Raw genomic sequence first — 72089 nt, 5'->3', positions numbered from 1 at the left:
GAGGTTGAAGAATGACCGCATGAAAAAAATCCAACATTGATTGAGGTGGTGGGGATGAAGAACCAGATCCCTAACCCTCATCAGAAAATAACTAAAATAACTCCTCAACATTATTCCACAGCAAAAGTAGGAGAAATAGAAGTTCCACAGGTAAAACCTACATCAGAGTAAAATTATTTCTGCTGCCTTTGTGTTTGCTCCCATTAAAGTTACAAGCCAGCACAGGCCATACAGCTCCCTCGTGTGTTTATTCCGCTCTCACAAGCATCAGCCTGCACAGTATATTGATCAGCCTGCACAGTATATTGAACAGCACATTTGCAGAATTTGCAGCTTTGAGTTATTCCACATACAGTATTGCATAGTCAAACTGGGATTGCAACTTACTTATTTTTAATAAACAGTGAACATGAGTGGTGCTCAACAGTAGGGGCAAAGAGGACTTCTCTTAATGCAGGAGATTAATACTCAGGACCATTAAGACTGAGGATGTTTCAATGATACAAACATGAGACCAGTGACTGGCAGGCCCATACTGTCTGCTTTTCCATAATGAACTTCCTCTGTATCCTTTACCAAAAAAATCCCTCTATGTGTCTGTTCAGCAACTGTAATATGGGAATAAGTGTAACTCTGTACTTGTAGAGACAAAAGCCATATGGGTCTTAGGTATTATGGTTTTATGAACTGTACAAGTACCTAAAATGAAATACATATTCAAAAAGAAAAAGTGAAGGAACAGAATTAATTCTGAGCTACTTGTTTTTATGCCTGTTGAGAACTCTTCCTAAATACTAGAAGTATGAGCTATTGCTTTGGGCCATGTATACATGTAATAAGACATACTTTCAGTGTTATTACTCCATTCTTTTTTGTGTGGCTAATACAAACAGTGATGAACGAGCCATATTTCGAAGGAGTAAAGGTAAGCAGCTTTCTTCCTGGGCTGTTTTTACGTGCTTGCAGAACTGGATTCTGATACCTCCTCTCCCTGCTGTACCAGATGCACATCACCCAGCGCTGCGCAGTCTGTACGTAGGGAAGCGCTGGCGTGAACAAGGGTTTGGGGGACGGTCAATTGTGTGTTGAGAGCCCCATCCAGTGGCAAAGTAGAGCTTTTGCACGGAAGCATTTTGCAAAAAGCAGCAGATCATTTTTACTGATAAACCTCAAGGCTGAGAAACAGCTGCAAGGGTGCACCAGGCAGCGCGGGGTTACAGCTCTCGCGGCAGGGGAGCCCACCAAAGGCAGCCAGTAATCAGTGAGGAAAGACTTAGACCTACTCTTGGTTACTTTAAAAAATTTTCAAACAGGAACCACATATCAAGCTTGACCTACATGGCAGCCTGACCTGTATATAAATTGGAAAACATATAAAAATATTTCTATTGGATAAGCATGATGAAAATAGCTATCACTTTATGAAAACACTTATTCGTTATACAGGAACAACTACTTCAGTATTTAATGATTCAGTTCCTATCCAAGTCTAATTCAGGTCTTACCACCTGAAGAAGTGTATAATAAATGTTTAAGCAACCTAACATATAGCTGAATTCCAAATTTAAAATAATTACCAAGTAAATTCTGCTTTTGACATTGTCAATAGTGCATCCAATTAAGAGTGGGTGTGCAGCCTTTTCTTGAGGAATCCTCGTTTCTACGATGTTTGTCAAATTAAATGTTGACACCTTCCAGCAAATTATACCAATGACTATTGTCACCGTTGCGTTGTCAGCCATAGCCCATTGCCTGCCACCGCCTTGCTCTCCCCATTCACAGACCTCTTTGCCTGCTTATGCTGCAGTAGCCATGCAAAGGGTGACTCCTTCCATCTTTCATCTTGGTGAGAACTGAACATTTGAATCTCATAGTTTTGACTGTATTAGCCTAACTCTTTATAGTCATTAAATTATCAAATAATACAGCATCAAATAAGCGTTGCAAATTGACAAGGAATGCAAAACACCTTCCCCTGTTTCTAGCAAGCAGGCTTTGGAGTGTCCTTGTCCAGATTCTTTTTGTCTCCTGTATTTGTTTGCCTGTAGAAATAACTTAACAGAGTTATTGGCCAACTTTGCTTATTTCCTCTTATGCGTGCTACATAAAACTAATTATCACTGTACATGTTGCCTATGCACAGTGAGGTTTAACTTAAAGAGTGCAGAAATCTGTCCCTTTTAACAGCTAGTTGGAAGAAGAATAATTATTGGGGGTAATTTGTTTACATAGCACCAGACCAAATACTGCAGCTGGCACTGTGCTTTTCACAGTTATGTTAAGAGTGTAGCTCAGTGTATTCTTCCCAGCAGTAAAATGCTGTTCTACAATCACAGAAGAGAGAAACAGTTGTGGATAGGCAGAAATGAGCAGCTACAGCAGAGGGACATGGAGGGGGCAGGAACATGGAAGCTGACTTTGCTGCTGGATAAAGGAGTGCTGCTGGAGCATCCACTGGTTCACTGTCAGGAAGGTGGAGAAGGATGAGCCCAATAATGAGCAAAGAGTATTCCCAAAGTGTCTCTGGCACCATGTTTGACTTGGTTGCTTTGAGAGAACTCTGAGCCTGGAAACCAGGATCTGAGATGTGAACTGGTCCTCTGCTTGAAACTGTTTGGAGCATTGATATCCCTCTAGATAAATTAACACTCAACAGAAGACTTATTAAAGTGAACATAAGAGCAGATTTCACCCAAGTTATAATTCTAGTCAAGGAAGGCAAATTCCAAAGCTGTGACTTGTGAGACAATTGTATAGGCAGTATGAAAATGCTCCTCATTCAATTTGCCATGAAAAATCTCGCTTTTGAATAGAATTAAGAACTTACATGAAGTCAAAAAAGAGAGATCTCCAAGTTGGCTTGGTCTTACCCATTTATTTCAGTCTGACTAGCGTCCCAAAAGCTCTGCAATTTACCCTAAAACCACTCAGGTATCTTATTCCTATGTAAATATGTTGGTATGCTTTCACTGTGCTAAACATCCTACCACAAACTTGGACCCCAAAGATCTCAAGGATGAAGCTCTACTTAGTGGTGAGGAGTGGTTCAGACATTTATTATAAGAGAGAAGGGAGAAAAGTTTCTTTACTAGCAAGTGATAGACATCAGGACAGGGAAGGAAGAAGTGGAGGGGATTTTTGGAAGGGTGAAAATACTGTTCTGTTCCTATGAAAGGGAACAGGCAACCTTGTTTATATCACAGAAAAAATACATCAAAAACATGTTTTGTTTTTCTTACATCCCATGCTAAAAATTATCCTGAGCAATTTGACAGTCACAGACTTACACAAGGTGGTCCTTAGGTCTTAGTATGGAGCTCCAGGTTAATTTGAAGAGAGTAATTGCCCCTTAACTATGCTTTTACAGTGTTAGCATTCATATTATCCAAATATAGGTACCTAACAAGCCAGATAACGTAATCTGTCTTGTTTCCCTTGATTTCCACTGCAGTGAGTGGAAAGCAAGAGAGGGCAAGTGTTTGCATTAGGGTCTGACTCTGAGCCACCCTCTGGAAGGTCCCCTACTCTGTCACTGATGACTGGGGTACCCAGGTACAGTCAGCACCTAAAGTGCTGTGAAGTGCCTCCTGAAAAGATTGCAGTTATGTCTTCCTACAGTGACTCTACCTGTCCTACATGGATACTACAGCTTTTTTCAAAAAAAGTAAAACCCCACTCCAAAATAGGAATGGTGTGAATTATGCTAAAGGGAGCACTACCAAGTCCTTCAACTTCCCTTGCACAGACTGTAGTATTAATAAGAGGGAACATTCAGCAACAGCTTCGCAGGAAAGAGAATTAACAATGGCTCAGCACTGCATGCCTTGCTTTTTAAGCCAACATGTACAGGGTCTGACAGAGCTATTTAAAAGCACCAACTGAAAACTCTGAAAGAATGGTATTTCACTAGAAAATGTCAGTTCAACAAAATCTAAATGGTGTATGAGAACACAAGGTTATTTTTAGACTATTGTCACAAAAGTTAATTATTAAACCTACTCAGGGAACAAGGATTTCTTAATATTGTTCTAATAGGTAATTTAAATTGTCCAAACCCCCACTTGTTTTAATGGTTCTGTTCTTGGAAAACTATGACTTATTTTATTTATTTATTTACTTTTTATTTGAAGATGGAAGGATATTTCATCAAAGCTCCCCTTCAAGAAAAAACTTTTGTGTTTTAATAAGCTCTGCTACCTGTAACATTGCCTCTAATATACTGTTCAAATCTACTAGAGATTTCTATCTGGAAAGTTTACTAGGTAAGGGTTTCTTTTCCTTGCATGGCCAGGGACTTAGCATAATAGCACTTTCACAATGCAACAAACATGTTTTGAATATCTTGAAATAAAACTGGTGCACTTCACATTAAGACTATTTGCAGCTATTGCTTGTGGCAATATGGTTTGTTTCGATACTGAACTGATTTCTTTCAAAGTGAGAAGTACACTTAATATTTAAAAGGAGTCTTCATCTCAGGCCTGCTTCAGCGTTCCTTGCTGGGAAGTCTCTGGAGGATCTAGTCTGCTGCTGGTTTGGGTACTGTGCTGATGCTGCTCTTAAAAACCAGCCACCTTCCCTTTATGTGCTGCCTATGGTAAAGGCTGATACAAGTGGTATTCTCACAGAGGAGAGAAATTTTTGCCAGTGTTATAACCTCTTTTGCACTCCTAGATGGTTAAACTCCTTATAGAAGTATTTTTGAGAGTCTTAAATAACTGGTAGCATTTTTGTCTTACCATGGAAGCACATGGGCCATATAGCACCCCTCCTTGGTGGGCAAGGTATGGTAGACAAAAGAGGTAAACCTGCACCCAGGATGACCTCATGAAATGCAGGAAACTCAGGTTCAGTGTATGCTGTGCCTGTTCAGACCACTTCAGGTCCTTGAGCGTGTGCCTACATCTTTCACATGTATATCACCTAAGCCTTTGAAAAGTATAGCTTTTATCTGAAATTTACCCTAAAAAGCACACGAGCCAAAAACAGTTGTTCCAAGAAACCTGCTTGGAGCGGTGGATACATATGACGTGTTGGGAATTGGCAGCTGACATATTTTTGAGCTCCAAGGAGGGAAAACATCCTGTAAGTTACATAGATCTAAAGGGGGTACTGCATTTGTGACAGTGTGGGCTTTTAATATAGATAGAGTGCAGTTATGCCATAGCAAAATAAGGAGCCCAAATCAATAAGACAAACTGTTAACCTTGTGGGACAAGAAAGCCATATAATAAAATGAGCTCCTGACAACCGTGGCTGTACCTTCCTGGTGTCTGGTCTGTTCTGTTCAGAAAGATGTGCTTTGGCTCTGTTATTGTTTCTGCTGGCATCATCAGTGATGATGTGCTGGGCCAAAAGGGAACTCAGGTGAGGACCTGTTAGGGCATACAGGCACAGTCCGACACATGTCTAGTCCAGGCAGGCGAAGGACTAAAACTCAGCAGCACACCACAGGGTGCTCTAGCATACAAGTATAAATAAAGACTCAAGAAACTTCAATGGAGGCTGTGATGTGGGTCAATGTCTCTCCAAATTCCTTCACAGTGTACATACAGATAAAATTGCATCCAGCTCCAAAGTCAGTGAGTGATAGATTAATTCCACAACATGCATCAAGAGAAGTCTTGCATCTTTAGTATTCCTCGCAGTACTTTTCAGCACCTTAGCTACAGCAAAAGAGGTACTTGGGACCGCTTGGTATTTCTGAATGCTGGTAAAGCTTTCCCTTATTTCTCCTAAGCTGTACAAAATGCATGGCCGGTTGCACTTTGTCACTTCTGAAGGCTAGATTTAAAAAAGTTTAATGCCATGCACTTCCAGCTTGATAATCTAGTTTGATTAAGTCTGTTTTTTATTTTTGATAATGGCGAAAATCAGAGAATAAAACTATTTTTACTGGCTGCACTTCATAGACTTAAATTAATTCTGGTTTATGTGTACCTTTTTAATTTTTTTTATATCATAATAAAACCAAACTATCAGCTTTTTTTGAACTGCCATTGGAAATCATTTGGAACTTAATATTTTCCTTTTCACAGCAAAAGGTTACTTTGATTGTGTGTCCCCCAACTTTCTCATCAAAAAGGATTACACACAAAAAATTGAATTAGTAGAGAAAAATCTCTAATTTCATAAGCAGTATTGTCATGACCAGCTGGCATTATTTGGCAATAACAACAACAACAAAGTAATTTTTTTTCCATTCATCTTTGCTAATGAATTATTTGCCCTTCAGCTGCCAAACGTTGCTGCATGTGTTAGTTCAGCTGTTGTCAAATGTTCTATGCTGGCATGTAAATATATTCTCTTGAGCAAATAAAGCTAATCTGATTGTTGGTCTGAGAAGATACGAGGCTGTCTTTCACCACAGTGTGGCTGTTTCATAAAGGTTAAAAAAAAAAAAAAAGTGCAAGAATTCACAGTTTTTCTCTCGGCTCTGTGAAGGCATTTAATCACCCAAACACTGCAGGCTGCATCTATTCTGCTTTTCCAACTTCTGTTTCTGTCAGTCAGTGGCTGTGATCTGAAGTCAGCATCGCTCTGTTTTAGCTGCCATCTGCTAATAAGACCACAAGGCTCCTCTTAGATTTACCAGTATATATACTGCAGGTATAAAGAGTAGCTCAGTTTACAGTCCTAGTCTTGCAGCAGTGAGAAGTGATAACAATTTTCACTGGTAAAATCAAGCAGAATTTTTTGCTTTTGTTTCTTCGTTACACTTCTTCCCATCCTCTCTGCCACAAGAATAACACACATTCTTTGGTGCTGCACACACACAATTTTCCATGTTTTGGCAGCCAGTATTTGTGTTGTTTTTCCTAAGTTCTCATCAAATGACATCACACTGTCCTTTTCACTTTGTTTGCTGTTCTTGGCATGGTGATGAAGAGCAAAGACTAGAAAGATGTTTTGGCCATGCTCCCTGGAGCAGGTTGTTTCCAGCATGCTCCCCAGCATCTCACTGCATGCTGGAGGGCCTTCTTGGTTACCACCTGCAACTGGAAGACCTCCCTCTTCCTTCTCCTCCTCCTGAGCCTTGTAAAATGATGTTCTGTGCAGGTTCTAAAGGAATCAGTTACATGACTTTTGAGCACCCTGGAGAATGTGCTGAGGAACCAGAATACTTAAGGCATACCAGTGGTTGGTTTATGATGTCTTGGGTGTGGGTATCTTGTTGCTATTCAGTTACATTGAAATTTCTCTTCTCTCAAGCCAGGCTAAGGTAAAATGCAAGCAGCATAATTCTACAGCATCCAAAACAGACAATAGTTCCAAATTTTTATAAAAGGTGATGTTGCATAATATAATTTCATTGAGAATTAAAATAATTGGAAATGTCCCTTTCTTTTAAGGCAACTTGTTAGTTACACAGGGACTGTATCTTTTAGCACCTATTAAAGAATGCCTCTCCATAGTGGAGCTTTTATAGATTTTTCACCTTGAAATGCATTTATTTTTCTCATGGAGGAGATAAAGTTATCATACTTCTTAAATAAAAGAAAAAGTGCCATTTTGCCTTGGTAAGTTAGACTACATCTTGCGTTTGACTCCTTGTTACAGTGAGAGAGAAAAATGATTTCTTCTTCCCTCTTTGGTGAACATTCTTCAATGTGAAGAGTCTCAGGGCTCGGTACTGAGGGTGAAACCCTGAATCTTGTAGTTCATAAGACCCAATAGAAACATATAAATGGGAGAGCTCATTACTGGCTTTTGACTGAGGTGAGACACATTGGTAATTAGATTCTTCAAGAAGCTTGAAACTGCAGGAATCTGGCTAGCAATTTTCCTTCAGGTCCACTGGAAATACCTCTTCAAATATTTATGTAGATAGATTTTCAGTGACTAATTGGACACAAAGTTATCATAGAGTCATAGAATAATAGAACGGTTTGGGTTGGAAGGGACCTTAAAGACTATCTAGTTCCACGCCCCTGCCTGGGGCAGGGACACCTTCCACCAGACCAGGTTGCTCAAAGCCCCATCCAACCTGCCTTGAACACTTCCAGATTATACTGAAACCATAATTATTAAGACAGTCTATAAAGCTTCACACTCAAATAAAAGAGGGGATTCAGTAAGTCAAATAACCAAATAACAGTTCATGGAGTTGACTGAGGTAAAAGTGAATTGATTACAAGGAAAATGGTCCAGGACTGTCCTCTTTTGTTTAAAAAGACTAGGAGCAGTGATTAAACAGTACAAGCTTCTGCTTTGAAAACAGAGGTGTCAATATTCTCTGTTCCTTGGGATGTGTGATAGATACCCACTACATGCCTCATGTAAAACACATCAAATACATATGTCAAGGTGGCAGAGAATGAATCAGGTGAACACGTAGGTGTTTCCCTACGTGTGTGCTAGACTTAGCACAGCTGCGCTATGGAAGAAATCATGGTGTGCTGTGTGAAACAGGGCTGCAAAAGACCTGACTAGCACAGTCAGCAAGGCCAAATGTACACATTTATACTTTACAGGGGGTTTTGTTGTTGCAAATGTGGACAGCACTACAATTATCTTACTAGTTTCTATTCAATTAATTTAGCTTTTTCACTTACTCACAAAAGAGAGATTGTCTGTGCTGCAACTGTTATGAGAGTGCTTGCAGTTCTCAGGCAATCTATTTTTCTGCCCATCCTAGTGGCAATAGTTTGCCCAGGAAATTAATGCATCCTTACTCATTGGAAAGCATTTGTTGGTATGGTCTAGTGAACACAAAATAAAAAAGCACAGCAGCTTATTCAGATTGGTTTTGGTCTCTTTCTTCCTCCCCTGCAAGGCCTCTAATACTTGTTTGTTGCCTTTATTTCATACTGGTCAACTCCAGATTTGTTCAACAGATATTTTTTTTTTCCTCTTCTCAACCCTTTTTTTCAATAAAACACTTCTTGTGAAGAGCAAGAGAGTGATAAACTGTTGTCACAGCCAACCATTAGGAAGGAATATGCATATATTTAGGTTCTGTGTATGGAAGTAACTGAATGGTTTTAAGGGGTGCTAGTCCCCCCACTAAAAGCTCTTAAAAATCAAGAGACAACAAAGAAGAGGCAAGCATTACATAACTTTTATCAGAGGGGAATGGGAGGTTATCAGGCAGGGAATGCAGAGTTGTGAAGACTGAGTCTTGGAGAGGAAAGCTTCAGGTATGGGAGCTATAAGACCAGGTGAGGTGATACTGATAAGGGGAGTAAGGAAATAAAATGAAAAGATGGCCACTATTCAGACGTTGGTGGCTTGATGTGAGAAATAGGTGATGAATAAAATTACTTATTTGTCAGACATGTTCTGATTCACAACCATGAAGGTAACAGAGGCAGTGCTGTCGGTCCCCTGAGAGGGTGCAGAGCATGTATGTGCACTCTGCCTGCCTGCAGCCTCCAGCACACACAGGCAGGTTCCCTGCAGCATTGTGAAGGAGGAAACTCACACCATCGTTGAAGGCCAGGACAACGACCGTGAATCACTTGTATCCCACTGCAACCTTGTATAGTTTTCTGCTTCGGTTTTTAAGGACTTCATTGCCACTTTAAAGTGTTTCGTGTCCCAGGTACATGATTTATTTGAAAGTGCTATAAAGAACAGAATCATCATTGAAAAGAGAATGATATTCTTGCCAAAGAGGAAAATGTGGTGGGGATTTTTTTCCACCGTAACCAAGACTGCTATATTAAATCACATGGAGGATAAAAGGAAAAGAAAAAAAATAAAAAAGACTCTGAAACTGCAGGTAAATATTATAGTCTTAAACATAAACCTAAAATTCAAGTAATAAACACTTTAACACACTATATTCCATATTATTGTTTGATGCGTGCTTTGGGAAAATAGCCCAAAAGAAAACATGTTTCAAGCTTGCAGTTTATGTGCTGTGTTCCCAGTGATTATTTTTCAGGCCATGATACTCATGTTTATTATGCACCCTCAAGCTTAAGCATACATATCAAGTGTTGCCTCTGCTGGTTCAGCAGCCCTCAGAGATGTTCTATGAACACCATTGCGTTGTCAGGCTGAAATTAAATGGCAACTTTTAAAAATAAGCCTTGATGCAATACCACTAGAAATTGTGATAAAGACATCAGGCCAAAAGAAAGTTGTCACATTCCTGTCATTAAATGTACATAGGAACTTGTTTAAAACCTTCAGTTACATGTAATTTGTCACCTAATATCAACAAAGATTTATCATTAACTGTATTGATTCAAGGCAGATGTTTTACACATGCAAGCAGATATCCAGGGTCTCAGAAGTATTCCATAATGCATGTTACTGTCTCTGAGGTGCAAATATAAATTCACCAGTGAAGAAGGTATTTTAAAGCTGTAAGAAAGATTGATTTTGCAGTAGTGCTCTTGTATGGTCACAAGTGAGCAGGTCTTTACAGCAAATGAAAGACAGATGAAGTGAAGACCTAGGCTGGAGCTCACCATCTCTGAGCTCTCCCTCTCAAAACAGGCACTGAACTGTGTCTATGCTTCAGTTACAGACTTGTTATGATCTAAAGGGTAATTCAGAGTAGGATCTTCCCAGCATAAATATAAAATTATACACTAAGGGAATAACGACTTTTAACCAAAAACCATATCAAACTTTACTTCTTAATAATGTTTTGTACTTCTTCAGCTGACAAAAATACCAATGAAGTAACAGTGAATCCATTCTTCCATGACTATTATACTTTTCCCCTTGCTCTTGAAACATTGTGTTTTGGTTTGCTCTTAAAGAAACTAATAATAAAAGTATTTCAGTCAAAATGGACTTTGTTTTTAGCTTGGTTTACTGAGTATCAGTTAAAACTCAGTGTATATTTTGGTTTCTTGGAAGTGAAATGGTTCAGTCAACGTAAAATAATTTTAATTTGGCTTTTTAAAAGCTGTGGGTAGGTTCTTCAGATAACACAAAAATGGGGGAGGGGGGGGTGTTCTTGCTACTAGAGCTAAACCAAATGTGTAAAACTGAAAATCATTTGCATACTACAACTTATGTTACCCTCCTAACTCTGCTTTTCATATAAGGCAGGTCCCTGTGATCTTTAGAAGGCTAAACCCCATTTGCCAGTTTTTATGTTCCTACCCCCTAAAAAACCAAAAGCTCAATTCCCTATAAATTACAAATACCCTAAATATCAGAGCAGAAGGTTGCTTAGCTCTGCAGGCTGCAGGAGCATACAAGCTGGTATGCTGAAGACACCAGAGAAGAATGGAAAGAGCAGCCGTAGTGACCTGTGCCTTTGAAACACCTGGAAAGGCTTTAAATGAAAACAATGTTCTTGATCATCTCATGTCTTCTAAGTAGAAATATATGCATTTTTGAAATGCAGGGATAGGGTATTTATCAGTAAAATACACTTTTTAATGGAATGACCATCAGGCAGATCCAGTGAAACATTCCTTCCCTGACACTCTTTGCTGCCATGGGGAGACAAATGCAATTTTCATTTAGTTTCCTTTATACCCCTGTAGGCGGCATTCATGTGAAACAACTTTTTCTTGTGATTAACTGAGGAATAGATTAGCATGTTTCAGGGACTGGTTTTCTACTGCATGCTGAGAGCACCACCCAATGGTAAAGCAGAATTTAAACAGAATATTAATGCAAAAGAACAGATATTTTTTTCTACAAAAAATTACAGATTAAATAAAACTGTATGAAACTATTGGCTACATTATTCAACAAAGATTTAGTTGGCAATCAATCATCTGATTTTCAAGCCAAAACAAACCTATCAAAAGAGGAGTACAGAAACTGGTTTGCCTTCCAAAATAGTTTACAAGCAGACCTGCACATTGCCTTACTTGAAGAGTTCTGTACATATGTGTATATGTAACCTGGGCTGCCTGATAAGCCTTAGTGTTCTGGTAATATAGTCACCTCACTCAGTGTATTTTGCAAAAGGTATGTTACTATTTTTAAGAAAAAAAGGCACCTAACCTGTTCGCAGAAAATAGTGTAACTTATTTTAAAAAAATTAAAATAAAAGAAAAATTAAAAATAAGGAGTGTTTCCAGCCAGGAGGGTGATGCAGGTAGAGTGTGAAGAGAATATGTAAAAGAGCTAAAGAATTGGTGCTCCAACACATACTGACCAAGAAACAAGTACATCAGCTGCACCTAACAGTTGTATTTGTTGGTGCTGGTTTTGCATCCTCTAGTTTCCCATCAAATAAATGTGTCTTTAGGAAAGGAATAGAAAGGAAACAAAGAAGTTTCAAATGCTGTTTCATAAATAAACAAACAAAGGCAATGAAAGGAAATGCATTTTCATGTATTGGCAATTACTCAGGGCTAGAAGATTAAATCAGTGTGTGGGTACTGTGTGTAGGAACCAAGAATGAAATGTAAGTTAGGGAATCCATATGTGTTTGTTCAGTACTAAAAATCACTTGATCTAGGGACAAATTGTACATTGCTTTGAAATAGCTCAGTGAGCATTTGGTGGCCAAATGTTAGCAGATACCCCGGGCAGACTTTACTCAACATCTTAATGTTAGATAGACTTTATGTTCATTTGGCCTTTGGACTTCCAAATTGAATTCTGAGCAGAACTGGGATAAAGGAAAGCAACCACCCACTAAATCAAGCATGAGACTCTCCTCTGCCTTAAGATGGTTTCCTGCAGGCAATTTTCATTGGCTGGCTCTTCTTAAATGGAGCAAGTACCCTCCAGTGCAGCCCAGTCTCACCCACAACCACAGTCTGAGAGGCCGTCATGGTGCTCAAATATCCCCCACGTTCAGTTGTCACTAAGGAGCTCTGAATTTCTGCAGTGATGCTTGTAGAACTCCTTCCTTTTCACCCTGGCCAAGGTCTGAAACTCAGAAGCTCCCAAATTAGTTATTTCTCAGGCTCCCTGCTCTGTACCCATTCATTATACTTAAAGAGAGCTGGAGACATGAAAGCCCTAGAAACTGTGGCACCTGTAACTATTGGCTCAGTGTTGCTGGAAAATACATTTAATATTTGTTAAATACAGGTCTTTGGAATTTCCCTTTCAGAGGAGCTGCAAACTTTCTATAGGTTGTCCCAAAACAAACAAACAAAAAAAAAAAAAGTGATGAGGAAGGGATGTGATGCTGAATGCACACCTTTCACCTCAATTAATTAGGAGGGAAACAGCATGTCATTACCCTCGAAAGTACCTTGTGGTCATCTGTCTCTAAGCTGTAGCAAGCATGCAGGCTGTGAATATATCTAGCTCTACCTCTTCTGACTCAAACCGCTAGCCAAATTTCAGTTCTTGTGCAGTTTCCGTAAGGCAGATAAATTGATGTTGTAGAAGTTAGAAAGAAAGGAGGAAGAAGCAGCAAAACCAGAAGTTTATTTTTCCCCAATACAAACTATTTTTCTTTTTAATAAAAATATTTTTTTACAGTCTTCTTTCTCAGGCTGAGTATGCTTTTCTGGACATCTTCATGTCTTTCTCACTGCTAGTTCTCCTTCTGTCCCCAGCTGGCTGATGCCTAGACACAATGGACTCAAAAGCCTGCCCTGGTGGTTTTTAACAGGCTCTTGGAAAGTCCCTTAAACTGCATGGACAAAAAATAGCTTCAAGAAGTCCAATTAAATGGTGGCTTTCTATTGACTTAGCTATCATTGAAGTAACAACAAAGAGGGCTTTTAGCTGTTTCTTTATTTAGGTAGAATTAACTGAAAACAGTGACCAAAATATTCAGCCAGGTAATAGGGTTTGTGGTTTTGCCCACTAGCCTGTCAACTGCAGGACATTATCATGGTACATGGTAAAAAAAATTACATTTCTTTCCTGATAGAAAGCATGTAATATCAATGCTATGCTTTAAGTGTAGCTCTGTAGATGGGGCTTTCTCTTGATAAAAGGCTAGCTTAGCTTGCCATGAAATCTTTGCATAGATCAGGATTTTAGGTGTCATTAAATATTAGACTTCCGAAATTTATTCAGGTAGTAAATTAACTTTCATTTTTGCCTCCAAAGATGAAAGACTGAATTCCCTTTTAAAATGAAGAAGGCTAGATAAAAAGGTAAATCACTACTGATTATAGTTTCTGACTTGAGCGTGGTTTGTTGTTTTTTTCTAAAATTAATGTCTGTCTTTAAAAAGCAAAGATCTAATTTTTAGTATTTAATGTCAGAGATCAGCACAAGCACTGAAGAAACCAGAGCAAGTCCAAAACCTGCTTTGCTGTCAATGAAGCTCCAGTGACTAATCTCATATTTGCAGAATCCTGTTATCAAGCCACAGCTTGATTGCCTCCACCATTATTTTGTACTGAGTTATCAGGTCTGTCTGCATGACAAATGATTGCCATGACAGACCTGTGAATAATCCTTCTTTATCCAAAGCATGCAAAGAAAATCGAAGAAAGAGGTAACATTTCTGTAAACTGTTACCTATAAACAAGTTTGCCACTTTATCAAGTGGCAGTTGTCCCTCTAAGTCAGGCCATTTCAGTAGAAAACATTAGAAAGCTGTCAAGTAGTGCAGCAGCAAGAATCTGAAAATTAATTACTTTGCATCAGAGGCTATTCTCAACCAAATTGTAATGAGACAGGGCCAAGTCCCTGCATCTTAGAACTGTGCTGCCTGTTCAGGTACTGTAATTGACTCATTAAGTATGACCACACAGGTCTTGTCATCAATTCCAGAGAGACGTTAGCGAGTGCACCTGAATGATACTCCTCTCCCAAAACATGATGAAGGGCAATGCACTCACCACCGTTGTTCACTACCTGGTGCTGCATCAGGCTGCAGACAGAATGGCAAAGTGTTCACCAGCTGAAGAAACCCAGTTCAAAAAAGACATTCCCTGTCCTCCCCAAGAAAAGACAGATGCTTAGATTAAAGCATTGCATAGGATATGTATTTGACTGTACCAAGGTACAGCTAGATGGAACACCTTACTAGGAAATTTGTTTATGATAGACATAGCTTAAAATATAACTCATTGGTGATACAACACTGATACCCTACAGGCTGTTGAAGCAAGAGAAAGCTGCCATGTCTGTACAGTGACACCAAAGACTGGTTACCATTGCAAACACTAAAAAGACCATGCAAACATTTACAAGAAAACAACAGCGGAGAATGAATTTTTATCAGGACTATATTATTACTTTTATTTGTAAGATACAGGGAGTAGGAACATGAGTGTAGTCACACCATACCATTAGGGAATTTAAAGAGGCATGCTGCTGTAGCAGACTTTTACTTCCCTGTACAGAGAAAGGTGGGTAATGCTGTGCTGTGCTTCCCCGAGTTGAGCAGAGTCACTGATAAGCTAGCTCTGATTGCTACTGCAGAGAGAGACACAGCACTTTTCTCCATCCTTATTTCTCAGCTATGTTTGGGGCAGTTATTTTCATGCTAGATTTTCTACTGAACAATCCTACTATTCTTTCCTGGGTGTTTGGAAAGTGACTTCTTGTTAGCCCTGTTTGGAGGCTTGCATTTTCCCTCTTTCCTTTTTTTCCAAAATAATCCCTGTTGGGAGTTCCAATTTGGTGAGGATGTACCTATCTAAATTAAAATAATTATTTTATACCTTCTGATCTGCCAGATCTCAAAATCCCTTCCACAGCACAGAAGATACTTTAAGGCATTGCATTCAAATTTGTTACTAGTTTAGTTTTCCATCCATTATGACCTTGCTGCAGTACAAAACATCAGGGAAGACACAGTCCTTTGTCTAAGGTATCTAACATGGACAGGTATGTGACAGACTGGGCATGTAACATCAGTCTTCCAGAAAGTGGTACAAGCATTCTCCATGGATTTTGTAATGCTAAGCAGATACAGTCCTCTTTCTGGAAGCAAAGGTGAAGGATGTTGCTATTGATAAAACCCAGGTTGTTATGGATCGTCTGCTACATTGGTGTTGACCAAATAGAAACTTCAGAGATTGCAACAGCCACTGTTCCTGTAATTTACCTCTCCCATGCTGCCCTCACATGTGGATCTTTGTTCCCCAGTGTGTCACAGTTTGGATACTTAGGTTTCTGAATCCATTTTGGTATATATAAAGTAGAATCAAACTGAAAGTTCCTTTAACTATGTATTAAACACATGACATGATTTGTGGTGTTATAGATATACCCAGATACATACTACTGGCATAGCATATAAGGAAGCATGGCATTTTTTCCTTTGTTGCATGTAAAGGAATCTTGCATGCAAAACTTGTAAACCATCTCCTCTAATTTACTTCATTTTCCTCTATCTACAGCATAGCTGCTTACGTGCCACAAGATGGGTGCAGGGTACCTACTTCTGCTCAGTCAGGCTTTGATGCAGTATCTTTCATTTTTCTGAACAAATGAGATAACTTTGATGCAAATGAGAGAATCAACTATCCAGCTGGGCCTTTGAGCACCATTAAAGCATTCTATGGTTTTGATAGTTCTGTACTGATATGTATTTTACACATGCTGATACAAAGTTGTGGTCTGATAAACTTGAAAATAAATGAGATTTTTTTTTTTTCTTTTGGGGTTCCCAGGCTGCTAGAAGCATATTACTCTGACTGTATTCTGCTGGCACTTTAGAATATTTTTTTTATTTATTTATTTTCATTGGTATAGATTTTATCATACGGCTTTCAGGCAGTTAGCAATAGCTAGGCATTGATGTTTGTGCTCAAATGGCCAGAGAAAAGTTCTTTCTAATATTGCTTGTCTTAATAAGGATGCTGTTGTATTACCTGGTGGCTTTAAAGGGAGTGATGAAGAACATGGCATGGTACAGGAAAATCAAAGGATTCTTTTAAGAAAATGCTCATCAAAAAAAAAAAAAAAAAAGCAGGAAAGCAGTATTCTGGAAGAGAGAAGCAAGTTTTTGCAGCAGGTGAAAGAAGCATACTAATGTCCCTTGAAAGAGGTTGGCCATTTTATTTTTTATGAGAAAAGGAGAAAATATATATCTGCATGTCCTGATACGCATTTATTTTATTAAACAAAGAAACTGGATTTTTTTTCTAAATTGCTGAGCAATTGGAGATGAAAAAGTTTCGAGCTTCCTGGAGTCTACTTACGCAAGCCCAGCAAGCTGACGGACTATAGGATATTTTACGGCACCCTCATCTGGTATCCTGAGCATGCAATAGATTATCCAACACCGGGAGTGATATTTTTCATCTCTTCAAGTTACAGTGTTTTGTACTTACCTCTATGCCCAGTTACAAGGGATACAATTCTGCAACAGTCCTGCATATGCAACTTCACACTAGTAAAAGTTGTAGTAATTGTTGCTTTTAGCCTGCGGGTACCCTGGCTCTGTTCCCAGTATCTGGCAATACAGCAGATGTCACATCTGCACTTATCTCAGTTTCATGACCTCTTTAGATATGGAAATGCTTTGTCAGATATCGCTTTTCTTTGGAAAGAGTTTCTAGGAAGAATTAGATGCAAACAAATACAAAATCAGCTTCCTGAGAAGGGGCAAACAAAAACCTAAGAACATGCATTACTTCAGAAATACATTGTCAAATACACTATCCTGGTAAGTCTAGTATGTTGACAGATGGAAAATCCCTCTCAGTTATCAGACAATTGAACAGTTATTTTTAAAGAGCTGACAAACTAGTGAACTGTGTGTTATTCTGCAAGAAAAAGCAGCACTTAACCTGTGGATAATGTGTGAAAAAGTGGCTTTAAGTGAAAGAATCTGACAGACTATGGGAAAGTAAATACCAAGGTATGAAAGAAAATTTATGGATCACAAGTCCTTTAAGATACAAGAGGTAGGCATCATGCTGAAGCAATACATCAATCATTCAGGACACCCAACTCAACCCAGAATATTGAATATTTGGGTTCTGACTGGAAACTAGATTTTGTTGAGTCTTCTGAAAGATTTTTTTTTTTTTATGGCAATAATTATCTTAAAACTGAAAGCATGATTTTTGCATCTGAATTTATTGACATCTGAGACTGAATGTTGAAACCCACAGCACCATACTGCAGAGGAGCTGGCCAGTAGGACAAAAAGCTTTTGGCTTCTGGCATGACAGACTATATCTATAGAAACAGTTGTTAGCTAATGACTTATATTACAAAACAATATTTTATTATACAGTTTTCCATATCTGTCCTAGCTGCAGGACCAGTTCAATTTCTAGCCTTTGTCAAAGTGTTTAGGAGCACTTTCTCTATCATCCAAGTCAAAATGAAAAGTCTTGCATTCTTGCCTGAGGCATTGCCACTCTTTCATGGGCCATGCTAGAATATGAGTCAGAGAAAAGGTCCAGGTTTAAAACAGCAATAAACAAATAAACAGCTACTGATTTTTTAAATGTGCTTTGCATGAAAGTCCAGCAGAGAATATTGCAGGGCCAACACAGATTTTTTTATGCCAAGAGCTAAGGGAAAGATATAACCAGTAAAACTACGGTAAAAGTACCCTCTGGTAACTCCTTTAACATCAATCTCTTGAAGTACATTTGAATCCAGAGAGCGTCTCTTGCATCCAGAGATGATGGGGTTAATGCCCAAAAAAACTAGAATACCATGTAGTATCAACAGGAAGGCTCATTATGTGGCAGCACACATTTCCATGTGAGGTCACCTTAATTCTCCCATTAGATACATGTGACATCTGGTTGGGAGTTAGATGTGCTGGCACTTTGGAAATTGAGAAGGACAAAAAAGATGGGCAAGTGAAGGAAAGGAAATATGTAAAAAGAAATTCAATCCAAAACACAGCTGATAAACAACAATCTTTGCAACTGAAATCTTATGTTTGAGGTATTGAAAAGGAAAAGCAGTAGCTCAAAACATTACTCTTTTACGGCTGTTTCTCCTAGTTTGTGTTCTAAAATGTCCTCAATCACATTTTTATTAATATCTTTCTACTCAAAGACTCTTAGTAGCTGTCAGTGCAGTGCTAGCTCGGGAGTTTGACATCTTTGGTGATAAGGATGAATATGAAAGCAGGGTCCTCACTACAGGCTACTTCTGCCTCTTAGCCAGATTTGTGAGGTTGAGAAGGGCTCCTAAGAGCATTAGGCATATGTGAGAGAAGAAAGACAGGGGATTAGCCGGAGAGAATTCAAGGCTAAGGTTTGTCAAGAAATGAAGCAGATGACTTGAGAAGACTGTGAAGCTAGGTATAATTCTGACAGAGAAGGGCAGAAGCGGGAGTTTAAGAAGTGAGTCACTGTTTTCCCCTTCCCAACCCAGCTGATAAACCAAAAAATGAGCAGCTGTAAAATTAAAGTATGCTGCCAAAGACCTGAACTGGGACAACTTGTAGGCTTTATATAAACCATCTTAAGACCATAGGAGAGAGAACTTAAAAGGTTGGAAATATTATATGTGAGATTCTTTTTCCCCTGCTTGGATCCTGAGCTGCCTCAGGACTGAAAGATTTGACTGTTTAAGGAGACTATTGGGCAGGTAGAAAGGTATGAAAAGGATCATAATATCCAGTAACCTTTAAAAAAGAAGTAACTGAATTGCTCAGCATGCTTGGAGTAATGAATATACCTTCAGTTTTAGTGAGTTAGGGTATTTATTAGTTCATATGTCAGACATTTGTGCACTATACCTTGTTCCTGCCTTTTGTAATTCTGCTACATCAGTTCTATGATGTCACAACCAAAGGCAGCAAGGTGTGAGAAAGAAGAGTTCTTTTTTGGTATAAAACCAGTAAACCAAGTGTGAAAGCCAAAGTAATTTTGAATAATTACCTAGAATAATTACCTTCAAATAATTCTTGCTCTTTGTCATTAGGAAGGTAAGCCATGCTGTGATAGACCTACGTACTGTAAAGCCGAGACTGGCACCTCTTTGGATGCTTCTGGCTGAGAATTGCCTTCAGTAACCCCCTTCACACTCATCTGTTGCTGACCTGTGAGCCATTCCTCTGACTTCCTCTGACTAGTCTTTTTCTACTTATAGATCTGTTTTCCAGATACAGTAAGTTGTTATTAGTATAAAACATAGATAGTCTCTGCTATGATACTGCTGGTGCAGTAATACAAACATAATTAAATGGATTTTTTTGAAATTAATATTTAATGAATAATAATTGCGTTGTGTGTACATAGTGCAAGCAATACGCTAACATAAACTATACTAAAAGACTGGGGGAAGACACAGGTTCTTCTGCTAAAAAGAAATTAGAAAATATGTGTAACAAAACTGTGCTTGTACCATATTTGTTTTAGTTCTTCTGTCCTTTCTGTTTTGTATTTGATTCAACTACCACCAATCAACCCTACTCATAATTCTGTATAACTCACATGCATCATCTGTTTGCAAGAAATGTAGACAATAAAACATATATTCAAACAAGTTTTACATCAAAATAAAAAGGAAGAATGGAAACGGAAATGCTGTTTTGCAGTAACAATGGGAAGGTAAGGAAAGGACATGAAAATGAATTTACTGTCTGAGACTTCAAGCCATAATTCTTCCTAAACTCCTGAAAACCCACCCCAGACTTAACAGTGCACTTATTGGAAGTGGCCTAATACTTTCTAGGTCTGTTTTCCTAAAGTTAATTCCATAGGAGTATTAGGGCAATTAAGTACCGGTAACGACTGAAAGCTCAGAGTGAATTCAGACAAATGAGGAAAGAGGTAGGTGAAGGAAAAACCGGCCTTCTAAAAATTCTCTTGAAGCACTACTACTGTATGGCATTATTTTTACCTTTGACTCTCTGGAGCTTCAAGAAGCAAACACCATCTGCTAAGAGTATAAACAGAACAGGGAAATGAAACTATCTGGAAAACAAAGCCCTCTTCTGTAGTTGTGCATGTCTTCAAAGAGTTTCTTTGATGCTTTCAGCTTTCCCTTAACATAATTTCCATATTAATTCTACTAGACAAGTGACGGCTCAGTAGAGCTCACATTTATTCTTCTGCTACCTCTTACTTATCACTTAAAAAAATTAACTGCTGTTTGGGTTTTTTTTTTCCAAGGAGTTATAAATCATCAAAGCGCTAGATAGCCTGTACTTGCCGGTTTTTGGATGCGTGCTTACCCTCTCTTCTGGAGAAAGGTCCTTGCTCAGGTAAAGCAGAAGTATATGGCTTACTGCTTGTATTTATTGACCTTGATGATGTGTATACTTACAGAAGTAAAATTTAACAGATGACAATTACAAGATATGTTTCTTACACTTACGGCAAATACTGGAGAAGTAGTCAGAGAATTAAATGTTTCCTCTATATTAAGAATAGAAAACTGGTAGTCAGTTATCTGTTGCTCACTGACCTGTGATAATTTAACTGGCATATAGTGATACCTTTGCCTCAAAGGTTTTTTCTTGAATGCCACGTTAAATTGCTGTGGCGAACTATCAATAGCCTAGAAATGCCACAAAGCCTGCTGCATGCACCACTCCAAACACACACACACACACACACTGTTATTCGCTCAAAGCTACATCAAACTCGAAAGGCCAATCCAATCCACTCTTTTCCTTCCCTTGCCCTTTATAAGAGTCTCTGTTGCTTTCTTAGCCTACTGTTTTCTTGACAGGCTTTATTCCTTGCCCTAGCCTGTTATTACTCTCCAATACTGTTTTCTTGCCAGTAATACTTGAAGTTACACCGAGCAGTAGTGCTTAGGTAGTATGTGTTGTTTTTTCCTTAGTAGAGATTTTGAGATATTTTTTGCTTTTGTTTCATTCCTCTCCTCTCCCCCTCCACTGACCCTGTTTATCTACCTGTCACTGACTACAGGTTGAGAAGGAAAACCATAAACTAGCATGATCTTCCATATTCTCTTCCTGAAACCTGCCTGAAACAGCAAGTAGTAGTGTAACACTGGCAAAACAACATTATAACCCCTTTTTTCTTGGTTTCTTTTTCTTTTGACTTTGCTATTTACAGAAGCCTGAGATATGCTCTAAACTAATCCTGCCATGGCATTGTCTCAGATTGGGTCTGGCGTCCTCCCAAGGAAGTGTGTGGGTAGCTCTTTTTCCCAAAATTTGAAGAGGCACCACTGACATTTTTCTCCCTCACGGCCATTTCAGTTGAGTAGAAAAGAACAACCAAACCATCAAACAGATTTCATTGAGCAGGGGTCATTTCAACATCTGCCTCGTGTACATTGTGCCTGAATAAACACTGATATATTCTGATGCTGCCATTATCATTTCATATATTTTACAAAGAGCTCATAGATGAGAATCCAGGGATTAGTTGGGCATATGAATTTGTGGGGGTTTTTTTTCTTTTTGATGCAGGTGGTTAATCCTCCTGAAGATGGTTCCAAATTTTTTCTTTAGCTGATCTTTTTCACCTCTACTTAACTAACACACATTTTCACAAAAATATTGTTCACTATACCTACCCTGGGATTTTAGAATTTCTGCATATTTTTAGACGTAATTATTTATCAAAATATTATATTAATGAAAATACTTTAACAGTTTATAGCATTCTTACAAAGTGCTTATTTTTTTGTAATATATTAAGTTCCCAAAAGCTGTTGTAAGCATTTTAATTTCATGACAAAACCCAAGATTTTCAGTCCTATTTTCTGAAAACAAGAGTTCTTCACTGCTATTTTTGATAAAATCATGTTTTAATAGAAAAATCTCTAGGTTGTAGTGCTTGTTAATATATGTCAATAACAAAAACCTAGAAAAGACAAAATAATAACCAAACCTTTCCTGTATATTATTATCCGTTCCCTTGTGGCGTGTGCATTAAAATATCTGCCTATTTTTGTTATTCAATCTAATTATGCAATAGCTTCCTAGGAAAGGTTTTTCACTGAGTAAATTGTTAGGGAAAACAATTGTTTGCTACCACCAGCATTTCTGTCTTCAGTGCTGTTTTATATTCTTGTCTACAAACAGAATTTATAACTGAAATAATGGAAGCATATCTTGCCATGCAAAAACATGTACTAATCCAAGAACTGATAGTTTAATTTCAATTGCATGTGAAAAAAACAGCAGACCTCTGGTATTATATTTGACTTCTGCTGTTTTAACTTTTGACCCTTGTGTTTAAACATTAGCTGTTTTACCTGACTATTGTGATCTCAGGCTTAGCAAAAAGAGTTAATAGTTTTAATAGGATATGAATGTTTTAACTTCTCTTTTAAATCTAGGTGTGTCTGCAAGAAAGGGAAAATGCACTTATCATGTTAACAAAAGTAAAGATATAAAAGTTCTGAGGGCTGTAAACATGACTTTGAAAGCTGCTGGTAGGGAAGATGATGCAGTCACAAATCTCCCTGCATTTTTATTGATAAGAAGATAGATGAGAGTGAAACACGACAAATCTTACAGGCTTTTGATTATTTTCACTCATGTCAGAAGTTATGTTAATTTTACATTACCTCACTTCTAATGTTTGTGCACTTCAGTATTGTCACTGAACACTGTTACTAGAGGTGACTGGCAGCAGACATGCTCTTACCTGTCTTCTTTCTCTGCCATAGTCCATCTCCTATATAAGTTTTTTGTAATCATTTTGGCAAGTTAGCTAATTGAGGAGTACTCAGCAAGCCAAGTATTGTGCTAGGTATGAGCACTCAGAACTTAATTAAAGAGTTCCCAAATCATGCACCTTTAAAGGCAGGAGTTAATCCCAGAGAAGAGGGACTCATTTTGATTTTGCTGCAGTCCCCACTGGGTTAAACAGCCAGGTTCAACAGGAACTGCATTTCCCCAGGGAGAGAGGAATGCAACCCTCTGTGCAGCTCCTCTCAGAGTCTTTTTTGGCCATTCAAGATCCTGCATAAAGATAAAACAGAAATTGTGGCTGTTGTCTCTACACAGCGTAGAGAATTTCGGTGAGTTTTATAATGTTCAGATTCAGGGAGGAACTTCATCTCTATTGGAGCCTGCAGTGATCAACAAAATGAGACAGAAACTTTGCAGAATGATTATTGAAAGAAAACAAGAGAAAATTTGCTCAATAGCTTATGGTGGAATGAAATCTAAAACCTGTTCATATGAACAAATGGCCTTGAAAACAGTTGGCTACTGATGGACATCTCTTCTTGCTTGGGGAATTCAGCATAAAAGTTTCAACTGCTTTATACATTCAATTTTTCAGGTGGCAAGTTTACAGAAATGAAACAAAACCAAAGGAATAATATAACCATGGAAAAGATTACATGACGTTATTGAATTACTGATTGCTAGTTTTCCATCATCTTTTAATCACCCCTACAGCTTGCGTTGCCTGATCACATAATGTTGTGATGCAAGAGCTGAAAATGTCTTCAGTAATTTTTAAAAGACATTGCTGTTTTACAAAGCAAAAATGCAGGAGTGTACTAGGTGTAGGTAGCCAGGTGCAGGCAGTGGGTGGGCTTCAGGTGTGACCTCTGTGAGAAGAGACCAGGGGCTGCTCTGTGCTGGACACAGCCAGCTCCAGTCGGCTCCAAAATGGAAGGAAACACATTTTACTTCTTATGGCATTAAAATTAGAATTTGTTTAGAATCATAGTTTGCTAATGAGTCTATGACTTTAAAGGAAGTCACAACAAGAAGGCATCTGCAAGAGGTATTTAGGTTGTGATACAGGTTTTAAGTGGTCCTCAAGTGAAAGTGCATAGCATGTTGGTGTGGCTGTAGCTCTGTAACTTGTTCTTGCAACCTTTCATTTGGCAACAGAAAGAAAAAGTTTATTCTTAATTCTAATAATATAATTTACTTCCTTTGTGGTTTTTCAAAATTCAAATCTGATCAACTGACAAGTATTGAAAAAGTGTGCATCTCATCATTCAGTTCAAATCACTGCTTTCTTCCTACCTCACTGGGTGATCTTCTGCAAAATTAATGATGCACATTGACATCTAAATAAAGAAACTTCTATCCACCTAGAAAAGACTCAAGAACTCCATTAGTCCCCAGAAATTATTACAAAAGGCAAGTCAAAGAATCAGATGTTCAATTCAAAGTATTAGTACTTACCCTACTTCCAGTTGCTTAAGTCTACCCAAGACAATTCTAGCCCAATTTTGCAATCATTTGATTAATTCTGGTTCCAGGAATGATTATCTACAGTAATTAGTATTGTAACCTTAAACGCAGCTTTTCAAAACCCAAAGCATTTTTCCTGATTGCATTTTTATATTCAAAGCTCACAGATGCATTTTCATTTCTGTATGTCCAGTTTTAATTGCCTACATTGAGGTTTAATATTCAGTTCAGCAGACAAAACACCCACACTTAAAAATGAAAGCTGTTTCAAATTCTACCAAAAGAATAATTACAAACAAGCTTCAGAGCCCAACTCTATATTTTTTCATTCACACAAGCAGATTTGACTGATTTTAGTGGTACTGCTCATAGAATTAAGAATCTCATGATTTGGATATTACTGGTCACAAAGATGTCAACTCATTTAAAATACGGGTTAGGAATCTGAAACATTTTCCAAAATACATTTCAGAAAGAAATATTTTCTAAAATGAATTTTAAGCAGTGTTATCTTTGTTACTTCTTGGAGTTAAAATGGTGTTAAAAATGTGACATCCCAAAAATACAAGTCCTTGTCACTTTCTATTATCCAGTAGTTTTAAGTATTTTTAATTAAAATATAATAATATTCAGTACATCAGGAATAATTATGCTGAAGTTATAAATAGAAACCTGTTCTATAGTCCATAATGAAAAAAAATTTTGAAACTGTGTGAAATATGAGCATTGCACACTGCAGAACAAGGTGGCCTCAACTGCAGTGTTTAATCGTTTGGTCTTTCCAAAAGAAGAGTAAATGGACTATTTTGTTATACAGTTCTCTTTTTTCTTTCTTTTTTTTGTTTCTTTCATAATGATGTATCTGCATCAGCAGTTGAATTAAAGCTGGCATGGAATTATGTCTTTCATGTTGGGCTACAATTTTTGTGATGTTCCTTACTTTATGGGGGAGTTATTTCTGTGGTCTTTAGCTCTGTAATAAGATGTCTATCAGAAGCAATTCCAGTCCTATGCCTGCATATAGTTACACTCCTTGCCTTCTATCTCATCTGAAGCAACTACTTTCTGCTCAGCCACACACAAAAGCTTCTTTCCTATGGAAATATAGAGTGGTATGTGGGGCTTTCCACATGCCTTGGTCTTATCCCAGTATAGAGGCAGGATCTTATCAGGAGCAGAAGCTCCCATGTGCTTTGTGCTCACCACTCTGGATATAGCTTTGGATATCTAAGCACTGCAGATAACAGTGCTGAGACCTTGAATATGATTTGATATTCTGTAGGAAGCAATTGTAAAGAGCAAAGGATGAACTTAATGTGCTCCCGGTAGCGGTGCTGCCAAGGAGACGTAAAGATGCATTCTCTATTAGCTGGAGTTTCCCAAGTGTTCTGCTCTTTGGGAGAAAAAAATTCAGGCCTCAAAGAAATAACATCCTTTTAGGAAATGTGTACACAGGCACAGAGCAGCTATACAGCCAGGAGACTTCGTCAAGGGGAAATTTCTCAGATTTTTCCACTAAGCACAATTTTTTTCTGCTGAAGCTTAATCTTTGTAATTTCATCTTGTATTATTTGACTTTTAAAAAAATGCAGTGAGTTCTCAGAGAGCTGGAAATGGAAATACACACACTGCCCAGCAGGATCACAAGGAATAAGGAATGAATCTTAGAGAGGCTGAATGAGGGCCCTTCACTGAGTCCATGATATATTAGGCAATTTCTCATTTTCAGTATTGTTTTCACAAATTCTTGACATAAAAACAAACAAATCCATAGAAGCAGCTACAAGACAGTTCTACCAAAGCCACTACAGTACCCAGTTTTTCCATTTGTGTTTTATTTCTCCTGACAGTAAACTAAAAAAAAATCCCTAAACCCATTATGTCATAAGAATGCACTCAACCCTGTTACCAGTGTGGTGGTCAGACAAATGAAGGGAGTGCAGCAGAAAGTAAAGAAAATCATAGGTGATTTGAAATAAAAAACTCTAGCATATTTAGCATGTATATGCAGAACAAATGCCTTTTCTACATTTGAAAGCACAGAACACATTCTTTTTAAGTTACAGAAATATAAGCATTGAGTTACGGTACTTTTAAGTCTCCAACCAAGATGAGAAATGTGTTAGAGATAGAAGACAAGGTTTGATTAACAGTCGGGGGAAAAAAAATATACCCTATTAACCAGTGTTACAGTTCTTACAGGCTAAAAATATCTGCATTTAGATTGATAATGTTTGCCTTTGGGTTAGAGAAATACAAACCAGCAATCCTTAGATAATATAATGTTGCTGTTCAGCCTGTTAAATTTCACTACATTGATCAAAAGGCTATTTGGTATTAAGCCTGCAGCCTATCAAGCTCAGAAATCAAGAGTTTTGTCTACCAGGTGATAAATGGTAATAGAAAGGATTAGAGACAACCCTTGGAAGAAAAGTAGCTGACACGAAGAGCTGAGGCAGCACTGACATGTTGGCAAACATATGCTTGCAGCAAAAGCGAATTCAAGAACTTCACTGTAAAATTCTTCATTCATTCCTTCAAACATGTCATAGAAATATAATTCAGCTTAATAATGTGTAGATTTTTTCTGTTGCAGTTTCATCAGTCTATAGAGAACATATTTTAGAGAACCATCCTTTGTCTTACATTTTCTAATTTTGCTTTGTTTCTACCACCCACACTCTTTTGAAACATTGTGTACATCCATTAATCCTGATATCATGGTCACGTCTTAGTTTGTGTTTAGAAGGAAGCTATTAATACATTCGCATTCCTCAAAAGAGCATATGTAGCTTACCTCCATTCTTCCTTTACACTTACCTATGCATTTTCTTTAAGTTCCTTCAAGTCTTACTAGCTTGTCACTGAGATCATCTAAAACAGAGATAGGGAGAGATAAGAGATACCTTGTTATTAAATAATTCTTCATAATAAAATAATCTAGGATAGTGGTACAGAGGTTGACTTTTCCTGTCAGTCAGAAGATCATGAGGTGATTGAGAAATGAGAGGATACATGGTAAGAAGAAGGAAAAAAAAAAAAAAAAAGAAAAAAAAAAAGCCCGGAACTCTGAGGTAATGAAAACTTCCACACTGCTGGATTTTGGACCATGCTCATGCTGTTTGGTATTCACTGACTTCTCACACTTCTGCTCCATGCTGTCAGCCAGTAGCTTCTTTGCTCAAAGGTTTCTTTTTTTCCCCAGCTGTGCATCTGTGAAAAGTCCTCCACACTGTAGCATTCTCCTTATTCTCAGCACTAATTTCATAGCACTAAGAAGTTCATCATATGAAAAGGGAGGAATCTAGCAATGATGTTTTTCTAAAAATAATTTGAATATGGAAAACGCTTAAACTACTCAATGACTAAAGTACTTTCTAAGAGAGTTATGTGAATACTTATCCATTTTTGCTGCAGATGTTGGGGAACACCTGCAGTTAGCACAATTCCTACATATTAAAAAAGAACCAAAATAAGTAAAAAGGTGTTGGTTTTGTATGGCTTTGATTGTGTGGTGTCATTGGTAGCTTCAAGAAATGACTGAGAGCATGTGATCCTGTCATGGTATGGACATAATGATGATGTCATTACTTAGTAGGAGTTGGCCAAGTGAAAACTGAGTACAGATGTCATTCACTATTTGTAGAAATGTATACACAAAGACAGGTTAGGAAAAAATGTTTCCCACATAGTTTAAAAAACATAGCATTCTATAATTAAAAGCATAAGGCAATGTTTTGCGAACTCGCCTATGGTGCATGCATGTGAAGAAAAGTAAAACAAGAAGTAGCTTATCAGCAAAATAAAATGTGATTGCTGTTGATGACGAAAATTTTGGTTAAAATTATTGCAACCTGCCATGTTTCCACTTTAATGTTATAATTTAAGATATGACACTGAGGACAAAGAAACATGTTGACCTTAAACTGTTCCTTTGATTCACTTTCATTGCAATTCAATTTTCTCTGTGATAACCAATCAGACTTTAGAAGATATATTTTCTCCGATGTCATCTTTGCACAGAGTCTTAGGGAAAAATTTCTTTTTAAAAACAGGATGGAGAGACAGGCTGCAATTTTTGAGGTTTTTTTTCACTATGAAAACTATTAAATTTGTGATCCCTGTCCAGGAAATAATCTGTGTTATTTTAGAAAACACATTTAATGACAACACTGAAAAAAAAAAAAAATGCACTCTTTCTCATTCAGCAAAACAAACACAGAATGGATTATTTTGTTGGAAGATGACATGGCATTTTTGCCCTTTTGTTTCTCTGTAAATATCGTGCTAAACTATTCAGGATGTAAGGCAGCTGAGGTGATTGTAAGTGGGTCTGATTGCATTATGAGAGGGGAAAGAAACACACATAAATTCTAATCATCTCTGTGTTCAAGGATTTCAGAATTTCTCTTGGGGGGCTTTTTGTTTGTTTTTTGTTTTGTTGTGGTTTTTTTTAAGGTGTTTCTCTTCCTTGTCCCCATCCTTGTAGCCTTTTTAGCTAGGGCTAAGGAGCAACGGTACTACCCTATTAGCACAAACCAGAGCTCCTTCTGCGCTAGCATCCTGCTACACTGCTGTTTGTGCTGTTAATCAAAACCAAAAGCAGGCACTTTGTTGCCAGAGTTCAGGTTTTTATCGCAAGCCTTGTGACATTTGTTTTTACTACTTCAAAGCTCCACACCATCAAGAGGAAGCTCTGTGGGACAAGATCATGTTGATTTGTCTGGTGTGGGTGGTGGAACTGGAGGCTGGTGGCAGGGAGCAGTGCTGCCCTGCCGATGTACACAAGCCCCAGCAATTTCAGTCTCTGACCTATGGAATAGGGTTAGTCATTTTCCACTGCACAGCAATGCTGTAACTCCTTCCCCCAGGAGCATTTGTTGGCAGATACAACATAGCCATAAGGCTTTTCAAAACCTGAGCACTCCTCCCTTATTACTATGATTGAGATTCCCGGCTTTATTGGTGCCTGCAGGGTGCGAGGTGAAATCTCTCAAGCAGAGGTAGCTGCTCAGAGGCACGGACTGTAGTGTGATCAGCGGAGCCTTATAGGTTTTTCGTCTGGGTCGTTTGCTCATCTCCACCTAGCAGACAAATATTTTTATTAATAAAGCTATATGAATAGAGGAATGAGGAATGACACTGACATTAAAGTGAACAACATAGTATAAAGGCAACTTTTTCCAGCCCTCTAAGTAGAATTGTGTTAGTGAGGATTTATAGCAGTACGGCTTTGTGTTTTATTGCCACAAGCATTAGTATGAATGCCTGCATGCTGAACATTTGTAAAATAGCATCATCTTCAAGAGCGCACCATTATACTCTAAGTGCTAAGTATTATTTTAAAAGAAACTGTATTGCTTTTAACATTTTCATTATGTATAGAAGTCATAATGAGACAAAGCTACTTTTGCTAATTTGCCTCTTCTGTATTTTCACAGAGCAGAATTTTAAATATTTACAGCAATAAGTGGTTGTGTTCAAGAATTATGCTTTGACAATGCAAATTCCTTAAATAAGGTTGAAAGATGCTTTAATACTAAGCCTAGGAGTAAAATGCAGTTGTCTTATAGCCTGAGCTTTTGTTGCACCTTACATGAATCTACAAAATTATATCTGTTTTCACCTTCCTGTGCTTGTTTCTCTGATCCCCGCCAAAAAAACGACTAACCCAACAAAGCACCTCACCAGTGTGGCAGTGAAATGATTGGTACCTATTCATGGAAAGTGCCTGAAAGCTGTAACTGTCCAAGAGTGTACTGAGTATCAGATTTGTAATCCGGCTTTACTGACAGGTTAACTGTTGCTTCTGAAAAGGAGTTTGCAGCACAGAGAGAAGGAAAAGGCCTTACAACAATCTGCACAATCCTACATTATTTACTACCTATCTGTATAGCACAGCTTCAGCTGGCAGGGAAAGTTACAGCTGAGAATGAGAGGTACGTACCGCTGCTGTGAGAAATGTAAATAAGATTAGAGTTGCCAGTCCCTGCTGAGAGGTAAATTTCTTTTCCAGAAGCTGAACACACCTTTTTTTTGAAACACCATCTTTATTTGTGGGAACTGCTAGTCTGCAACCATCTGCCACACTTAAACCCTGGACCTTGTAAATAATCTCTGCTCATTGAGCGCAGCTATGACACAAAATGTAATGTCTTCTTGTTCTACATGTCTAGAAACTAATCTTCCTTTGGCAGCAAACCTGTGGTCTGTCAGCTTGAGTTCCTTTTCATTTATACGCTTATTTTGCTCAGTGCAGATGAGGGTGAAGAGGGGAAGCACAAGGGGGAATTCACAGAGCAAACAAACCGTACCTAACAGGGTGATCAGCTTGCGAGTGTAGATGAAAGATGTCTTCTGCTGCAGCTCACCTGATGCACTGTTTGCTGTTCCTGCATTGCTGACGCGATTCGTGAGCTAATGGGTGAACCGGGTGCTGGACATGCTAGTACAATCTGGGTGGGATGAATATTTGAGTTGGTAGAGCTCTCGTGGCTGGCTGATCACAGGAATTATCTATGTGAGGACATGATTTCAGATCTAAAATGTACTACAGTTACACATGGCCATACTCCAGTATGATCTGCAAGGACTTAATACTGAAGGCTACTCAGACTTCAGCTAAATCAGAAAATTCTGTGCCAAAGGGCATATAATATAGTAGTTCTCTGGTAAATGTAAGTTTTTCTAGTTTGGGTTTTAACAGAGTGTACCTTCCTTTTCCCTGAAGAACAGCCTGTTTTCAAGCAATCTGAAAGATCGTCACTCTCCTACAACACAACATCATGCTGAAGCTGTTATGCTGAATCTGAAATGTGTAGTAAATTGTCTTAGCTTGACGACATTTAAATGAAGGTAGAGTTAGTGTGTCTCTCTTCAGGCTTTTGGGGGAAAGAGGGTTTGCAATGGCCTCCCAAGATGCTTCTTCAGGAAAGTTTGTATTTAAGAGTCAGGCATCCCAAACATTTTTACACAGTTGAGACGAGTTACAGATACCTCAATTACCAGGCAACACTATGGGAATCTATGCTCTGTAGCCTGCCAAATAATATACCTTTACCACAGAAACAGGTATTGAAGGGATGGAGAGAAAATAGCTAATGGTTGTTACAAGTAATCTGTACTGGTAACACTTCTTTTTCCTCCATGAGCCCTTGGAGAAACTAACAAGCGGTGCAACTTTGCAGCTACTTCCACCCCTGCAGTGTTAAATATCTAGACCAGGGCTTGCTCCCTCTCCTGCCAAAGCTAGCCGTGCAGTTTGGCCATGAATCCATGGAAAGCCCTCTTCTTTCTATGTGTCTAAACGTATGCCCAGAATCTTTGTTGTGCAGTTCTGGCTGCATGCATTCACACCATTACATAGCTGGATATGCTCTTCTAATGTGGCCAGATGCAGATCTCTCTCCTTGTGCTCTGTTCCCAGTGTAATCCTTGGCTTTCATGTGCACCCCACCATCAGTGCGTTAGCCCTGTCAAACCAGCTGCCTTCTCTCCGGCAAGGGGTCTGCGACCCTGGAGCCTCATCACAGCGACACATCCGAGATAGCTCAAAAAAGCCAGCAGGCTTCTAGGCTGTGAGCAACCAGAATGACCCGCATAGCCTGAAGCCTACATCCCACCTTGCGGTCCGGACAGCTGTCCTAGGAGGATGTGTCACTTCAGCCACTCCTCCAGCCTACCTGGAGCCCTGGCTTCCCCTAGTTCGGCTTGGGGTGAGCCTCTTGCTGAGGTTGTTAAAGATGCGGAGCAGTGTGTTCCAGGGAAAGCCTGCTTTCTGCCCAAGGCCATGAAAACGTTGCCACCAATTTTTGCCTAAGTTTTGAATATTTATAAAAGATTAAAGATGTCATAACCGTTTCTGAGATGTATCGGGATGATCTACACTGGTCAAGCACTTCTTACCATAGATGTGCTGATTCTTCAGTTCTCCACACACAGCCAGTGTCCCTGGCTAGGGCACCAATGTCACTGATCCGAAGCAAATATTTATTAATTTTTTTTCCTTCTCGGGGTGACTGAAGCGTTACCACGAGATGTATTTTCCTCTTCAGAGAATTTCTGTGTATTCGTATGTGAACTGCTCGCCCAACAGCTGTACAGCCTTGCCAGCTCGCGCATCAGCCCACCGCAGCGAGCGCGTTACCCCTTCTGCCGCTGTGAGCAGCGTCCCGCACCCTCAGGGAAGTCAAGCCCGCACGGCAGCGCCGCGGGGCTGCCACACGCCCCGCCCCCCCCCCCGCCCCCCCGCCTGGCACCGGGCGGGGACTCGCACTCAGCCCAGAGCGGAACGCGCCCGCGCGCTGCTCCCGCCAGGTGGAGCAAGAAACAAAGAATAGCGCTTCCCCGAGCCCCCGGGGTTCGTTCTTTTTTTGTTGTTTCTTTTCTTTTTTTTTCTTCTTTTTATTTTTTTTCGCCTCCGTGTGTGTGCCTTTGACAGACCTTAAATTTGCTTTTCCTCAAACCGAAGTTTCGAGACAACAACGAGGCAAATGGGGAGGGCGGTGTTTCCTTCTCTCTCAGGTTGCTGCGAGAGAGGGTAACGTTCTCTGCCCTTCGCCGTCTGGTAAAGCTTTGGGAGGCGGGGGTGGGACGGGACGGGAAGGTGGGGAATGAATGAGCTGCATAAATTCTCCTTTGTGTGCACACCAATTGTGGTAAGAAAATAACATTTAAAACTTTTACAAGGCAGATCACTCTTTTAGCATTAGTGGGGGGAAAGTTTGGAAAATCTGTTCGTATATACGCAGCAGCATAAAATTCACATTAACATCTCATTAAGTCTAAATCCACTTAGGGACTGATCCAAAGGCCATCAAACTCGATGGAAGGTTTTCCATTGCCTTCACATGGGATTTGGATCACGCTGTTAGTGAGTGGCAAAAGCTCATATTAACAAAAAAACAAACAAACAACCAAAAAAAAAAAACCACAAAAAAACCACCCCACCTGACCTGATAAAAGGCTATAAAAGCATTTCCATTCCTTCTTCTGGGAAATCCCTTTTACGGCTGATCAAATGTAATCGCAGCAGCCACCTCTGTGGCGAAAGCTTCCTGTTAGGCTAACAGCAAGGTAGTTGAGGTACGAATGCAAACGCCACCACTGTTCTACAAAAATTGGAATGGAAACCTCATTTTTTATGATAGTGAATTATCAATAATAGCAGAGGAAAACCTGAAGTGATCAGAAATTAACTTAAATGCTATGTAAACACTATCTAAAAATGGGGAGAGATAAAAGCAACTGAAATCTAGCTCAGAAAAAGCATATGCCTGGTATGATAGTATTTTACACAAGTCTGGTGTACTAACATGGACTAAAATGACTAAAAGTAACTAAATTAACTAAAGTAGACTTTGCATGGTCAAAAGCAAACCAGTTTGTTGTCCAAGTACCCTTTAGAGATCTCAGTACGTGATATCATCACTAATGGCTCTGGTTTCATATGTGGAGATGAATAGTAGTACATTTTAAAAATAAAATTTTCCTTGGGCACCTTCGAATTCCTTGATCTTCATTTACTTTTTAAAAATGCTCCTTCTAGCAGAAAGAGTCTAGAGCAGAGGCTCCAGCTCTGAGGAAGTTTCTTGTTCAGCTGGCCTTAGCTGGGACTTAGCTGATGGCAGAGGCGGGCCTGGAATTTCCTGTGTATTGTTGAAAAACAAATGAAGCGGCAAGCCTCTGATTTTTTGTTCTAAGTATTTTAAATTTGAAACAGACATCATCAAGTTGATTGGGTAGAATGCTACTGAAGATTTGAAAGACTATTCTAATTTTACTTCTACTGTGAGGTTTTAAATCTCCTTTTTCTCTTTGTTATCTCCCTTTACTAGTTTCATTGTGTTTAACAGCTCCTTCCCAGTGCTCAGCCCAAGTAGTGTGGTGAGAGACTGCATCATCAGGTATCTCCATGTCACTGGCAAACTGCCTTCTTATTACCCATGTCCATTAGGAGCTGAACTAAAAACTTCAGTTTGAACAGCCTCCTAATTTTTGAGTGCTAAAGCCCCCTGGATCTACAATGGGGCAGTGATGTTCTTGTAGGAATTCCAGCTCTTAAAATATTAATAAGAATGAAACTTCACCAAAGGAGGAAAGAAGGTGTAGATACTGCCCAACATTTTAAAAATGCATTTAATTACTACATACAACAGTTATGGCAGACCCTAATTTTAGCATGGTATTAAAGTTCATCAGTTAATGAGAAAGGAATTCCTGTAAAGAGTCACGTAGCTGATTCTCTTCATGGCAGCAGATTTCATTTGTACTTTTGTTCTCCTGTCTCCCTCTGGCTTCTCTTTCCCTTTTCCTCTTTTTGGTCTTCAAGCCGTATATAGCCTTGCTGCCTTGCCCCTTTCCCTCGTTGGTGGTTTACATTCATGAAGAACGAAAAGGCCTTGTAGCAAGAAACAATACGTATTGAAAAGCATATTAAAATAACATTCACTGATTTGCAGCAATATCCCAACAGAGGTCAGAAATCTGGCCCTTGGCAAGTACTTTGGAGAAACTGCCAGGAACTGCTAATCTTGTACAACGTTCCCGCATTTTCAGGTAGAAAAGTGTTGCAGGGAAAAAAGTTCAAATTGGCATCTGGGGTTGGAATCATATTTTCACCTGACTTTCTGCTTCAGATTGCAAATCACCTCAGCTTTCTTACAGTTAATCTCATCCCACTCCTTGACTCAAGGGGAGTGTGCCATCGACTAGAGCAAGAGCAAAGTGTTTTGCAGATGCTTCTTCCTTCTGCTTCCTCCTTCCCTCCCCTACTAATAGTCATTAAACACAATGAAGAAAACTACCATAAACAATATTTTGTTGTTTTCGGATAAAACATCGATTTTGGTATTATAGTCCTGGAAATGTGTCAACTCTGAAAAACCAAGAGGGAAGCCCCTTAAGTCAAAGATACCTCTTTGAACCACAACCTCCACACTGCTTTCTCGCTGCAGCTACTGAGGCAGTGTGACTTCCCAGCTGGTACACCAGCACCGAACCACTGCTGAGATCACCTCCTGGGTCCCCAGCCCTGCCAGGTGCTTGCTGGAAGGAAACAGAGCCAAGGTCCTACCTCCACAGAGGATAAGCAGAGATACTGGTACTTTTATTTGTCATTACTCAAGGAAGCCCAAAGTTTAAGTGGAGATTTCTGTGGAGAACACTTGTGAATTTAGGTGCTGAGTGCTCGTGTGGTAGCTGAAGTCCTGTTGTGGGTCAGGGCGTTGGTTAGAAGCCAGCTAAACTTTATACTCTGTTTTGAAACCAGTTATTGCGCAGCTTTGTTTTCCATTAATCTGTGAGCAGCTTACCTTTACTTTTGAAACTGCAGGGCAAATTGTTTAGACAAGCTAGGCTTTTGTCTAGATTTTTAGTTCCCCTGACAAAGCGCTACATTTAAATTAAAAAAAAAAAAAAAAAAAAAAGAATGAAAATGAAACATCTACAATCATCCTGTTAACAGAATAGAATGATTCTGTTGCTGGTTAGATAAATCAGAAAACTGGTCATTTGACAGCATCACTTACATTTTAAGCAACAAATAGAGTGAATCACAAAAACAAACAAACAAAAAAGTTTTAAATGCTGCCATTGCTCCCTACTGTTGCCATCCAAGCACTTCTAGGCTATCACAACAACAGTAATATTAAATGAGAAACTAGTTGCTTAGCCAGGATGACAATTCCATCCTCTCACGTTGTGGCTTTGTTCTCTCACAGCATAATGGGCACGGGAATGTAGCACTGATAATGCTTGCTGGTGGTTTTCTTTAATGTGAAGCCGTATCAGTGAGTCATCCAAGTCTCTGGTAATTTTGTTCAGTTTCTGATTGTGCTGGCAAACACATGGGATATTCACATAACTTGTAGTGTCTAAATTTCACCCCTTGAGAAGTTAATTTATGCCTTCTATGGTTAAGTCGTAAGTATTGCTTACTTGTATGAATGTTTTACACTTCTATACAGCCTTTGGATGTCAGATTATTGATAATTAAGTAGATCCTCAAACACTTCTTAGGGAGAGATAAACACCATTATTATCCACAGCAGTACAGAAAGGAGAGGTGATCTTTCTAAGTCCATTTATTGAGACAATTTAGCTTGAGAGGCCTGATAACACAGTTATAAACACCCAAAAGCAGCCTGGCCAAACTCCATCATTGATTTTTTTTCTTTCTTTAAAAAGAGCAATTTCAAAAAAAGATGACAGTGACAACAATAATCTTTTTTTCCACTTGGCTCATAGTTTCTGAGCATGGAGAATACTTGTGCTTATTTGAGCTGAAGAGCTAGAAATTTCCTGTTTTAAATGTCTTTTGATAATCTAGCAGTTTGACAAACCAAGTCTAAGATTTGTAGAGATATCAGGAAGCATGGTGAAAAGTCAGTTTGTCAGGCTTGTAGAGGCTTTGAGCCTTTTTTCTTATAACAGAAACAGTTTGTGAATGAAATTATGTAGTGATGTATGCATTGCAACTAATCAGTGACCTTCAGATTTAATGCATGAGAAACTTTTAGTCTCAGATGGAAAAGGTAGAAGAATGTAGTGTGTGGGTGAAAAGTGCTGTGGGATGTCAGCAAGAAATCCTTAGTGCCTTTCTAAAAATCCCATTGCTTTAGCAATGGGGCAAATAATTGAATCACATATCATTCAACAGCACTTAAAACTACTCAAATCATAATTAATAGCTTTGTTCAATCTTGATTAAATATACAAATATAATTGTCTATATTAATACTAATTTATAATTAGGCATATGAAATATGAGATTATGTGAGCTAATCAATATAAATTTTATTATTAGAAAAAGAATGCAAATTATTTATATGAGCTTACATGCAGGCCCAAATGTTACTCTCATCAGTCAGACTGGTTACCTATGGATATATTTGTCTGGAGACAGTTTACCGGTGGAACAATTTTCCTGTGTGTTTCAAGTATGCCATGTGTTGGACACATCACTTTAGTCTGTGCTTTTTGTAGAGAAATACTTAAAGCCCCTGCCAATTTCTTTTTCTTGTCAGACTTTAATGGCTTTTGAAAATATGTCATATTTTCAAATACAGGTATTGAAATGAAGGCGTGGAGGAACCTTTAATGTTTCTGTTTGTTACATGATGAGATTATTCACTTTTATGTGGGTGAGGACTTAGGTAGCACTTATTTCCATGACCATCCTTCAGGTAACGTGGAGCTGCTCTAGACACAGGTAAAATATCTTGGGTAATGAAATGATTAATGACCCTTCTCTGCACTGGGCTTGCCAGAGAGTCCTGAGAGGCCCACTTGACTGCTGTCTGCCATACAGACAGGCACCATGGTGCCAAATGACTGGTATCACTGGGAGGAGGGTTAGACAGGGGATGGATCCCCCAGAATTAGTGGTTGCATCCCCTATCCCTCCCACTATCAATCAGAGGAACAAGCATCGCCTTTCTTCTGTCTTTCTTCCTCTTTTCTGGAATGAGACTAGGAGCCTTTGCTCCTACCTTCGTATTGCCCTAGCAAAACTGACTGCAGCCTAAGACCCTCGAGGCAGGTCTGATGTGCTCAGTACACACACAGCTCCACTTGCCTCAGTGAAGTGGAGGAATAGCTGCTCTCACTTTCTTCTGAGCAAAAGCACTGGTCGTTCTCCAACAGCTTTGTTAATAATTGAGACATCCCTGTAGAGACGATAGGTAGTTTTAAAATTTCAGCTAGTTGCATGGTCTGTCTGTGTTCACGCTTAGGAACACATTGAATGAGTTGACTAGAAGTATGAGGGCCAAGAGCACAGTGGGAGAAAGACTTACTGTATCTTTATAGTTTTTTTATTCAAAAACTAAATATGATAAATTTGATATTTCTAATAGAAATAGTGGTAATAATTAGTTGATTAAAGAGATGTAGGATACTACCAAGGAAACATCCTGAATGTAGCTGGGCAGTTCATTGCCAGCATGTCTATAGGTAGTACTAGCTTCCACCCTTCTCTGTTGCCAAAGCACATCCTTTCTCTGACACACAACTCATTTCCATTAAATGCAATTATTTCAAATAATTGTCACTGTTGCCATACTGCCACCATTTGGTCCCACTGTGGGAGAAGACCGTGTTAGTCACAGTTGTTCTGTGGACAGGAAGGCTGAAGCCTAGGACAAATTGTTAACAGAAAAAGAGCTAGACCCATTTTTATTACTGATTTCCTTTTGGGGTTTTTTTCTTGTTCTTTTTTTTTGTTTGCTTTTGTGGTGTGGTAGCAGAGGAAGGCAACCAGCATTGCTGTTAAGAATAGATTTTCGTCATCATTTACCCAAGTATCTTAGAATATTCATTTAATATGTGGACATATAAGAGATGAAATGGTCACCATTTCCATTAGAAAGAAACCAATATTATTTCTGACAAGCTCCTGAGCTGAGCTGTTCTCACTGCAGGCAGGAATGTTTTCTTAATCCACATCTTCAATGGGGGCATGAGCTGGGTGTTTCTGCTCTAAGAAAGTGATTAAGATGTTAACATGCTTGGACTAGATATTAAGGAATATTAATCCATGAATTTATGGTCTTAATTGGATTGAGTGCTTGCAAATAAATGAGTGAAGCAACAGAATACACCAAAATCAAGATCCCTAAGAAATGCCATAAAATAATGCAAAATTAGTTTCTACAAAATTTATGCCTTCTTCTACTGATAACAAGATTTCATATCCTTTGTAGTTTCTTTTTCTCTCTGTTTCATCAGTCTGAAAGAGCCTCAACTTTGAAGCTCTTGCAGCAGAGAGCATAACCAGATTGGGTTAATCTTTGTCGCAGTATTCTCAAGGAGCATCACTCATCATTAACAGAAACTAAGTGATCTACAGTGATGTCAATACTGCAAATCAAAGTGCATTTTGTGGATTCTGGATGCTATGAATTTGTCTTTAATATCTGATTCTGGCCTTAGTAAATTAACAGTTGGGAAAATTATGCAAAAATAATCCCATGAAAGTTAATCAAGGCTGCAAAGAGGATGGTAATATTTTCCTGAGAACAGAGCACAGTACACATACTTAAAGAAAAATTATTGTTGTTGGAAGAAATATTCCATAAATTATCTAGCACTGTGTTTACTGCAATGACTTTGGAAATAATTCGAGATTTCAGCTTGGGGGGGTGTGTGTGGGGAGACTTGGAGTATGAATTCACACATGCATGATTATGGTACTTGAAGAAAGTTGTTAAAAGGGGACAAAGTTGGGAGTAAATCTGCTAAATGTGGTTGTTACTTTCCCCTAAAAACATAAATGTCATGCACACCTCTCCCTAACCTGAAAGGAAAGGCTGCTTGCACATGCAGTTAATGGTTTGTTCTCTGGACCAAATTGAGCCTCGCATAATTGGGTTCAGTTCCATTAGCTCCTGAAGAGCTGCATTCACTCTGCCAGATTTGGATTTGGATTTCAAATTCTGGAAGTCACCAACTTCTCTTTCATCATTTCCTGTGCTCACACTTGCATAAATGAAAGCACTGACAATGTATGAATAGGTCCGCAAAGCTGCATATCACTAGCAAGGCATTTCTGTGATCGATTACAAACTTATTCATCTTTAATTACTTATTAATGTGGAAATTAATTTTCAAGACCAGAAGCTTCTAGATTTTAGGTTCATATAAATTGCAGGAAATATGAATTTTTAAGTGCACTTTTTCTAATATTTTACGTGATATTTTGAGTGGATATACGTGATATATTTAACTGGAATTTCTTCACAGAAGTATTGGAAGTTGCAAGCCAACACACTGGCTTTGAAAGCATTGACCTAGGTTTATTCTGCCATATCTGGTGTTCAACATGCTGTTTCATCCATTTTGTAGATGTATTTTGTTTTTCCCACAGAACTGAACAAAAGGGCAAGTCTTAATTTTTTTTATGATGCATGATTCTAATGATACAATGTGAAGCTAATGACAGGTTTTCCATTTCCATTTATAAATATAGAAAACTTCACATATTCACCTGCAGAACATGAAGCAGAGATTGGTTCAGAATCTGAAGTCTATTTTTGTTTAAATATGGAAACTCTTCTTTAATAAAAAATAAATCCTTAAAAGCATGAGTGTTATGTGAGAGAAGAGTAATAATAATTACCAGACTGCAGTTATTTCTTTTTGAAGACTCTTTCTCTTAATATTGTTGGCAGCCGCCATTCAAAAAAGCAGACATTTGAGTTTTCCCTTACATGTAAACAGTAGTGTTAATAATATTATATTATTATATAATTATAATACTCTTATTATAATACTACTATTATGATAGTAGTATTATAATATAGTATATTGTATTATATTATATAATATTAATAGCAATGATTCATGTTTTTAGTAGTGGTAAAAGTACGCTAGTGGCCTAGCAGTTCTAAGAAATTCTCTCGGCATTCAGGAACTATGCAAAAACCACTATGAGGTGGGGCCTACATTTAGGGCTGAATGTAAATACTCAGATAAGATAAAGCACACTACCCTTTGCCCAGAAACACAGAAACTTTGCTTTTCATTACCAATTAGTTAGCTACTCAGCAAGCTATATCAATGACAGAAATGAGACAGACAGGAAATAAGAAATTAGGCATCTCATAGAAGCATCTTTCTCTCACTGCACTGAAACATTGTCACGTTACAAATATGTTTTGGAAAATATACAATATTTAGAACATAGGTGAGCAATATGTGCTATTTTTTTCCCTTCTGTGCATTTCAAAGAGTCAAGTCTAAATGTAGCATTAATAAAGAAGAAAAAAAATCTACATTCTCTTGTACACATTCAAAGGGATCATAGACTGATTAAGTTCAATTGCATTAGGTTTTGAGTTGCCTGCACAGTCTTTTGAAGATCATGTCTCATTGAGATGTACAATGTAGGAAGTTCATCCCCCTTCCACTGCTGTTTTTGGCAGCCTTCAGATGAATCGGGCTAAACATCATGACATTGCATCATTTTAATATTAATCAGAGCTCTATTTAAAAATATGAAAAATACTTAAGACTGACACTTATCTTCATATTTCTGTATCTTAATAAGTAGCCTGGTCTTAATCTTTCCAGCCTTCAGAGGGACATGAGATGATCAACACAGCTAAGAATCCATTAGATTAATTAAAAACTTTAATATGATGCTAAATACCTATCATCAGGGCCTCAAATTCAAAAGTGTTGCCTTTTTTTTCCCAATCCAGACTGTACATTTGTGGGAAAATAGCAAACTGTTTGGAAAGATGCTGCGCAAACACAGTTGTCAAATCTTTGTTTCAAATTCAAATCAAGTGCAGAGTAGTGGGGGAAGTTTTTTGTACTTCATGCACGAAATATTTTCCCAGGGGTAGTGGGATAGTTTGTGATTATATTTACATCCAGGGATAATATGTGATTATATTTACACCAAGGATTTGCATCCTGTGGATCTAGTTCATAAAGAGTAATAATGAACAGGTCACCTAACTTTATAGGTCAAAATCAAGATAAAATAATCTCTGCAGCAGTGACTTAAAAAAATGGACAGAGTGCATCTTCAGCAAGTTTGTAGGTGATACAAAACAGGGAGGAGTAGTCAACACACCACACAGGTGTGCTGCCATTCAGAGGGACCTTGGCAGGCTGGAGAAATGGGCAAACAAGATCCACAAGAAGCCCAGCCAAGGAAAGTGCCAAGTCCTGCACCTGGGAAGGAATAACCCCATGCACCAGTACATGGTGGCGGGAAGCAGCTCTGCAGAAAAGGCCCTGCCAGTCCTCGTGGGCACCTAGTTGGGCATAAGCCAGCAATGTGACCTTGCCACAAAGAAGGCCAACAGCACCTTGGGCTGCATAAGGCAAAGCAGCATCAGCAGGTCAAGAGAAGTGATCCCTCCTTTCTACTCAAACATGTTGAGACACATCTGGGGTGCCAGGTCCAGTGCTGGGCTCCCCAGCATAAGAGAGTCATGGACATACTGGAGCAAATCCAGCCAAGTGCCGCAAAGAAGATTAAGGGACAGGAGCACCTCTCATGTGAGGAGTGGCTGAGAGAGCTGGGACTACTCAGCTTGGAGTAGGGAAGGCTTGGGGAATCTTCTAAATGTGTAGATTGATGGGGGAAGTAAATATGAATGACCCAGACTCTTCTCAGGGGATGTCAGTGACAGCACAAGGGACAGTGGGTATAAACTGAAATACAGGAAATTCTGGCTGAACATAGAAAGACTTTTTCCTGAGAGGACCGTTAAACACTGGATGCCCTGAAACGTTGTGGAGTCTCCACCACTGGACATGTTCAAAACCTGACTGGTCACTTAGCAAATGGCTCTTGCTGACCCTGCTATAAGTAAGATCTAGCTTTGAATACTGGTATTAATTGCCTGGGATACTTCTGAGTGTCTCCTGGGATACTTATGACTGAAATCTAAGGCAATTTGATATATTTGCATACTTAGACTCGTACAAAACTAGGTATATATGTGAATCCCTAGAAGAATGTATAATGCAGGTGTGGACCATAGCAGTTTTTGAAGGGTACTGAATATATTCTGACAGGTATAAGCAAATTTAGACAGATGAAAGGGATCAATGGTGCAATTATTGATAGCTATGTATGTACACAAATCATCGGGAGGAACTTTAATCTCCCTTTACAGTTTTTGGATTATGAGAAATACTGAGTGAGAAGGCAATTTACTCCTGAAGGAGAATATAGAAATAGAAGTTCCTTTGTGGATCTCTTTCACAGGATTAACATTTAGATACGTATCCAACAAAGACATAATTTTTGAGCTTTCCAAAGTGATTTCAAAAGTCAAACAGAAAGGAAACATGCTTTGCTGGTAATAGCAAAGATTGCTTTGTCCAAACTCTTTTCAGCAGTAGGATTCTTTCAAATAGTTGTAGCTTTTATCAATATTAGTCCAAGGAAAATTAGGTTTTGTTCTTTACATATGGAATATGGTATCTGTGCTGGGAGGCTGTATAAATTCTTTCAAAAGCTGTATTCTTTGGGATTCTCGTGAGGAATCTTATGAAAGGCTGATGTGTATTGTCTTTATCACAGCATGCTTTGACAATAAAATTACTATCTGCCTCAGTTCATTTGCTGTCTCCAAAGGAAACTGATTTACAGATCTTCCTGCTAGCTCATCTCTTATTTAATCTACCTGCTTATAATTATTGTTGTAATTAACTTATAAATTATTATTAGTAGTTTATTCATATTTAGAGATGGGCATTCTGACAGTTGGTCTAATGACATCTGGCATATTCTTCATCCCAGCATGATCTGTTTACTCAGTTTTAACATAGCTTTGCACTCCAAATTTACTGGTTTCTACAGCTGAATTTTTGGGAACCTTATTGCTATAGGATGCTATGAAATGTGGCTATTCTGATTCTGAGATCATGTGCCCACTCTGTTCATCCCCTGGGAGCACTGGTAATCAGACAGTGAAATAACCTCAGAAACATCTGCACTATGGGAAAAATCTTAGACATTGAGAATAGGACCAACCAATAAGATTTCTTTACAGCTGACTTTAGAAATACCTCTTTCTAATCCATTTTTAATGTTTCAAAATTTAAAGCAGATGTGGGGAATTTCTTCAGTAGCTGTATACCTTAGGGAAGAGTCAAATAGGTAATCCCTTTGTTTTATTTCTTTGCATATCAGAAAGTGCTGACAGACAATGAGGTATTGCTTGGGTAAGGGATCAGTATTGCAGATTTTCACATGCACCGCTGAAGATTCCCAGCTGGCAACGTGTCTAGAAAACTGAAGGGGAGCAAATGAAGTCACAAGATTTCAGGCATATGCTATAGGAAGGGGTGTGTGTGTGTGTGTGTGTGTGTGTGTGTGACAGATACAGATCCTGTAAGAGGTCACAAGATTTTATTTCATGTAAGATGCAAGAGTGACCCTGGAGGGAGGCTCCAGCCCAGTGGGCAGCAAAAGGCAAAGGAAGAGCAAGGACACAGATACAATGCTGTCACTGCACAGTCAAAGGCAATCAGTGATATACTTGATATTTCATGGCCCTTTATGCCAATGTCAAAACAGCTCCTGTGTAGTTCCTGCAGATGAACACAAAGCACCAAGTCACATGCTGCCTTTGTCTCCTATTTTCCATACTGGCATAAAAGACTGTGGTCTGGAACCCCTCTCCTGAATCACTGGGTCTGACTGTGTCTTCTCCCATAAACAGCCAGTATCGAGCATTTAATGGAAATTAAACCAGAACATATTATATTAGTGATATATTCCCAAACATGTATACATGTATATTAAATAATTTGTAAATAATTATAATGTTTGCTTCTCTAACACTATGTTACCGATCTAACATGGTTCTTTTTAATAGTTTTTGTTAACTTACCAGAGAAAAATGTAGCAAAAACTAGGATGGAAGGCAAATAATTGCAGAGGTGGTTAACTTTCAGAAGAAGACTGAAGTGATTGAAGGCATGTAGTTTATAAAAGATATGAATGAGAGGTAACAGGATAGATGTCTTTAAAATACCAAGTGATATAAAAAAAGAAAACAAAAATAACTCCCTGCCTCCTTTCTCCCATTGGCTTTCTTTCACTTTCTCTGAGCAGCAGCCATGTGTCTTGCCCAGGATATGGACACTGTTAACTTTGAATAATCAGTCATACTGTCTCCTTTTTCCTCTCATTCTGATCTTTGAGGTTTTTGCACCATTGCTTGGTTTAAACCTTAAGCAGTTTTGGATTTAAATTCCAATGAAAGGTGCCTAAACTGCATAAGAGGACAAGAAATAAATCGTTCCAGTAATGTATACATTTGAAAGTTTAAAGAATCCATTTTTTTCTTAAGTCATCTAGGCTTTTTATTTTGGGTTGTTTCAGACAGAAAGCGGAATCTGAACTGACATTCTTGTGATCACCAGGACTTCTGAACATAAATTGCTACAGGACTGCTGAAACTAAAGCTGTGTGTGGCATTTGATTACTGTAAGAACAAGTTAGGTTTTCATGACAGCATTTTCTATCTCCAAGCTATTTCCAGTGCTTTAATATAATCTACTGATGATGAAAACTAAAACCTCAAAATATTTGGGGGAAAAGACTCAATGATCAAAAATCACAATAAACCCAAGAAAAGAAAGTAAATACTAACTATAAAAAAGTAAGATTTTCTTTAAGCTTCACACTATGTAAGGGTTTTTCCAAGGCTATTAATCTTAATCCTCAAGTTTTTAGTAAAGACACCAACAATCTCCATGACATTATAAATACCATTGGAGCTGCAAGAAAATGTAAGTTTATGGTCTTCTATTGGTGAAAACAGTTCTCTAATGTATTGTGGAGTCCTTTCTGTAAAGGTGATCTACAGAGCCACTCAAGAAATGGTTTTTTTTAATCATTTTTTTTTCCACCAGCCTCCCTTAAAAAACTACTCTAAATACTTCAGATAACTTATTGTAAATTATTTTTCACTTCCTGCACATTTGTATGAAATAAATGTACAATGTAAGTTGCACAGTTATTTCCCAGTGATTTTCAGTGGGACTCTATGCACTAGCAAATGTTTTTGAATATGATTTTGGATCATTGAATTGAGTCTACATGCAGATTAAGTTTCATGTTGGATTGTAATGGCTTTAAGCCAATTGCAGACGGAGTACAGCTCAACAGGGAGTAATAGCTCAATATATTTAGATAACCTTCATTTAAAAAAACCAACCAACTTTATAATTCTTAGAGATTCCCTGGTAAGAACTGCCTCATTTGCTTTCCTATCATTTTTTTGCCTCTCAGCCATTCATTGAGAACTATGTACCTTTAGTGCAATTGTGTGTGTTCAGTCAACACCTGGCTAGTGTGCATATCTTTACTTTGTAACATGAAGGTATATGATAACACCAAATGTGTTTGATTTTTCATCAGTGAAAATTGTTCCTGGTCTCTGCTGTATGCCGAGATAAGTTTTCAGCTGCTGTTTTCAGTCATGAAGTCATTTCAGCGATCAGTTTTCAGGCATGATGACTCCTGTTATTCATATTAGAGGTTAGTTGCTTCTTTAATCCTTTTCCACAGCAAACTTAATATTCCTGAGCAGATGAGCATTCTTTGGGCATGGAAGGTGTTTGCTGATTGAGAGCGGTTTTTGATCAATTCCTTTACAAAAAAAAAAAAAGTAGTGCTTGGGAATGAGGTGCGGTTGCACTCTAAGGGTCATGGGCTGAGGGGACTTAGACACCAAGGTGTGAAAATGGGGGGAAGTGGGAGCAAATACCAGGCTTTCTTGGATGCTTACATTCTAGCTATAGCGAAGAAAAAGAAGAAAAAGAAAGTGGAAAATACATCTTCTGTTTCTCTCCAGTTTATATTTCTAAAGAAAACAACACAAGGTCTAACCCAGGAAGAAATGCTCAGGCAAACAATTTTTCTCTCTCTTGCTTTTCCTGTATGAGGAAATTTCTGTCTGAAGAAGAACGAGACAAATAGACCGTTTAAGAAAAGATGAACTAGAAAAGATCAGTAATCTCCCAGCATATTTTCACAGAGACCCAGTACTTTATACTTTGTATAGAGTATATCAATACAATTTCTTTCAAATTCCTATTCGTTTCACTTCGTTGCATATGATATGCATCTATTTATTTATTTTTATCAATGCCTGAGATGTATTTATACACACCACCTTCAAATTAAAAAGATTTATGTTGTCATCTTATGCTTCTGACAATATTATGGCAATGCTAGCTTTTTTCCCTTGTCTAGCTTAAATGCCCCCAAAGTATTCAGGCTTCTAACATATCCTTAAAGGGTCCATTTCCTGCAAATTTTTACGCTGTAGCGTAACTTGTTATTATTTTTAGTCTTGCTTTTTTGTTCCTGTTTTAGCTTATGAAAAGTACCTTTTTTTCCAGGAGGTGAAGATGATTATACACTAAAAATTAAACTGCTTTCCTAGAATTTTCCCTTGTCATATTTCCCATTGGTTTGAGGGTTTTTTCCTTCCTGAATGACAGTGAGTATAGTTCAGCTACACAACTATCTATAATAACCTCTTCTGAACACCACAACAGCAAAGAGAACTATGTTCTTTTTGGGAATTAACATCCGCAGGCAATAATTCTATTTCATAAAATAATAAGATAGAATGTGTGAGTTGAATTATAATGCTGGGTTTAGGAGTTAAATATATCCTTTCTCATTCCTGTGGGTCCAAGGCACCAGAAGACATGCAATATAAACTCTGAGATGCATGTCTGTAATATTGATCATCTGAACTAAAGAAAACCAAAATATTAAGGGATATACAGATTAGGATACTCTTATACTATTTTTTTAACTTAGTCCAATATCTGCTTCAATTATTTCACGGAACTAATGGAGTGGGATGCCAGTAGATATATTGGTTCAGCAATCGTCTCGATTTAGGTCGTTTTTCTTTCAGTGGGAGAAATGCATACAGCTCAGCTGTAAGAAAAGCCAAACAGAACAGGACTAAATTCTTTGGTGCTGCACCTAAGTGCTGAACCTTTCTGGGCCAGATCATGTGCAACTTGTTTTGCTACCCTTGGAGAACTCTGCATCGTAGAAACTGATATGAAGCATCCATTGCTCTCCCTCTTTCTCTCTTGCCATCTCAGGCCAACTGCAGCATACACTTGATTACCTGTGTTCTGATATTTGCAACTTCACATCTTGACAACAAAGTTTAGTAATTGATTGTACAGGCAAAGAATTACCCTAAGTGAAGCAGTCGCTCCCTTGCAGCTTTTGAAAAGATTAATATTCATTGTAGATGGCACAGATGGAGATTTATGAGACACATTCTTTCCCTCTCCTTTTTAGACCAAGCTTAAATTGTCATGGCATCCCCACTGAAGCCAGTACAACACGCGGTTCTGAGTTCTGCAAATGTCAGTGACTTTATAATTTTGCAAAAGCAGTCTTTAGTGATAGTGAACAAAGACCGCATTAGATAAATAATTCTGCTAACCAGTATTTCTTTGAAGTAGACTTCTGGCCTGAAATGCTGTGCCAAGGAATTTGCTAAAATATTATGCACTTTTTTTAAAGGATATTGTTCACTTAAAATTTGACAATAAAGTACAAATCCTTAAGTGCTTAGAGATGCCATCTCTTCAATCTTTTTTGGCATTTCATGAATCATATTCCTTCACCATGTTGCCTTCTTCCTTTTTCTTTCCTGTCATGTCTCCTTTACCTCTGTTGTTTCTCAAAAGCATGTTGATGTCAGAAAGCAGTTAGTTACTTATTTTCTTTCATATTTATCATCATGCTGAGTTTCTTCATGGACGTACTTGATATGGTTTCCAGACACCCAGTTTTTTGCCACAGTTATACTGCTTATTCTAAAAGGTCCTGAGGAATGTAAATATTATGTGTTGTAAATTTTGTAGAGATTACCACTCTTTCTGCCTAGAAAATTGTTAACCTGTCTTTATAGTTAGGGGTTTTTTCTGACAACTGCTAAGATTATTCCTGTCTGCACCAACACTCAAAACTGTACCAACAGTAAAGAAATAAAGAGGTGGCTGCACCTACCACTGAGTGTTATGTTTTGTACAGCAGCAAAAGTTGTGCAGAAAACACGTTAGGCATGAGATGTGATAGCATGTTTTCAGAATTCATTGTTCAGCACACCAGGAACATGCAGAGGTCAGCTTGGAGAGCTCAGTAGGAGTGTAAGCCCAGGACACTGAAAGTAGCCTGGATCTTTAATAAATGCAAATTGTCAAAGTATCAGGTTTATATACAAATTGAATGATGGTTTTGTCATGGAATATAGCCCTCTATGCCATCTTGAGGCACTGCTGATCTGAAATGAGGAGCGCTGTTTCTAAGTCATTGAATGCTCATTTTCTCCAATTCTGATCCATGCTGACTTTTCTTAGTTTATGAGATCACAACCCAGTGTGACCTGGCTGCAGGCCAGGGAGCAGAATAGAGTTCCAGGTCTTTCTGACTGCAAATTGAATTACTCCTCTTGACATTAAAGTCAAACCAAACTCTCATCAGGGCAGCACTGCCAAAGCAGTCTTAGTATGACGTGTTGACGTATGCCTGAAATTTGTGTTTCAAAAATTAATTATTTTGCTTTTGTTATGCAAATACAGTACACTAACAAGAACAAACAATTATGAATGCGTGCAGTATCAGAAGTGTCTTGGGATTAAAGACTTGTGAATTCCAGTTCTTTTATTAACTTTTATCTTCTTGAAAGTGTGTCCTTGTCAATACTAATTACAAGCTGCTTAGAAATGTATGTGCTGCACAGGCTATCCATTCTCTTGGATATCACACTGGCCCATCTTTTAATATTCACTATATAGTGTCCAGCTACAACTTATATAGAAATCTTCAGCCTTTCTGCCTATAGACACTATTTAATTATTTACAACTTAATATTGTGCTTTAGTTCACCATCTGTACTAAGGAATCTAAATAATAAAAAATACTTTTTTTTTTTTGTGAGGATTGATTACTAATATTGGATCTTTATTTCAAAGATATAAGACACCAAGCTCATTTGAAATGAAACAATTAAACCAAATCCATGCCACTTTGGAAGACAGCCCTCCAAATCTGATCTGTCATTTACATGGTTGCCTAGCAAATAACATACCATGTGGAGTTTCTGGAGGGCACGTTGTTAGTGACTCTGAAATCTATACTTGCAGCCTGGGGTTAAAGACGACAGTCAAACTTGACCCTAAGAGTAACCAGAAGGCCACCTGTAACAGACAGTATAAATGTAATTTTCTCATCAGCCAACCAGTCTTCCCTTCAGTGCTAGTTACAGCAGGACATCAAGTACCACAAGAACAAAATATAAAATACATCAAACAGCCTGAGAATCTGGGAGTAAATGTTTTTATGCAGTTAGCTGTTGTCTCTTGCTGAATGTTCAAAATATTTTTTTTTAATTTTGAGGGTAAGAAGAATGCATAGAGGTTTTGTCATACTTTTATTTCCCCCTATAATGGCAAAAAATAGCTGTAATATTATGATAATACTGTGTCAGAATCTATTGCTCCAGCACAGGGAATAATGTTTCTCAAATGCACTGCTAACAGAAAGAAGAAATACTTCATTCAAGTATTATTTGCCAAGCATTCAAGTAATGGTTTCCATTGCCATGTACCTTGGCTTTTTTAGATTGTTGTCTGAAACAGGATCTTCAGGGCTTTACATAAATCTTAGATATAATCTTTTTCAGATACTGACTCCACCCAAATTTACCTTCAGGCAGCCAATATACTTACCACCAAGGATATTTGCCTTCCCATCACACTTTTTTTACCACTAAAGGCAGTAGATTTGGGCTTAGTTCCATCTAGCCTTCTAGGAAACAAGAATTTGCCAATTGATGAAAGCTTTGCTGATGATGAACACTTTTCTGTACTTTAGGGAACTATCACTCTCTTTCTCTTCTTTCTCTCTCCTTTACTTCATGGCATCATACAGCAAATATTCTTTCTAAACAAGCATGGGAAGAATGGAAACACTAAAAAAAATACTGGCTCAAGAAGTGAGCTGGATATGAACAGGCAACAATATTTCAGTAAGTCAAAACCGAGGAAACTGGAATTGCACAGCTGTTCTGCGGTGCTGACACATCTGTTGGGCTCCACTCTGGCTGCTGACTACAGCACCTGGCTACTGAAATTTACCCAACAGTAGGCTCTAAGCTGTGCCAGATTTTCTTAGCAAACAGTAAGGTTTCCACATTAATGCTGTGCAGGCTGCAGTGTTGCACATCTGCCTGTTCAACATCACTCGCAGGCACACGAGGAGGTGGCCAAGGACCTTCTGCCTCCCACCACAGTGCCAGTAACCCCTAGTGTAGCAACCATCAGGAGCAACTGGAAGAGACTGCTGGGCAGCATAAAACCAAATGGATTTAGATGTTAGTGACAATGGCTGCTGGTTGCTGTCTCCATAGAACTCCGGTAATTCAGATCTGTTTACTGAAGGAGACACCTCTTGTGAGGTAGAAGTGTGTCTGAAAATGTCCAATAATCATGAGGTTGAGTAAGAAGAATGGGGCAAAAAGTCACAGAAATACTGCAATGAATATAAATGAGGGCTAGCCATGCTAGCTTAGCTAGTGAGTCACCCTAGTGAAAGCATGGCAAAAAAACAAATCAAAACCCACTTGATCTTGCATGCTCAAGTCTACATTTCCCATTATAATACTGCTGCTCTGTGGAGAAAGTCGTATTTTTCAGCTTTCTTTTGAACATTGATGTTATTACAGGATTGAATGATTCCTGTGAGGACTTAGCAGCTTCATTTGGCAGCACTCAAGCAGTTAACAAAGCACGGTAAAATTAAGTAAAACAAACCCTTATATTCATTCCTCTGTGAGGATAGTCTAGCTTTCAGAATTCAGGCATGACATAACTGAGATACATATGGTGAGATAAATAGTCATATAAATTCGGTTTAAAAACTCACAAGGATCTTTAAAAAAAGATAAACATTAGCATTTTTATATGGCTACAGGAAATGAAGTAGATAATTAAGTTAAAGAAAGTAAATTAAATTACAGTGGTTTCTGTTGTGTGGGATTTTATGTTGTATATACCAGGAACTATAGATTTAATTGCACAAATCAGTCTTTCACTAATGAATTCCCTACTCCTGTCCTCCAGCTGTAAAAGGCAAGCTTTAATATTTTTAGTATTTAATATGTTTCTCCCAAAATATATTTAAGATATATTTTCATGTAATTCTTTTAATTTTTCAGATGAAGCTTACATTTTTTACAAGTCAGCTTATACAAAACAGCAGAAGACAGTCTCAGAAGACTGTAGAGTTGAGGGTGATGTTTGAAACGTTGAAAGTGAAGGATCTGTGACTACCTGCAGTTTTCACAGTTGAGACTGATAGGCTGCAGAACCTAAAAAGAATATCATCCCTATTTAGTGACTTTTTAAAGAATTTAAGGTTATTGCTTGCACATGGTAAGAAGCCTAAGATGTAAACCTGTAACAAGTTGGACACTACCTGTTCTGGAAAAACCCTGGGCCAAACTCAAGGGAAAGAGAGAAGAAGAAAAAGTTTGAACAAGATTGTAGTTCTGGGGTCTGTCTGATGCAGGCTGCAGAGGAGTTACAGAAGCTGAAAAGCAGACTGCGTGGGAAATGTGTGAGCTCTGTTGTGACCTCAAAGGTCATCTAACTCCATATTTCATGTAAAGATTGAGCCTGTAAGAAATTGAGAAATCTTTCTAACAAAACTTAGGCAGGGAAGCCACAAGCAGAGTGAGGAGATGGTGACACAGATGAGGGTCTTTACCTATTTAGTACTTCTGGTACTTCTCTAAACCTTTCTGGGGAATTCAGTGCCTTTGAGCAGGCTTTGTAACATGCAAAAGACATTTATAAGTAATTCTGTTAGACTGTTCAACTTGTGTTGTGCCCTATAGCACAAGGATCTGAACCCCATTCTACCTGGACAAGCTGAAATAATTTCTTTTGATGTGTTTTGAACAGTTCTTCAGAGTTTCATTTCCGAGTGTAAAAAGCACTCTACACCACCCCACAAAAAAGAGTCAATTAAGCAAAACTTTCTATCCATTTCAAAAGATCTTTCTTAATTCTGCAGTTGAAACAGAACCCATTATTTGCACTGCTATATCTTTAGCGATGTGTGTCACTTCAATCTCCAAGTAACCTTAGTTAGAAAGAAATAGTGACTGACAACCAAGCTTTTAATTAAATGGGTTGATTCTATTGTACAAAATGCTATCTTTAAACTCATCTGTTTTATACAACTTTTCCAATTTGAGCTTCCTTCCAGTATCTGTGAATGAGGAACTAATTTCTGTTTCAAAGAACCAATTATTCCATTTGGTACGGAAGCATGCTAAAAGGCAGATAGCTATTTTCTCTTAAATTCAAGCAGTATGTCTAGCCAGTGGCGTCTTTATTGATAGCAAATCTTCAACAAGACAAAACACATCTGCCGATTCTATTCTGGGCCTCATATAATTTCAATTCACCTTCCAGTGCAGTTAGACTAATGAAAAGTCAAGTATCAAGCTGGAGATAAATGTCTGATCTAATTTACTTCTGTGCCCATTGTAACTTCTGCCATGCACTAGTATAGTTAATAGATGCATGGAAAGAACACTAGTCTTTTCACGGAAAGGCAGGTTTAGAGGAGATTCATAGGGAAGCAAAACCTTGAGGATATTCTTTTTTCAATTAGGCAGAGCAATTTGTCCTTCTTTGCAGAGACAGTAGTGTATTTAACACCCTGTCTCTGTTTATGTCTCTGAAGACAGAGCATCTACCACCATAAAAAACACAGCTGCCTCATCTTCCCTCCTACCAGTGAAGCTCTGTGAACTCCTCTCTGAGCAGTACTCATCCCATCACTGACCATATCATGGAAATTCTTTGGAGTTAGAAGCACAAAATGCAAGGTTAAAACATGGAGAATAGTAGCAAAAGTTGTTCTTGTAGTCTGGGACATCATCCTCTGGAAGTAAAAAAGGAAAGACCTACACTGAACTACCAGATCACAGTATGGACATGAGGATTTGCTGTGCAATGAAAATGACAAATGCAACTAAAAAGAAGATGTTTTTATTACAGGTAGGGAAGCAGAGGGAGGCATAGTAAGACTTGGTCTAGAATCTTCTGAAAATTCTGGTTGCTTTTGTTTAATTGTGATATAAATCTCAGTAGGAATAGGTTCAGAGAAAAGCTAGAACTATGACCACAGTAACTGAATTCCCATCTCATGGGATCAGACCAAAATAATTTGATTTCATTTTACAAGACAGATCAATTCAAAGAGAGGTCTTGAGAATCACCAGAAGTAAGAAGACATTATTAAGCTGAAGGGAAATGTTGCACAAAGAGCAATGGGCCCATAAGCTGGTAACAAACCCAGGCTGGAAATAGAGAGGTGTTCTGTCATTAGAGGGTAAAGAACCTTTTATTTTCTGTATATAGTGAATAAACTCGTTTTAGAATGAGTCAGAGTTCTTTTATAAAAACAATTACATAATGTGACTGTCCACAGTGGTAAAGGAGATAGGAAGTTGTAAATCATCAGCTTCTGTTTAGGCTTAAATTCCTTTACTCCTTAATGACATCTCTATGTTATTTGTTCTCCAAAGTTAATCAAAGTATCTCAACTGCTAGGCTGTCATGTTGTAGGTACAGGAGATGTAGCAGACTATGTACATTTTTCTGGCTTGGTCCTTTTGTCCTTTCTTCAGCAAGGGAGCCTAACTTTACACAGAAAGCCACATCAAGTTTGACTCCAGTTTAAAGAACATATAAATTTTTATGAAGAGAAAGGACAGGTGAATGCTATTGTGTTCTCTAAGAGGCATCTCTTTTCTGCAAGGCTTACAGAGTTGTCTGTTCACATGTGCAGCTAGCTGCTTGTAACAAAACCCTCTCTGCTCCTCTAGGGGATGGACAACACTATGTCCCTCTCCAGAAACAAACACTCTACTAATTTGAAACAAAGCCACGTGAGAAAAGGAAACCTTGAAAGACCCAAGACCTTCTAGACCAGGAAGAGTTTTCTTTGTAATTATTTCATTCTAGGCATTTAGATTTGTTAAATGTAGTGCCAAGTCCAAAAAAAGATACAGTGACTTGTTGATCATGAAATAATACAATAGGTAGTGTGAAAACCATGTGGAGTAAGCTAGAAAAGGGTAATCATATAAGCATACATAATCACTGCTTCTTCTTTCTATATATAGGTCTCCAAGAATGGTGTTTCTCCATCTCTCATTGCACGCAGAATTTGAGCTGTCACTGTACTGAATAGAAATTCTGAGGAAGGTGTCAAAGCACAGTATCAAAAAAAATATTTTGAAACTGAAAAGAAGGAATGATTTCTGTAAATGTAGAATATGAAATTACTCCTCATTCAATTCACAGACAGCCTAGTTTCTGAAACGGTCAGTTTATAGTGAAAGGCATGTATGGTTACAGGTGAAGGAATTCCTGTTCTCTACCACAACTTTCCTTGGTTGAGTATTAATTGAAATAAATATGTACACATGTGGTTGTATACATGCATGCACACATAAAATAATCATTATAGCATCTTAGAACAGAGGTCAATTGCTGACTCAAATTATCTGAGCCACATGGGCAAAATTGGTTACATTCTATAGAAAATACTATGAAAAAATTCAGACTATGGCTATGCAAAAAATACTTTTTCCCATCAGGAAAAAACATAAACCACTGCTGACAAAGCTCCATGCCTGTACAATATACAGCGAAATATACAACAAGTCTTGTCCCGACTGGTTCACTGTCTGGAGCTTAGCTATAAGGCTATTGCCCAGGTAATACAGAAAGATCAAGGCTGTAATGTAGGGTATGACTGTTTTCTCCCTTTCCCAAGCCAGACAGAAAGATCAAAACCTCTTAATTTCCAAGAAATGAGGTCCAACACAAACTGTGCTTTATCTCTTTGCGCATAGATTTCTCTGTGTCAGTCACTGCCCAGAATGTAACAGGACTGAACACCTGAAAGAAAGGGATTTTTCAAGCTGTAGGAAAGAGCGTGTTGCTTTTACTGCCAGCAGTCTTTAATGACACATATCTCTGGCTTGACTGGTCAGGATTACTTTATATCCCAGTAGTTTTCAGGAAATACCAGATCTGGCCTCACTGCAGCTCCCATTTGCACTGACAAACTCCTCACGCAATGTAAACTGAGCTCTGTGTGACAAGAAATAAAGTACATCTGGACCAAGGTAGAAAGCGAGCTGTCAGTTTATTTAAAACTAACCTTTTGGCCCTTGGCAGGATTTTGTCAGGCTCTGAGGAGTTACCTCAGGAATGGGTGTCTATAAAGCAAAAGGGAAAGCAATTTAGAAACAAGGCAGCGTCATGATGCTGGCCAGGTCTTGAAGACACAACTGCAGTTGGAATAGTGTGCCCTGAATTAACAAACTAACTGGCAGTTGGGCTATTCAATGTGATTAACAGCTCTTTTATGGGTTGTTTGCCTCATTCAGTGCATATGTGTGCTGAGGGGCTGCTGTAGTGAAGCAGGAGAATAAATGAAGTCTCTGGGACTGTGGAGAAAAACTTCCTCCATTGTTTTTTAAGAGAAGCTGAAATACATGTAACATTTTGATCACTTCATTTAAACCCAGTTTAAAAGAATTAAAATGCCCACCCTTTATAGCAGTCTTCAGTATGATAAATAAGACAACATGGCAGTAAAACAGGCAATTGTGACTTTGTTCTGCTGTTTCATAGTCTGGCAAGGAAAGTGCTGATGAACACATGAATGCATAAAATAGACTAGAGGATCTTGGCTGAGCTTTAATAAGGCTTTATTGAAATACAAATGCTACAAAAGTACAAAACTAGCTAAAACATCTCACAGCTAAATCAGGTAGGCTAAGATAAAGCCATCCCACTGGGTGTTATCAACACCGGTAACTCACATCGGTAAAGAATTAGAGTTTCAGTTTGCTTGCACAGACTAGTTAGCTGTTTTCTTCTCTTAGTGGGGTTCTGTCAACCATACAATTGAAATTAATTGAAGTCTCAGGATTCCTAAAGATGGTTTCTTTGGTTTGTTCTTTCCAACACAAACTTACATTTCAACATAGGTGAAGCAGACTGGGGGCAGGTGGGAAGGTGGTGGTTAACAAATGGTTATTTATTCCAGAATTTATTTTTTATAAAGCAGGTTTCTATATTTTTCCTACTTTCTTTTTTTTTAGTATGACATGGCCATGTAAGTTATTGCTGTCTAACACTTAAAAAAAAAAAAAAAAAAAAAAAAAAAGGAGGCTATTTCTTTGTTAAGAGTTTTCATTTTCTGTAATTGGCACTTAAGCATTCAGCTTCCTCTAGAAGACTGTTTTACTGTCATAAAGCTGAAATGATTCCTTTTTTTCTTGGAAACAGAGTTAGAATAAAAACTAAAGATTTATTAAGGAAAATGCAGTCTCTTTCTTCTTTTGTCCAGTTTGATGTTGTGGGTCAGAAATGTGTAAATTGTATTTTATATTTGAAAATTTTTTAGCATTTCTAAATGTAAAAATATGTACACATATCTGCAGTCCTTAAGAGAACTAGAATTAATGTAAATTCCATGATCTGTCCTATTTTGTTTACAAATCTAATCCAAAAATCCTCAATTCATTTACCTTTTCCATTGTATGTGAAATAAACTTCCATGATTTCCACAGTCTCTAAATGAGAAGTCCCTTGTTACGGTATTTATTTATTTATTTGTTTTGTTCTTATTATGTTTCAGTAGAATAAGAAACCACTAGCATAGAAGACTTAAATAATTGTCCCTCATAGAGCTTCCTCGTGTGGGAGTCAAGGCATAACCAGAGCTCAGTCACAGCATAATGTGAATTCTGTTTGACACTGAGCGTTTTCTGAACATCACATGGGACAGTACACAAACCAGACTCTGAAGATTGAGTGGAAGAACATAGTAGTGGGAAGCCTCATCAGGGCTTGTATTGTCCTTGGGAACTAGGAAACAGCAGGAGACGAGCGTGCTTCACTCTACAGATATGTCTATATGACAAAGTATCTGTGGCTCGTTGTAGCTCAGCCTGAGGACTTGTGAGCTTCCCTTTTCCTGACTACGTGTTTGCTTCTGTGGTTTTTTTTATCACGATATACAGGTAATTCCTCTTCTTTGTGTGGCTGTTGGGACACCTTGTGAGGCAATGTAGCCTGCTGGAAACACACTGGGATTTTCTTTTGCCAAGGGAAACAGCCTTCCTGGGAACTGGCCTGGGGTGCATTACAGGGCAGCTTGCCTTCCTTTCACAGCCTAGAAAGCAGACCATTGCACAAGACTTCAGGGGCAGAAACTGATGCAGTTAGCCATCATGCATAATTAATTGACCCCACATGACATATAAATAAATGCATTTATGATAGTATGAAAGATCTGTAGGCCCAATGGGCAAGCTCTTCTGATGGCAAAAATAGTGTAGGAGTAGCGCCTGTAGCTCACCCAAGGAGCTTAGGGACATGTAGAGGGTTGGAATAAGGTTCCACAAAAGCAACTCAAGGAAATATTCGCAGTGCTGGTGACAAGATCTTTCCTACTCCCTCTAATGCTGCTTTCTGGATTGAGACCGCGCAGCAAATCATCCTGATTGACTTCTGGACTTGGCAATGTCTGCTGAGGTTGTTAACATGTAGTTTATTTTATGTCTGATACATCTAATGTTTTTGTGAGTACAGCTTTGTTAATTATAAGAGCTGTTAAAAAAGAAAATTACTGAACTGCAGAATTACACTGTTGCAGACTGGTCTTATTAGTTCAGTGAATGTAAATAATATGGTCCATTGCTTGTGACGGTGAAAAATTAGTTTGATTCATACCAAATAGTGCTCCATTCTCATATGTTATAATAATGCTGAAAAATTTTTAGTTTAGGAACACACAAGAAAGTCTTGATCCTACAGACCTTCTCACAGACAATTTGTTCCACTTTTTTTTTTTTGCACCACAGTATTTGAATTTCTTATGGATATTAGAGAACATCTTGATTTTAGTCTTTGTATGTGCATGTACAGGTATGTTTATTTTGGGAAACTTCTGGCTGATTAGAGGAAACTAATTTCTTACTCTAAGAAAATAAGCATGGTCACAAAATTGCTCCAGAAACGTACTGATTGTTTAAGAAATTACAATCTTTGTTGTAATAATAAGCCAGCTGTTTATGTGAATGTTCCTGACCTGTTTCATTGCAAAACCAGCCAAGTAAATCTAAGCATCTTGGTCTTCAAAGAGATCTTGTGACTATATTCCAAATCACACAAGTTTTTTCTTCTCTTGGGAAAACTCTGTAGGGTTTGGCCATAGCCCTAGAAAAGTCCTTAGTTGGTTTCAGGACTTGTTTCTCTCTGATAGCAATGGTCAATATACAGCTTTGATGATACATGCACACTCTAACTTTTTAATTCTAATAACTAGACTTAAGAGCTAAAAAAAATAATTATATCACAGGCTGTAATGGCTTTTTAAAGCATCCACATTATGTATACCTTGGTTGACTTCAGTGTTTTAAGCAAATGAGATATGCACGATAATATAGCAAAGGGCAAATTAAAACCCAGTCAAAGTTGGTTGGCATCTGTCTCTTTGCCTTCGAGACATGTAATGGTTTTCTAACTTGAGTGGTTGAAAATAGTCTTCAAACTTCAATAAAATTCCATAAGACCATGAGAGATATAAAATATTTAGGTGGAAATGTACTTTCCTAACTGAGCTTCATTCCATGTATTTCAGCGTCCTTCACATTGTTTCCTTCAAAACGGAAGTTAGATTGAAGGCAAGACAACTGTCTTTGCGATGAAAACGTTACATACATGCTTTCAGAACATGCCCTAACCATGAAGTTAAAGTTTACCTCCTTCCAAGAATATGAAATTTTGCCTCAAGTGTTATTAAATTAATTCCTGTAAAAACTTGGATAAGCCTGAAATTTAGCCTGAAGAGCAAACAGACAAAAAAAAGCAAACAAAAATGTAGCTTTATGAAGTACTAATGTCTCTGAAAGGCATAAGCAAGACTCATACTTGACACTCCTCAAACTTACATTCAGATAGAGATAAAACTCTGTGGGAATAACCATTATTAGAGGATTCAGTGGGAGTACATGGAAGCAATACAAAAAGCTGAGAAGGGATGATCCTTGAAGCGTTGATCTTCTCCAGTGCAAACTAGGACTCAAAAATTGCTTTCCAATGGTGTTGCAGGTAGTGTGCAGCACTCTGATGTACTACCAGAAGAAAACTTAGTAGCAAATAGAGAAAGCTGGTGCTCTAGGATCTAAAGATTTCCCTGACAGGTAAATTTGAGGTAGTGCTCTATGGAATTGGTGCAATGCTTAGTTAATTAACTAAACTTGTCTTACTATCCTTGCTGTAATTATCCTGTTATAAATCCTGTCACAGTGCACCTGCTGGGTTGCAGCTCTGGTGAGCGGGTCTGAGAAGGGCAATCGAGTAATTTGTATTGCTTTGGTGGCTGTGGACTCTTGTGTAGCTGCACTAATTTATGCCATTGCCCTTGGAGAAAAGCAGAATAAGGAGAAACAGAAATGGTTTTGTTCCTTTGTCCTTTGGGCTTTCAGAAGCTTAATGCACACCGTGTGCAAGAATTATTTTATGGTGGCAAAGACATAGGAGGGAACTATCCCAATGGGACTGTGAATAATTGGGGGGGGGGGCATGTTATTATAACACAGTGAAATATGTTAATGGCATGTTAAATAACCAGATGCAATTTATTTACATTTCATTATTTCAGCTGTTAGAGTGGCTTTTTCTAGGGAAGTGTGTTACATGCAACAATTTGGGTTTCCAAATTGGGATATGTTTACAAAGGCTGATCACAAATGTTACTTTTAACATGACTTTTTGCCTGTATATGCATGGTTTTAACAGGCTCAAAAGCTGAATTTAGGCTTTGTTCTTATACAATTAGAAAGCAAGTTATATAGTAAGATGGTTTTGTTCCTGCAGAAAAGAAAAGTGATAATATTCTCCTCGACTGTGTCCAGCTCTGGTGACTTCAGCTCAGCAAACAAGTGGAATAGCTACAGAAATGAGCAACCGAATATTCAAGGCAGGAAAATAATTCACATCACAACACTTAAAAGACTTGGATAATTTGGATAATAGGGTGAATAAAAAGGGACACTGGGAAGGCATATGAATGCTTTGAACAGGTTCCACGTAAATCATGACATGGGTTGGATCCTTTTGTGGATAATATAAACAATTATACTAGTATTTATAGCAGTTTCTTTGGAAGGGGTCAAAAACAGTTATATTTTGGGGAATAAACTAGTCTATATCTGAAAAGATTTAAGGACAAACCTACCCTGGAAACAATTATCTTTTACCAAGTTCAGCCTCATAATTACAAAAGTATTCCCAAAATGGGGCAGAAGATATTTTGCTGATTATGTTTGTAAGATATTCTTTTTAACAGATGGGATATAGATCAATGCAGAGTCGCTGATTTAGATACTTAATGGCTTCCATTATCATTGAGTGCATTGGAATTCTTAATATTTATCCATATGAGAGGCAAGGAACTACTCCATTGTACAAACAGGAAATTAAGCTTTGAATAAATATTTAAGTGACTTGGCCAAAGTAATGTAAGGACTCTGGCAGACTTCGAACTCAATGTCAAACTCTTTTAACTCACCAACTTGTTTCTTTATCCAGTGAACTACCTGAAGCCGGTATGACAGACATTCTTAGAAGCATCCAATTTTTGCTGTCAGAAATTCAGGGGACGTCACAACACTCAAAAGCAGACCTTGTCGTGGACCTTTAGGAATGTCTAGAAGGCTTTCTTCAACCTTCCCTGGGGAACAACAAGACTCTCAGGAAGCACATAAGCCCAGGTGGTGGACACCTCACACAGCTCCCTGCAGAATGCCTCCTATAGGGAGCCACTGTTGACTACAGTTTTTCTTATAAGCTCTGCCTGAAAAGCCAAATGCATAAAGCTTTTTTTATCCTGCTCCTCTATGCATGTATGGCCTACAAATGTGTCCCTGCATGCACAGGGGTGGGGACAGTGATTTAATTCATGATTGTAGATCTTAAATTTTGTGAAAGTGCATGGAACACTTTGTAAACATCTCTTATAAACACAAATAAATATTTTTAAAGAACTTTAGGTTTTGATACAAGTAAAAGAAAAAGCAAGCAAACAAAAGACTATTAAAAGGACACACGCATCTATACATTTTGGAATTTGGTTTCAGAATGTAGTTATAAGTTGTCCAGACAAACCAATAGACTGAAGTTGTGTCTTTAAAACAACCAAACTAAGTTTTGAAGTGGTAAAGGAAGGCTGATAACTCTTTCAAAGAATTACCTAGTGTTAATTTAAGTGGTTTTTCATGAATTACAATGATGTTTGTCTCTAAAGACAGTTTTGCTCTCTGTATGCCCAGCATCAAGAACTTTGGAATACTTTTATTTTCCTTTGTATTTATTTTAGAGATGTAGGGCATTCTGTTTTCAGAACTGCTGGGAAAATAAGATGAAAGTGACCTTTGGGGAAACAATTTTTTGTAGGCTTTTTGTTGGTCTTCAAAATTATATCTCTTTGGAATAGATATTCAAGAATTCTTTTTGTCAGTTAATTGAATTCAATATAATATTTTCAAAAGTTCTGTGCTCTGAAGTATTTCAGGGAGTTTTTTTCTATTGATTCTAAATGTGTATGCAGTGTGCAAGAGTGTTGCAGTCACATGGACACAAAATAATGTTGATAGAGCATGAAAATGAAGTAGAGGTAAGAAAACTGAACAGGAAAAAAACACAAAACCTAAGAACAAAGAAGGCAAATGCAACCATGTTAAAGGTATAGCTCAGGGAGTGTCTTGTGATCCTTATTGACATGTGCACCCCTTGCCTCTGTTGTGGGTCCATTTTGGGATGTTTTTACTATCTTTCTGCATACTTAGCTTTATTTAAGAGAAAAGTAGGGCCTGCCAGCAGAGCAGGGGCTTTGATGCACCCTAATAAGTGCTCACCAATTTAGGATAATGTATAGCACACCACAAAGATACAAAGGATAGGACCCATTTGAGCTAGGGGCAATTTAGCTGTAGCATAAGTGTGTCCTGCAAATCTCACGTGCTGTTATTCACTAGAGTGGCTGTGCACCTGATGATTGTGCCTGAAGTCTTATTGCACTGATAGAAGAAAGTAGCAAGATGTAGGAAAGTACTTAATCACAATCAATGAACATATGATTAAATCCCACTAAAGGTACGGGGAATTACATGATTAAGTGCTTTTCTGTTTCAGAAAGGAATTTAAGCACACTTTTATGTAGCTTCTAGAATAGTTTCAGTAGGCAACTGTTTTCCTTATAAATGCAAGGCACATAGTCTTTCTGTATTAGAATAGAGGCAATTTGCTTTATTTTATTTAATTTAGGTGCAGACTTGGGAACTTGGCACATTATGAATAAAGTCTTTGAGCAAGGTTTAAGAGTCTCTATATGATCAGAAGTTCGAATAGAACAAAGAATGGACAGAAAAGAATTTCAGACTTAAATATTTGAAGTAGAGAACAAATGGTAAAAAATTTTTCTCTGTGACAAGTCAGAGCCAAATGTTTTTATATTTAACACCTGTCTTTTCCTCTGCTTTTCACAGCTAGAGGCAGAGAAGCGTAAAGACTGTGAATACATATGACTGAGAAAATATTTTAATATATTGAAAGAAAACTAGCCTGCCCCAGTTGTGTAATTGCTGCAGTGTAGATTTACTAGATTGGGTAGTATTTGTTTTTTTGTCAAGAATGATGGCTAAGTGTCAGACTTTTCAAGTCTATTCTGTTCTGTTCTTTCCATTGCTTCCAAGTATCTCCAAAAGGCTTCTGTAATCTGAAACACTAGGAGATGTCTATCTTTTTCTCCTAACACTGTTTTCTGTAAAATCCATGTCAATAGTTGCTCATGAAAAAAATAATTTTACAGCCTCTGAGAATGCCAGGCATAGTAAAGAAGGCATCCAAATTACTTTGTGTAGTAGTGTTTATATTATCTTTTAAAAGGCATGAGAAATGGTAATGGAATAGGCCTAATTTCTAGTTTTGTTTCCTTAAGCATACCCTCTTATCTTGTGCATACCCCTGATAGGAATTTTGAAGACTCTGGTAACAAGTTCACTTGAATTCAGTTAGAGATGAATACTACAGTTGCTGCTTGCATGGGAACAGCCCTGTGGCATAACTCTGCCCTCCGCTTTCCCCATTCATGAGAAGAGGTTTCAAAGCAGACACAAGGAATAAGGAATTTATATGCGAGAGACTTTAAATCCAAGAAATTGTCCCTCAGATACATTTCTGAAGCAGTCCTGATTTTCAGTGCTCCTGATAGTGGAGCTTTGGCAGCTCTATGGATTCAATTGCAGTGTTGAAAAATGGGATATTTGGAATTTTGTTCTTGTTTTCCTTCAAAAATAAGAAAAAATAATGCAAGATGATGAAGAAATTAAAATAAGTTTTTTGTGTTTTGGCAGTAGAACGTACAAGCACCTTGTACTATGTATCTTGCCATGTAGCGCTTCTGAGCAAGTGTCTCTCTTAACAGATCTTCACTTCCTCAATTAGGCTTTTTAGTTCTTGAACTGATCAATATATTCCTGATTAGAAGTGGTTGAAAGGGTAGTACATCAGTCTTTAGATTCATGCCTGCAAAAGCTAGAACACTTTTTTACCACACATACTCTTATAGCAAATGTGAATTGGCTTATCTTCATTTCAGTGCATCCGGGCTCCTGTGGGTGGTTTTATTCCTCCCTTCCTCCCTCCCTCCCTTCCTCCCTCCCTTCCTTCCTCCCTCCCTTCCTCCCTCCCTCCCTTCCTCCCTCCCTTCCTTCCTCCCTTCCTTCCTCCCTCCCTTCCTCCCTCCCTTCCTTCCTCCCTCCCTTCCTCTCTCCCTTCCTCCCTCCCTTCCTCCCTCCCTCCCTTCCTCCCTTCCTCCCTTCCTTCCTTCCTCCCTCCCTTCCTCCCTTCCTCCCTTCCTCCCTTCCTCCCTCCCTTCCTTCCTCTCTCCCTTCCTCCCTCCCTTCCTCCCTCCCTCCCTTCCTCCCTTCCTCCCTTCCTTCCTTCCTCCCTCCCTTCCTCCCTTCCTCCCTTCCTTCCTCCCTTCCTTCCTTCCTCCCTCCCTCCCTTCCTCCCTCCCTTCCTCCCTTCCTTCCTCCCTTCCTTCCTTCCTCCCTCCCTCCCTTCCTTCCTTCCTCCCTCCCTTCCTCCCTCCCTCCCTCCCTTCCTTCCTCCCTTCCTCCCTCCCTTCCTCCCTTCCTCCCTTCCTTCCTCTGTTTTGTACTGCATTTGATTCCAAGTAAAAAACTTTTTATTATAAAAGGAAAGGGTGCTTAGAACTTCACAGACTAGAAGCATTAGTTAAGTTTTTGGGAGAGGACTTTCTCTTGCTTGTTTCTCTGCAACACCTTGCTTTCATAATCTGAACAGCACCATTGAAAATCTGCTGAAAGCTCTGAAAGGCGAAAGAAAATAGTACAATGACTTTCTTGGTTTTCAGAATATCATCGTTAGGACAGCTTGTAGTGCTTAGATAACTGTTGCTTTCTATTCTTTTTAACCACTGTGGTGTCTAGCAGTGTTAAGGTATGTATAATTTCATGCGGAGACAGTCTTGAGCTTCTACACAACTTCTTAATATTTGTCAGCAATGTTTTTCTCCATTTTTATATTTTTTTTTCAAGCTGAATTTCTTCAGTATCTCCAACTCTTACCTTACAAGAATACATACTTGTACCACAAGCAGATCCAAATAATACTTGGCAATTTTGAAAACATCTGTACAACATATTAAAAATTACACCACAGAGACAGCAATATTAAGTAGGTCCCTTTCTTCTTCATTTAGGTGGAGAAAAAACTATAGTGTGAGGTAATTAAGATTTTAAGGCTTACTGCACATTTAAACTAATTTACATGTGTTCTTTATAGACTTGTTTCTTAATGATGTGAAACTTCTTTTTCTTAAATTTCTATTTGTCTATCCTTACCCTCCTGCAGGCAACATTGCTGAATAATTTCTACCAGATCTTACTGAAGCACGAGGTCTGAAAGGTGTTCAGTTTTGACAAGCTTAATGAAATTGTTGGCCAAAGAGAATGAAGAGACTATCCCTCGGTGAGAGAAAGGCAGAAATGCCAGCATATGCTTTACTAGACATCAGTGAATCGACACTGGAAAACATCATCATCACATGGATTCATAGAACAACTGGCTTCAGGATCAAAGCCTGATATGCTTTCTGAGAAACACTGTGGATGAAAGACAGAAAAGTGAAGCCTAGTTGTACAAAAAGGCTGTAGAGTTAGCGTAAAACATTTTCAACAATCAGTTTTCATAAGCCTGGAAGGAGCTTGTTTAATCAGGTTGCACCTTTTACTTGATGTAACTGTTGTTAAGATTATAGGCTTTTTACAAAAAAACATGTAGAAACTGAAAAATGCAATTTTACAACTGAAAGAAACATTTCTCTTAAAAATCAGAGTATGTCTTTTATTGGTTCTGCCTCTTACATAATGAAATAAATTAGTTTCTTTTGTGACATACCTAAATACATAAAAGGAGTATGTTTTAAAAGATTTGGCTTATTTTTCACTTTACCCAGGAGATGAAATTTAAGATGCTAATAGTTTGGAATATATCACTTGGAGAACATATGACTTCAATCATTTCTGGTCTTGGCTTGTGCTTACGGAATTTTAACTGAAAAGCTTTGCATGTGTTCCTCCAGCAGATTTTTATGTTAATTTCTGGGGTTTCTGCATCAGTCATGTGGTTTTGATTTGCACATAGGTTTTCTTATTTATATGTGCTGGTGTCCAATCTAACTGCACTTACTTGTCAATGCTATTCATCTTCATCTTTCATATTCAGAAAAACTATATCTTCTGGAGTTTTTTTTAAAAACCCAGCTTTTACTTCTTTCATTGTAGTGTGTGAACCATATGAGAGTATGTGCTGTTCCATGAAATGGTAGTCCCAACACTTTGAGTTGAAAGGCAACTCAGATACATATGAAAGCTGTGATGTCCTATGTTACATCCAAGGCAAATGCCTTTAGAGTTAGCAGTCCAGTGCTGGAAAGCTAGAGGTCAGGTCAGAGCTGGTAGCAATCTACAGCAGATTTTTTTCTTTTAGAGCTGTAGAAGTGTTATGGAATTACACAAAAATACTTAGGACTATACAGGACCTCCGAAGTAAGCAAAACTAATCATCTGCCATCGCAGATGCTGCACAACGTAATGACTTTCTTAACCCTAAAGAGGACACTATTAAAAATAATAATGGGTTTGGGTTCATTTCTTTAAAATGTTCAGTGATGGGAACTGGAAAGTGGTTTTACATCCCAAATGTTCAAAGCTCTAAGAATTACAAAACTTATAATTTCCATAAAATATACTTACACACATTTTGTATTTCTTTCAAATATGCAAATATTTTCCTTTGTTTTAAATAGCTCTTCTGTCTTGATGGTATTTTTTCTGAGATGCATTTTTACGGAGCAATCGTGGTCCACCTTCTCTTTTCTTTAGCAAACTAAATGCAAAAGTATTAAAAAAAATATGAAACAAATCTTTACTAATACCTCGTCTGATATTTCCCCTTCAGTCCTATTACAGTTACATGTTGCAGTCCTTCCCTTTAATACTTTCTTTTAATTCATAACTTGCATCTTCTTCAATTGAACCAATATTTCACAAATTTTCACAAGACAGTATGCTGAAAGTGCAGAGATGGAGGAATTGCTACATTTCCATCGTCTATAAAGCTTATTAAAGTCAGCTAAGCCAATTACTTTTTGGTAAACTATATTATATTTTTTCCCCATTGCCCCTTTACGTCTGAGTTTGTATTGTTTCTTTCAAAATTTGTTCCAAAAATTTGCATACTTTAGACATCATATTACCAGATGTGATAATTCCTCAATCAACCACCTTTGTCCTTTTTTTCTTGTTGAAAATTCTTTACCCTTTTATATTGACTATTCCCAGACTTGACAGAGTAAAGATTTTTGTTACCATTTGTTTTCCTGTCTTTCAGGTTTCTGCTGGGTTCCTTGAGGGTTTTTTTTCCTTTCTGACATTGTCATTTCAACACCTCTGTTCGCATTATGTATCTTGCCTTTATGCCTTCAAAGCATTCACAAGGAAAACTAAGACTATTAATTTGATTTTGGAGACATGCTTCGATTACTCCTGCTAGTTCATTGCTTAGGAGCTCCACTTTTTATTGTCCATTTTTGTTTCTTTAACTGTTTCTTTTATTTCTTTGTAAGGTCTCAGCTCTCAGCTTGACTTCTGGCAATTCTTGCTTTAGCCCTACATTTCTTGATAGCTAAGATATAGCTTGCTAATTGGTGCTTTTCCTGTTCATAAACCCAAAGCTTATTCCTGATATTTTTATTGGAGTGATTAGGCTGGGTGTCCTTTCCTCCTCCTTTTCTTTTCTCCTTTTTCTTCTCTCTCTTTTCTCCTTCCTTGACATACAGATTCTTGAGAGTCTTAGGTCTACAACTGATGGAGGTTTCAGGCTTCCATCATTCAAATCTTTGCACTTTTTGGCACAGTGCAATGCATCCATTCATTTTCTTAGCTTATAAAATTTAATCCTTTCAGAATGCCAGCTGTAGTACTGTTTATCTTCCTTTTTAATTCAAATTGAGTCAAGTCATAATTATTCTATCAAAGCTTAAAATCTGTGCTGTGATTTTTGGAGTATCCTCCATATTTAAGAATTTAAAAGAAAATTACCTTTTATTTTTTCAGTAAGAATTTAGGGGAAAACCTTTTATTTCAGCCAGTGGTTGATGGCACCTGATGTTAGATAAAATTCCAACAAGTGGGCAGCGCGTTGCTCAAACTTCAACCTAATCTGAAGCAGAAGGGTAATAGCAGGGTATATCGCATTCCTGCTTTGGAGACAATCAGTGACCAGCTAATATGGTTCTCCAGTTTCTTTACTATTATTCTTCTGTATAAAAGAGAGAGGAAGATAATGACAGCAAGCAAATGTCTAATACATATTCATTCAAACTGCTTTCCAGAAGATGTGTAAAATGAATTTATGGATGTTAAGGAACAAAGAAAGTAGCTTCATCCTCATTAACAACCATCTCTTCTAAGACTTATTCTGCCAGATGTACTGTAATAACAACCTTTTAAGGTTGTATTTCCTTACATCTAGTTATCTACTCTCCACTTATAAAAATTCTTCTTTTTTCTGCATAATCTTATTCATAGTCTTCCAGAAAAAAAATATTATTCTATCTTCATCCACATCTTCAGATGCCTTGCAGAGTTTTAATAATCTCTTTATCTTTATCCTCTTTAATTAAACTCAGCACATATTGAAGTCAGCTTGTTTTGAAAACCTTCAGTTCCTTCATATTACAACAGTGCCAATTTCTTCCCTGTTCTTTTCTGTTTATTTCAAAACCAGATTTAAAAGTTAGTTATACTTTCCTGGCTGGCAGTGTTCCAGAATACTAGTAATGTTCCAAAATTGATTGAATAGATCTGTCATTCTAGAGATGAAATTAAATCAGAAATGCATCTTTCTAACTGTTGCTTCCTTAATTTCCTTAATCTGCAACCATGCACAGGAAACAGTTCCCAGTGCAATTTTCTGGAACACCGAGATCTTTAAAAAATGCATAAGGAGCTCAAGGGACATGCAACATGTGGCACTGCAGAGTGACTCAAGCCAAAACTAACATCCCTGCAAGAAGTTTAATGCATGAGAAAACAAGTAGAATTTAAGTGAAAATTTAACATTCTGTTTTCAGTATTTTGATTAGGAAATTAACAAATTGTCTAACAGCACTTCTTGGAACTCAATGACATGAATTTAAGAAGAGTAGGAAACATGGTATAAACCTCATGACATTAATTACAGGACAATGGTATCATTAACAGTTATTTAATTATTGTAAGCTGCTAATCAGTAGTTTGTAATTTAGCAGATACACTGCTTTGCTATGTTCTGGATGCTGGCCACTAGATAAGGCCCACCATGTACCGATAGATCCTTCTTGCAGGGGAAAAGTGTGGCTGACACATCTCCAGATTCTCAGACTGCTGCTCTTCGTACCACCACGGGAGCCCACGGGCTGTCCCAGTGGGGCTGACTGCTTCCATTACCTCCGTGCTGTACACACCTACTTAGCCTCAAACGTTAGCAAGCAGGTTGTGTGTTAGGTTCCTGACATGTTTTGTAAGAAAGCCTTAAACAGAGCAATTCTGGTTTGTAAATCTCCGGGGATGATGTTTCTATATTTAGCCAAAGTACCTTTCTGAGCCACATAAATGAGACATAAAAGGAAAGATCCCAGACGGTGAGGAAGACTCTCTTAGAGTCTTCCCCCATGTGGAGAGCCCTTAACATTGATGTCTCCACAGCACTGTTCTACATTTTCCTCCACTTTTAAAATATGCTATTAGAATAAGTGCACAGTATCACACACTGGTTTAGTTTTTGGTTTAAAGGATGAATATACTTCTATCAGCACATATTAAAAGCTTGTTCTGCTTAAAGAACATTATTTTTCTGTTATGGTGTCTATTGAGTTCTCTTTTGCCTGTTTGAAGTCTGTGAGTCTCTGAGTCTGTTAGGGTTAGAACTTCTAGAGTGTTTCTTTTTCTTTTTCCTGCACTTCATATATGGATCTAATTGTCTTCTGATTAGAGATAATCCAGTCTCATTCTAGCTGGTAAATTGGACCAAGACATCTATTTCTGTTATCATCCAAGGAAAGTCTGGTAGCCTTACCCCATATTTTTTCTTTTGAATCATATGAACATTGTGATATAAAAGCTATATTGTATTCATAGCGGTTTATTTCATACCTCTAGCTTATTTCAAATGTAGTTTTGCTCCCCCCCACCCCCCACCCCTGCGATGATAAAATACTTTAGATGGATATATTTAAAGTACTTCAGAATACTGAGGTCAAAAGATCAGCAACTGTGCTGTATCTTAGGAAGGAAAAAGCACAATTATTCTGTAGCAATACTGGATCTTCAGTTTACCATGTTTTCATATTATTGCTAGAAATTAGCAATTATACTGATGCCTCTGAGTAGTGAACTTAAGAAAATTGAAACAAAACAACCATGCACTTAACAAGAAGAGTCCCGTTGCCTCCCAGGGAATTTAAATTTCATCTGCTTTGAAGAATGCTCTACTGTTCAGCAGTTTCAGCCAATCAGCCTACATGGGTGATGGCGGGCGGCGGGGAATGTCATTTTTCTTGAACCAATCTATAAAATAGTCTTCGGACTGCCACACTTGAATAAAGTGGTAATACTTGCATACTTTCCAATTCACATCATGATTCAATCATCTCCATGTATTCTAGTCTAGGAATAAGTCATAGAGAAGAGACTGAAATAATTTGACCTACAATTCAACAGAAGAACTGGGGTATTGAATCTGTTTCCCAGGAAATCTGAGAAAATATTGAAATAGAAATACATGTAATACCAAAAATGTTACACAAAAATAATAACTAAAAATTATTCAGGATGGTTTCTGCAGTACAGAGTGTGATATTTTCCTTAAAAAGTATCAGACACTTAGCCTATAGCTGTTAGTTGGTCAATAGTCCACCCTTTTGAATTTTTTTTTTTCATAAATTAGGAAACCATACTAAAATATTCTGCAATCT

Source organism: Falco peregrinus, chromosome 4, assembly GCF_023634155.1.
Source record: "Falco peregrinus isolate bFalPer1 chromosome 4, bFalPer1.pri, whole genome shotgun sequence".
Classification (NCBI taxonomy): domain Eukaryota; kingdom Metazoa; phylum Chordata; class Aves; order Falconiformes; family Falconidae; genus Falco; species Falco peregrinus.
This window is presented reverse-complemented; position numbering follows the sequence as displayed.